General features: G+C 48.2%; 3 protein-coding genes across 3 annotated transcripts in view; 1 reads left to right on the top strand and 2 right to left on the bottom strand.

Moving 5' to 3' along the window:
- The window catches only part of GNB2 (G protein subunit beta 2), a 23,388-nt gene extending 11,770 nt beyond the window's left edge, over positions 1-11,618 (bottom strand). Inside the window, exons 1-5 of the mRNA XM_060281941.1 lie at positions 11,441-11,618; positions 4,735-4,846; positions 4,570-4,608; positions 4,278-4,384; positions 2,841-2,904 (exon numbers count right to left, since the gene is read on the bottom strand). Coding sequence (XP_060137924.1) covers positions 2,841-2,904; positions 4,278-4,384; positions 4,570-4,608; positions 4,735-4,791 — 267 coding nt within the window. The 5' untranslated portion in view covers positions 4,792-4,846; positions 11,441-11,618. The remainder of the gene's footprint in view (positions 1-2,840; positions 2,905-4,277; positions 4,385-4,569; positions 4,609-4,734; positions 4,847-11,440) is intronic.
- Positions 11,619-19,145: 7,527 nt separating this feature from the next.
- On the top strand, positions 19,146-46,963 carry ACTL6B (actin like 6B). Its single transcript, XM_060282316.1, has 14 exons — positions 19,146-19,216; positions 24,400-24,476; positions 25,891-26,056; positions 27,141-27,241; positions 27,431-27,528; positions 29,865-29,959; positions 30,936-31,042; positions 33,668-33,757; positions 34,072-34,133; positions 37,747-37,861; positions 38,951-39,031; positions 40,214-40,309; positions 44,806-44,892; positions 46,238-46,963. Exons 1-14 carry the CDS (start codon positions 19,192-19,194, stop codon positions 46,316-46,318), a joined length of 1,281 nt encoding a protein of 426 aa, XP_060138299.1. The 5' UTR covers positions 19,146-19,191; the 3' UTR covers positions 46,319-46,963.
- A 510-nt stretch (positions 46,964-47,473) lies between these two features.
- Positions 47,474-67,219, bottom strand: LOC118095307 (chloride channel protein 1-like). The gene is made up of 17 exons (XM_060281397.1): positions 67,157-67,219; positions 66,232-66,346; positions 64,852-64,977; positions 63,341-63,425; positions 60,455-60,556; positions 58,758-58,842; positions 58,061-58,243; positions 56,701-56,770; positions 56,442-56,552; positions 56,123-56,336; positions 54,918-55,051; positions 53,605-53,754; positions 52,061-52,152; positions 51,845-51,916; positions 50,399-50,503; positions 49,293-49,379; positions 47,474-47,999 (listed from the first exon to the last, which is right to left on the bottom strand). The coding sequence occupies exons 1-17, from the start codon at positions 67,217-67,219 to the stop codon at positions 47,859-47,861; spliced, it is 1,935 nt and encodes a 644-aa protein (XP_060137380.1). The 3' UTR covers positions 47,474-47,858.
- Between the last annotated feature and the right edge of the window lie 2,727 nt (positions 67,220-69,946).

Genomic DNA, 69,946 nt, shown 5'->3' with positions numbered 1-69,946 from the left:
GGATCTGGTGCTCTTCTGCAAAGTTTCTCGAGAAGAAGTTCGCTGACGCCCCACTGTCAATTAGGGTGAGGACCGTCAGGGGATAGCCATTTGGGAGCGTGAGCGTCACTTCTAGAACCACTCCTGCTCTGGGAGGGGTGGGCTGGCTCTGCTCCTCTCTGTGCGGGTGGGTGGGCTGGGGCTGTTGTCTGCTGACTGTGCCTGGCTGCTGCCCCTTGTCTCCTGCAGCCAGGCTTTCCCGTTTCCCTGCTGTGGTGCTGCGTCAGTGGGGGAGGGCACAACCGTTCCCGCCTTTCCTTGCCACTCCCTGCGATGTGGGCAGTCTCTGACGAGATGCTGGGGGGAGTTGCAGAGAAAGCAATTCCCACCCCTTCCCTCCTTGCGTCTTGGCGCCGCTGGGGTTTGAAAAGCGCGCGCGCGCGCGCTATCAATCTGCATGGGTTCCTGGTCCTGGCTGGCCCCAGGCGTGGCTTGAAAGGGTTGTTGGGGGAGTGGCTTCTCCTGCGACCGTGGGAACCAAGCCCGCTTTGCGTGCGTTGCTTGCTTGTCGCTCCACCGGGATTCCTGTCTCACCCCCACCGCCAGAGCCGCTTTGCTCAGCTGATCCATATTACTGGGCTTTGGACCTCTCGAGAGCTCATCCTTCACCTCCTCATGCAACCCCAAGTAGAACGCCGCTTGCATTGGGGGTGACTCTAGTTCCCACCCCAATCTGTGCACCAGCATGGTGAATTTCGCCCAATACGCGCGAACTGTCATATTTCCTTGGCGTAAATTATGAAGTTCCTCCTTAGTCTGGTCCATATGACTATCGGACGAATACATCGTTTTCAAACCTTCTAGAAAAAGTTTGACATTCTTCATGCAAGGATTCTTTGTTGCGATTAACGGTCTTAGCCACTCCCTGGCTGCCCCGGTAAGGTGCTCCACAATAAACGCTACCCTGTGCTCATCATCAGGGAACTCATCGTGGTGCAGCTCAAGAGCATACACAATCTCAGTCTCAAAGCCCTGATATTCCCTCGGGTCTCCATTGAACTTGCTTACTAGGGTCCCGGCTCTCCTTCCTGGCAGCACTTGGACTTGGGGTGCCCCTCCCGCCTTGTTTTTCTCTGCATCCAGCTTGTTTTGGAGGTCTACCGCCACCGCCCTTAATTCCTGCTCTCTTTCCTGTAGCGCTCTCACCTGTTCCGCAAGTTGTAGCCGGTCGTCCTGGACCTTCTTAGTCTCTTCTTTAGCTGCCTTCAATTCCCCCTGCGCCTGCAGCGACAGCTGCTGCAGTTCTTGCTGGGCTTGCTCCGCGATCTGCCGCCATCTCTCCGCCTCTGACACGCTCATCCCGGCAACTCCAAAGTAGCCCAAAAAAGGATTCGGAGGTTGCTGTCACAGTGGCCGGAGTGGGCTACTTCAGAGTAACGACGCTACGCAGCTCTGCATTTTATTCTTTTATTGGTGCTGCGTATTTACAGTGCTGAAGTCATTGCTATTTACACGGAGTGATGTGGTCAGTCGGTTTCAGAACCTCCGAATGGCTTTTGGCGCGTCTTTCTCCAACACAAAAGCTTTGGCAGACCCATCCTCTTTCCCCTCCTCTTTCTGCGTAATTCCGGAGTTGGGGGATGGGTCTCCCCCCCTTATTCGCCCCTTCCTGTCCCACCTGGGACCCTGGCTCCTCTACCTTGCCTGAGCCTCGGACCCGACTTCCTGCTTCCCCACTGGCATCGGAACTCTCTCTGCTTTCCCCTGTGCTCGGGGATGGGCTTGAACTCAGGAGGGGAGGGACTTCGCGATATCCCCTGTCCCTCACAATTATCATCAGCAATTATCGTTGTGAAATAATATATTTTGTTGCTTGGGAGGGGGGGCAGTGTTATTTATTCACTTCACGAAATTTAGGGCGCTTTTTTTAAAAACCGCGCTTCAAAGCTGTACGAAAAAGGATACAGCAAATAAAATCGCTAAGGAAAAACAGCAGCAACTTAAAAAAAGTCTGCAAAAAATTAAACCAGCCCTAGCGGCTAAAAGTCGCGCCGCAGGTTTTCTAAGTGTCCGGGCAAGCCTGCCTAAACTCGAAATGCTTTCGACAAAAGGAGGGTAAAATGAAGGGAACTGCCGGGTATCACCAAAGGGCAGAAAGGTAGATAGTAAACGGTGACATGATGGAAGAAAAGGATGCGCTGAGAAAGTGGAGGGAGAAAAGGTTTTGTCCCTCTTTTTCGTAACACTGGAATTTGTGGGCATCCAATGAAGTCAACTGTTGGAAGATTCGGGACAGATAAAAGGAAGTCCACCTGTTAAACTGTGGAACTCCCTGCCACAGGAATTGAAATTTCAGCCTTCACGACATAGGAAAATGGCCAAGTAAACAGCTATTTTCGTGGGCGGTCAAGACCGGGCGCCCCCAAACTGCGGCCCTCCAGATGTTTTGGCCTACAACTCCCATGATCCCTAGCTAACAGGACCAGTGGTCGGGGAAGATGGGAATTGTAGTCCAAAACATCTGGAGGGCCGAAGTTTGGGGGTGCTTGGTCAAGATATTAACTGATAGGCATGAAATTTCAGATATAGCTATATAATCCCTAGTGTGGTAAGATAAGACCTTTGGAGAAGGCATTTTCAAAAAAAGGTTTTTTATGAACTGCCCTAGCCTAGAGATATGCAAAACGAAGGTGACAGGAGAGCCTTCCCTGGGGAGAGCTTGCTGCAAGCGGGGAGCCACCACCAAAAAGGCCCTGCTCTCATACTGCCACCCTCCAGGCACTGAGAAGGGCCCTGGGTGACGCTCGCAGGGTTCCCTGGGGCCAGGTACCGGGGCCCACTGATCTCCGCACAGACCTTACCTTGTTTGTGGTGTAGCTGTCCCAAATGATCAGTTTCCCGTCTTGGGAGGCACTAACCAGCAGCCTGTAGGGGTGGGGAGAGAAAGAATGCCTGAGGTGTGTGTGTGGGGGGGGGGGGACTCAGAGCCAGATAGAGGGTTTCCGAGTTGCTCGGGGGCAAGAGGAGACTCAAAGGCCTTTCCTGTTCAGCATGTCCATCCCTATTGCTCCGAGCAACACAGGGAGATGGCGTCTACTGAGATCAGTATTGTCCACACGGACCGGCAGCTGCAGCTGCCCAGGCAAGTGGGGTCTCACCCAGCCCTGCCAGTAGATGCTACAGGAGATTGAACCTGGGACCTTTTGTATTGCAGGGGGTTAAATCAAATTGATTTAAATCCCAATAAAAATCACTACTCAGTAAGACTTGATTTAAATCATTTTTTAAAATTTTATTTTACAGAAAGACTCCTTCTTGCTGGTATAATCTTAATATTTACAACCAGACGAAGGTTTCATTTTTGGAATAATAAATTTTCAGAGTAGTTTTTACAGTTATATCAAAAATTGCTGACTTGCTTATACTATTAGAAATACATAGACAGATAATGATGAAATTATTGCGAGGTTTAATAAGTTAACTCTTTCTATCTGGGCACCTTTTCTGCTGTACTTTGTTGGAAGAAGAAAATAATAATCATTTCCTTAGTAACAATTTAAACGATATATTTAACTAAAACAACAACATTATAGCATATGTATCGATGTTCGTTAACTGTTGTGGTTAACAATTAAAAAAAAACCTTTGAGTTTTGGCACACGTGAAAAACTTAAAACAAATTCTTATTTCCTGATGAATGGCCTTTGTACTATATATAATATAAAGGTAAAGGTAAAGGGACCCCTGACCATTAGGTCCAGTCGTGACCGACTCTGGGGTTGTGGCGCTCATCTCGCATTATTGGCCGAGGGAGCCGGCGTACAGCTTCCAGGTCATGTGGCCAGCATGACAAAGCCGCTTCTGGCAAACCAGAGCAGCACATGGAAACACCGTTTACCTTCCCACTGTAGCGGTTCCTATTTATCTACTTGCATTTTGACGTGCTTTTGAACTGCTAGGTTGGCAGGAGCTGGGACCGAGCAACGGGAGCTCACCCCGTCACAGGGATTCGAACCGCCGACCTTCTGATCAGCAAGCCCTAGGCTCAGTGGTTTAACCACAGCGCCACCTGGTCCCCTTATATATAATATAATGCAACTTAAAACTACCTTTAAAAAGATTTTTCCTCCAAAAGCATTTTCTTTTAATAATCCAATTTTTTTTTTAAAATAAATGAATCCAATTTTAAATTTTAAAAAAATCATTGATTTTTATCCAGCCTGGTTGGACTAGATGACCCTCAAGGGTCCCGTCCAATCCCACAATTCCAAGGGGCAGCTGCCGCCCTTTGCTCTCACCTGGAGTCTGTCCCCCAGTGCATGGCGTAGATCTTCGCCAGGTGACCCCGTAATGTGCGCCTCGTCCGCATCTGGATCCGGCCCACCGGATCGAGGCCAGCTGTGATCTGGGGGGGGGAGAGAAAGAGAGGGGTGGCGGGGTCAAAAGACGAAAGGCCCCCCCCCAATGGGAGGAATGCCTCTCCGCAACGCAACTCTCGCCTGCTTCTTCCAACGACATCTAAAAGTGGGGGAGGAATTAAGGGACAACGGCCACCCCAAAATATATCCGGGGGGAGGGATTTCGCCTCACCTGGGTCAGTGTGGAGTCCCCACATGCTTTCCTGGCGTCCTGCGGGGAGGGAAAGGAAAAAGAGAGAGAGAGAGCAAGATGAGTGCAAAGTCTCAATCCTCAGAAAAGAGAGAAATATTGAGTCTGCACCTCAATGAGGGCTAGGAACTTGGCTGGCGTTCTCACCCTGATCTGGTTCCGCAGCTGTTCCGCCTCCTGCCTCAACTGCTCCAGTTCGCTCATGGTGGATTTGGGCGCGGGGGGCCTGGCCAGCAGCCCCTCTCAGCTGGCCGCAATCCTGTTTGGGGGGGGGCAGAAGAGGTGGGTTGTATTTATTTATTTGTTTGTTTGTTGCCAAGCAAGTGCAGGGGGTTGAGACAGGTGACCTTTGGGGGTTCCCCTCCCAACTCTGCTTCTTAAGTCCTGGGTCGCCTTCTCCTCCTAGGAGGCCGAAGCGAAGGGTCAGACCAAGCGTCTCGGCTCACTGGGGCAAAACTAAGAACACCCCCCCTCCCCGGGTAACTGCGCCTCCCCCCAAGGTTGCCAAAGCCCAAGAGAGAACACTTCTGCTTGCAAAACGGCTTCGTACGATCTTCCCTGCACAAGCAATAGATGTACCCATTTTACAGATGGAGGCAGGCAAAAGTAGAGGTTTGGAATCGTCAACACTTTTCCCGATGAGCTACACTGCCAGGGGGGCGTGGGGGGGGGCAGGCGCTGGTTTTCAAATGGGGCTGCATCAGCTTGGCGATGGGGCGTGCAAAGCCCTATACGGCTTTGGGGGTCAGCGAGGTCTCCGAAAATATCACTGTGATGCGCCCAACCGATCCTGCGCTTAGCAAGAGCTAAGCAGGTCCGTTTTGTACAATTTAGGAGCCTGCAAGGACCTAACCTTTGGAACTGCCTGCCACTGCATGTCACACAGTGCCACCTCAGGCCAATTCCAGTGGCTGGAAACTCAGAAATGTTAAGAAACAAGTCTTTTAAGATTAAACATCAGCTCAGCCGGTAGAGCAGGAGACTCCTAATCTCAGGGCCGTGGGTGTGAGCCCCGCGTTGGGCAAAAGGATCCCGGCATTGCAGGGGGTTGGACTAGATGACCTTGGAACCCCTACCAACTCTGCGTTAGAAGAAGCCATTGCAAGGGCACCTGCTAACGCCATGTGGCTTCTCCCCCCCCTACCCTTGCCCTCCGCCCGATATTTGCTTTGGAGGATAGAGAGCCCCCACCCAAACAGTGCAAAAAAGCAGAAAATCCCCCCCCCTGGAAAAAATAAACCCAAAATGGTGCACAGGGAGGGGAGCACAGGCAAGGCAGGGAAAGAAAAAGGCGTGTGGCCTGACTCTGCAGCATTGCTCAAACCCACCGGCCATTTTATGGAGGGGAGGTGGAAGCAGAGATGCCCCTGGCCCCCCCTCTCTCCCCCCACCCCTCGGGAAAGCCAAATAAAAGAGAGAGGGTCGTGTTGTCACAATGGCAACCAGACCCCCAACTGCCACCTCTGGCACAAAACACAGTGAGGCGGTTGCCTTGGCAATGGGATGTGGGGGGAAAAGCCCAGAGACCGAGATGTATTTGGGGCGGAGATGGAAGGAGCCGTCAGCCAAGCTCCCAAATAAATAAATCGGGGGCCGGGGAAAACGGGTGGGCTGCCTTAGAGATGCCCTCATGGTGTGGCACACACAAAGAGAGAGAGAGAGAGAGAGATGTGGGGTGCTGGTTTTCCACCACGGCATAGATCTGCGGCTTACCCTCGCCTTAATCTCCAATCTCATTTGCTTCGTTAGAGAAAGTGCATTAGGCAAAATAAATAAACAAGCAAGCCGAGCCAAATCTCCTCGCAAGTGTAAACGAGATTACAGAGGGATTACGGAGGATGAGTTCCCGCAGCCTGGAAAACTACGTTTCCCCCTACAGGGTTGTACGTTACTGGGCACCGACGCCGGGGGGTGGGTGGGGGGGAAGCAGGGCAGCAGAGGAAGCCGGACTCCTGGGTTCCCTCGCACCTCCGAGTGTGTGTCTCAGAGCAGGGGTTCTCCGAAAGATCAAGCAAAAGGGACTTGGGAACATCCCGGGCACCGGGCCAAATCGCGGTGCCCTCCCGGGCGCGATCAAAAGCCCTCTCTTGGTGCGTTGCAGCACAAAGCCACGCGCTCGGTCGGGGTCCGGCGAGGATGCCTGCTTTTTGGACCCCCTCCCGAGGGTGGATCAGGAGAGAGCGGGTGCGCAGGGCTCTGATCTCCCCAGCAGAAGGTTGTAAGTAAGGAGCGTTGCTCAGCACTAACAACACATCGCTTCCAACCTGTTTTGATTTTTCTTTTTTTAAAAAAGGGGGGGCTTCCTCAACCGGACGGCGCTCCAGACGTCTCCGACTACAACTCCCACCAGCTCTGACTGGATGAGGCCAACATCTCATCCAGATGTTGCAATGGATTCAAACTACATGAAAGAAGATTCCACCTAAACATTAGGAAGAACTTCCTGACAGTAAGAGCTGTTCAGCAGTGGAATTTGCTACCAAGGAGTGTGGCGGAGACGGAGTCTCCTTCTTTGGAGGTCTTTAAGCAGAGGCTTGACAGGCATATGTCAAGAATGCTTTGATGGTCTTTCCTGCTTGGCAGGGGGTTGGACTGGATGGCCCTTGTGGTCTCTTCCAACTCTATGATTCTATGATCTCACAGCGGCTGACCAGATACTCGCAACGGGAAATCCCTCTCTCACACACACACACCCAAGCAGGATCTGAGTGCAAGAGTATCACTCTCCGCTCTTGCTGGGGAGTCGGAGGTAGATTTCCCCTGGACGTGGAGGTTCTGCTATTGCAACAGACTCTCCAAAGGCCCACCTCGTCCGCCAGCAGCGGCCAGGCAAAGGGAGGCCCGTAAACAGGACCCGAACACAAGACCCCCCCCCCACTTGCAGTTTTTAGAAGCATCATTACTTCCTCCGATTGTTGAAGGCAGAGAAGAGCCATCCTGGCTAGCCCTCTCCTCCTCCGAGAATTTGTCCAATCCTCTTTTAAAGTCGCCCAGGCTGGCGGCCGTCCCTACCTCCTGCAGCAGAGAGTTCCACAGATTCGCCAGGTGACAACAACCACGACAACTCTGGATTCGCGAAGCACCCGTTTCTTGGCTTGCAAAACAAAACAACACAGCCCCTTCTCCCCCACTTATCCGTGAGTTAGGCGTTCCCAATTGTGGGGCGGCGTTGCCCTTCCTTATCGTCCATTATTGTTTATTTAATTCCCACCCTCTAAGGCAGGCACCCCCAAACTGCGGCCCTCCAGATGTTTTGGCCTACAACTCCCATGATCCCTAGCTAACAGGACCAGTGGTCAGGGGAAGATGGGAATTGTAGTCCCAAAACATCTGGAGGGCCGAAGTTTGGGGGTGCCTGCTCTAAGGTCACGGGTCGGGTCACAGCATTAAAGCACAACATTGGAAACAGTTTGCTGGAGGTTGTGTGGTGAAAGTGACAGGCCCTCTGGGGAGGGAGTATCACAGCTCAGGGGCCACCACTGAGAAGGCCCTCTCCTCCCTAATTTCTGAGGGGGGGAGGAACTACCAAGAGGGCCCCCTCCGCTGATCCCCAAGAGGGTCTGTAGGGAAGGAGGCGGCCTCTGATAAGGGCTTTGCTTGAACCCCCTGGATGAGGCCCAGAAACAAACTGGCAGCCAGCAAAGCTGTTTTAGAACAGGGGGGGTTATATGAGATCTTAAAAGGGAACCCCGGCCAGGAATCGCGCTGCCACATTTAGTACCAGCTGACATTTCCGAGTCGTCTTCAAGGGTGGCCCCAAGTTGAGCGCTTTGCAGTAGTCCAGCCTGGAAGTTACCAGCACATGTGGTACACGAGCCAGCTGTGAGCCAAAAGAGTATTGCCAAAGGGCATTGAATCCACATTCAGCAGGGGGTTGGACTAGATGGCCCTCAGGGGCCCCTTCCAACTTTACAGCTCTACGGTTCTACGAGTCTCAGCTTCGCTCACAAGCACGCAAGGGAAGAGGGCAAGCCAGCTAACTAAGTGGTCTCCACTAAGTGCCCTTCGTTATTTGAGATCCACGGCACTTAATTTGCGCGAATTCTAGATGCCAGAAAAAGCAACAAGGACGGAGGCGTCGGGGAATGCTGGGAGTATCCTGCTGAAATGTTTCAAGATCCGCAGAGGGGCGGAAATCTGCAAATCTGCCATCCAGGACCCCCTGCCGCCTTTAAAATGCTTTCTTCTGGGCCTTGAGGACTAGGAACTTGCTAAGTCTTGCAGTGGAAAATAAAAGGGGTTCTCTGCTTGGTATTCCTGGGCTGCCAAAAACTGGGGACTTTCAGGACAAGTTTACATGGACCCTGTAGCCTCCAGCCCCAAGCGCGTCTCTTGAGGACATCAATATCAATACTGGTTATATATAGTTCTTCCGACGCCCTTGGGTGTCCCACTCCGACAGACCCATGTGAAGGGCGTCCTACGGAAAAGGCGCCTGGGAAAGGCATTCCACTGTTTCCTCACCCCAAAAGGCACATCAAAATCATCCACTGGAGAGTGGGGGTGTATTGGAATTGGTGAGGGGGCTCAGAAGCAGGACGCCCGAGTTGCACGGAGGGACACTTAAAATGCAAAGCATAATAATATCTGGTGAAGAAGAGGAGAAGCAGCATAGAATTGTAGGGTTGGAGACCCCCAGGGCTCATCTAGCCCAACCCACTGCTGCAATCACAGCTGAGGATTCCCTAGCAGGCCTCTGTTTAATGAAGGACAGTCCACCACTTTACAAGATTCCAAATTAAGAGGGGGTATTAATTTTCTACACTGTGCAAAAGCCTCAAGTGGGTTTTTTTTTGGGGGGGGGTTCCCCCAGGACGTAACTGGGGTCCAGGCATCCTGCCGTCCGTCTCCCGACACTTATTCCCACCCCTCTCTCTGCAACGTCACCCCCACAGCATCCTGCCGTCACCAAAACACCAGTGCTAAATCGGACTCTACTTTCCCTCCTTCAGATCTGTAAAATGGGAACAGCGAGAAACCACACAATGGCTGCATGTATGCTTGCTTGGTTTTTAAAAGGAGGGTTGGGTTTTGTTTTTCTGCTAGTGGGTGGTATTAAAATGTAAACAAAGCAAAATATAAATACTAAGGGGGGAGCGGCGGGGGGGGGGGGGAATAACATGGGTGTTGCCTGTACCAGCAGGCACCCAAATGGCCCCCCACCCTTAATTTTTATTTATTGTGTTGATACCCCCACCTTTCCCTCCAAGGGTCTCAAGGTGGCATGTAGCCCCCTCCTCATTTAACCCCCACAACAACCCTGGAAGGTAGGTTAGGCTGAGAGAGACAGCAACTGGCCCCCAAGGTCAGACAGGGAGCTAAGAAGCCGAGTGGGGAGATTCGAACCCTGGTCTCCTCGGTCCTAAGTCCTGACCCTCTAACCACTATGCCACACTGTTTCTGTGGGGAAGAGGTGAGCCCGTTCCTCCTCCGCCCCACCAACCACAGGAGTCAAAACAGACCCACTGTCAAAGGAAGAGGGCGGGCCTTGCTGGGCCTATTTAGCGGTAATTAAAGGTCCCCAGACAAGTTCATTAAGCGGAGAGGGCCTTGGGGAAGCCAGCAGCTGTAACCTTCTGGGAGACAAGAGGAGCTCTCAGGCGAGGAACCCAGGAGTCCTGCCTCCACTTGGCAGCAAGCCTGCCCCATACCCAACAGGCACCCAGTTCCTCTTCCGAAGAACCCAGGCGTCCTGGGCCCCACCACCTATCTGGCTCAGATCTTTTCCCTGCCGCACACAAATGCACACACAAACACACCTGCTATCCAAAGAACCCAGGTGTCCTGGCCCCCATCTCCCCTCCAGATTTTCTCTCTCTAGGCCCCAAATCTTTCCAGAGAACCCAGGAGTCCTGCCCCATTTTCCCTCCGCTTTTCTCTCTCTCTCTCTCTCTCTCTCTCTCTCTCTCTCTCTCTCTCTCTCTCTCGGTAGGCCCCACATCCTTTGTAGAGAACCCAGGAGTCCAGCGGGGGACACCTCTCTGCTAGCTACCCTATAGATTTGGGGGGGGGGGAGAGAAGAGAAAGAACAGTGTGTGTCCCCCCTCCAAAAGGGTGGTCTACACTGCAGGGTTCAGCAAAGGATCCTGGCTCTTGCATTAATCCCAGACTTCCTTCATTTGCCTTTTAGGTTTCGGGAAGACCCTGTGCAAAATGGGGGGGGAGAGGAGAAAGAGGCCTATAAAATGGGGAGGGGGGCTGTTTGACTAGGAAGGCTCCTTGGACGATGGGGAAGGGGGGGGCTTGGAAGGCTTTTAAAGGGGGGCTTGGAAGGCTTTTAAAGGGCACGTTTTTGGCAGAGGGAGAGAAAGTTGCGGGGGGGGGAGGGAAAAAACCACCAAGTGGGGGAGGGGGGGCTGCTGCTGCTGCAGAGGGGGGGAGGAGGTTGCTAAGGGGCGTGGGAAAAAAGGGCAGGAGGTTGCCAGGATCGGATTCCTGGGGGAGGCGGTTGCTAAGGAAGGGGGGGTGGGAGAGAAAAAGGATCTTGGAGGGGGGAGAGACGTCCGTCCCGGGGGGGGGTGCAAGGAGCTCCAAAAGGGGTTGCAATCAACAAATAACCGAGGGCGCGAGTGAAGGGCTTGGGTGTTTGGGGCGGGGGGGGGGGCTGCGCTTGTGCAATGGAGTGGGCGTTGCTATGGGGCAGCCGGGGAGGGGGTGCATGTGCAATGGGGGGCCCCGTTGCTATGGGGCAAGGAGCCTTCAACAGTGAATTGGGGGGGGAGAGAAAACCACAGACAGGAATTGTTATGGGGGAAGGGAAGGAGGATGTGGGGCGGAAGAGGAGAAAAAGGAAACCCCACATTTCACCCACCCCCGCCCCGCTTTTCACCCTGCCCGGCCTGGCCCCACGTACCTGCTGCTGCAGCAGCCCCGCCGCCGCCTTGCTGGGGGGGCAAGGGGGGAGGAGGAGGAGGAGGGGTGGGGGTAGGGACTCGTTTCCGCTGCTGCTACTGCTGCTGGTGCTCCAGCGGCGGAAGGATCGCGCTCTGGCCGCGCTAGATCTCGCCTCTCGGAGGCAGGCGCGCGGCGGCAGCAGCAGCGGCAGCGGAGGAGGCGGCGGCCGGGACTCGACTCCAGAGCGCGCGGAGCGATCCCGCCCCACCCAGTCCCTGTGATGCGGCTCCTCCACCACCAGCGCGGCCGCCGCGCCCAGAGCCGGACGCGAGCGAAGCGAACTCTTCGGAGATGGGCGGGGGGAGGGAACAGAGCGGGAGATACCAAGTGGCGCCCACTCGCGGAGGGGTGGCGCTGGGAGGAGGAAAGGAAGAGTGGGAGCAGGGTTGATCCAACCGAGGTGGGGGTTCAGAAGGATAAGAGACTAAATGGGAAAAGGAGTGGATATGGACCCTTCCTTTCTATGAAAGTTTCTTTTTTTAAAAGAGAGGGACGTACCAACTGGATTAGCCTGGGAGAGACCAGTGTTGGGAGAGGGGGTATCCGGGAAAGACCAAGTGACCTTTTTCTGGGGGGAGAGGCAAAAACTCCACCCTAGTGTTTTGTTTCTTTAAAGTAAAGGGGGGGATTTCTCGTTTAAGGAAAAAAATTTCTGCTGGGGAGGGTATGTTCCCTCCCAGCCCAGGGGAGGATTATTGAGGGGATCAGTGGGGATTGGGTGATACCGGGACAGTACCAAGTTTCTGGAAGGTACTCACCCCCCCCCCTCTTCCATGCCTTTAACAAACAATATTATTAATTGCAGGGAGGAAATGCTAATTTCAATCTTAGCCATCAACTTCGGTCAAGAGGGGGAAGGAGGGAGTTTGGTGGCAGGGGTGAGTCATTTCTTTAGGGAAGGAGCTCCACCCAAAATGGGAGGCAGAGATGGTACAGTCCAGAACCACACACACATAATAACCTTTGCACAATTGTGTTGCACAAGCGCCCCAGCTCCCCCCCCCGCTTCTTCCTCCTGCTCTATATAACTATATAACTCTGGTCACTGCCAGCGCCTTGCACAAAAAAAGCAGAAAAGCAGATATTTTTTCTTAACCTCCCCGCTCCCAAAAAAGAACCCAGGAGTTCTGGAGGACCCTCACCCCCCCCCGCCTCCCGCGAACCCAGGAGTCCGGGAAGCCTTTAAGAGCAGAGCGCGGAAGGCAGGCAGGCAATCAACAGGTGCAGCTTTAATTCTGCCTCCATCTGTTGAATTTCTGCCTGCCAGGGCGGTGTTGAGAGGCGCAAGAGCCCTGCTTTAGCCACTAGACATTATTATTATTATTATTATTATTATCATTATTATTATCATCATCATCATCCTCTTAGACTCAGAGGAGCCAGGAATCCTGACAAGCTGATAAGAGGCAGAAACCTGAATTTCTCTGCCTGAGGAAGGGGGAAAAAATCATCGAGGGGGCAAAAAAATAGGAAATTCGTGTGGTTGGAAGAAAGAGGAAATCCCCTTCCGCCTCTTAAAGCTGTGGTTTGGAAAGGCTGAAAAGCATTGTGGGAGATGAAGAGAAACCAGGCCTTTTGAGGGGCTGGTTTGGATTCCAAAAGCTCCTAAAACCCACACGGCCAGGCAGAAAATCAACAGAAGGAGCTTCCAGTCCAGGATAAAACTGACACCTGTTGATTTCCTGCCTGTCCTCCAGCTCTTAAGAGAGTCTCTTGTGCCCTCAAATGTCAAAATCCACAGCTGCGTTGGAAAGGATTTCCAACCCGTTGTTCAGCTCCTGAAAACTACAGGACCCCTGTCAGGAAAACAAAATAATAGTAACTTTTTTAAAAAAGAAAAAAGATTGAAGCGCTGGGGGAGGGATGACTAAAAGGCAGAGTGGGACTTGTAGAAGAAGAAGACCCCTGAATTTTCAGGCAAATTTGGGGTTAAACATACCCTTCTTTTTTATTATGGGAGAGAGAGTGTTTCGAAAGCTGGGGTGCAGTGAAAGCAGGGTTATCTACCTCTTTTGATTTCCAATAAAAAGCATTCAAATCGTAGAGTTGGAAGGGGGTCATCTAGTCCCCCCCCCAACAATACAAGAATTTCAACACATGCCCCCCATCCAATTTGAAACCACACCAGACCCTGCTTAGATTTGCAAATGTGCTGCCCCACTGAGAGCTGTTCAGCAGTGGAACGCAGTGGCATACTGTCTTTTGCTGGCACCCAGGGCAGTGAACAGCCGCCATGCAGGGGGGAGCCCAGCCAGCCACCACGGCCCTTGGCGGGCACCCCCCCCCACCATGCTGCCCAGGTGGCCATTCACCCAGGGGCCCAGCGACAAGGTCAGGCCAGGCTCTGGGGCCCAGAGATCCCCAGCGGCAGGCACCCCTATGTGCCGGCGCCTAGCTTGCGCACTGAATGGGCGGTTCTCCAAATGGAGAGAAGTAGAAAGTTAGTCCCCCAAAGGATTGGTATTGGGGCTTATGCTTTTAAACTTATTCATAAGAGTTAGGAGTGATGATACTAAATTGTTCATTCAGTAAAATGAAGAGATTGTGAATAATAATAATAATAATAATAATAATAATAATAATTTATTTATACCCCGCCCATCTGGCTGGGTTTCCCCAGCCACTCTGGGCGGCTTCCAACAGAAAAATGAAATAAAATAATCTATTAAACATTAAAAGCCTCCCTAAACAGGGCTGCCTTCAGATGTCTTCTAAAAATCTGGTAGCTGTTTCTCTCTTTGACATCTGATGGGAGGGCGTTCCACAGGGCGGGCGCCACCACCGAGAAGGCCCTCTGCCTGGTTCCCTCCTAAAAGGACTTCTCCAAGTCCAAGAGCTCCTAAAAGGACTTCTCCAAACTGAGTGAATGGGGAGTAAAATAGCAAATGTAAACAAGTGTAAAGTGATGCATGTTGGAGCAAAAAAAACAAAAACTCTTAATATGCTCATGGGGTCAGAACTGGCGGTGACTGGTGGAGGGAACGTTCTTTCATATGTGGTGGTGGGCTTAGAATCATAGAATCATAGGATCATAGAGTTAGAAGAGACCACAAGGGCCATCCAGTCCAACCCCCTGCCAAGCAGGAAACACCATCAAAGCATTCTTGACATATGCCTGTCAAGCCCCTGCTTAAAGACCTCCAAAGAAGGAGACTCCACCACACTCCTTGGCAGCAAATTCCACTGCCGAACAGCTCTTACTGTCAGGAAGTTCTTCCTAATGTTTAGGTGGAATCTTCTTTCTTGTAGTTTGAATCCATTGCTCCGTGTCCGCTTCTCTGGAGCAGCAGAAAACAATCTTTCTCCCTCCTCCATATGACATCCTTTCATATATTTGAACATGGCTATCATATCACCCCTTAACCTTCTCTTCTCCAGGCTAAACATACCCAGCTCCCTAAGCCGTTCCTCATAAGGCATCGTTTCCAGGCCTTTGACCATTTTGGTTGCCCCTCTTCTGGACACGTTCCAGCTTGTCAGTATCCTTCTTGAACTGTGGTGCCCAGAACTGGACACAGTATTCCAGGTGAAGTCTGACCAGAGCAGAATACAGTGGTACTATTACTTCCCTTGATCTAGATGCTATACTCCTATTGATGCAGCCCAGAATTGCATTGGCTTTTTTAGCTGCTGCATCACACTGCTGACTCATGTCAAGTTTGCGGTCTACCAAGACTCCTAGATCCTTTTCACATGTACTGCTCTCAAGCCAGGTGTACCCTTGTAAAAGGGTAAAAGAGTACTGGGAAATGATCCATAATGAATTGAAAAAAATGTTTAAAAGTACTCCCCCCCCCCCAAAAAAAATCCAGAGTCCTTTCTGTTGGGGATAATTTAGACTGAAATCCCCAGGTGTCAAAAAAGGTTATTTATGTATGCCAATACTGCGCCCCTTGTTTTGTTAGCCCAAAAATGGAAAACGAGTGAGGTCCCAACCAAAGAATGGCAACTTAAACTTATGGAATATGTGCAACTTGCAAACTTAACATATAGAATAAGAGAACAAGAGGGAACATATGTTTAAAGAAGATTGGAAAATGTTTATTGAATATATATGGGAAATAATTGTGTACAGCTGAAAATGCTGGCAGCATTAAGATAAATTCTACAGTGTAAATAAGCTTAGATGGCTGTAATAATGGAATACTGAATGGTTTAGTTTTTGTAAGATATGCAGGGATTTATGATATGTAAAATGAACCATGGAAAGAGAAGAAGGGGAAATCGTTGATATTTTAAGGATGTGAAATGAGTGTTTTAAATTGTAAAACAGAAAATTTAATTAAAATTATATAGCTCTATGAAGATGTTGACTCAGTGTGCAGCTGCTGTGAAGAAGGCAAACTGCATGCCAGAGATGATTAGGAGAGGGATTGAAAATAAAGCTACCAGTATCATAATGCTATGATACAAATCTGTGATGTGGCTGCCTTTGGAATACTGCGTACGGTTCTGGTCGCCTCGCCTCAAAAAGGATATTGTAGAGTTGGGAAAGGTTCAGAAAAGGGCTGGAGTCTCCCAGAGGAAGGCAGATTACAACATTTGGGGCCTCTTAGAAAAGATGAGCAAGAGATGACAAGTTAGAAGTGTATAAAATTATGCCTTGCAGGGAGAAAGTTGGCAGAGAAATGTTAAAGTGCTGTCTAAAATGTATAAGATATTATTGGATTGGGAGACATAGGATGAACAAGTAAAATCTTCAGTGACACATTGGGCAATAGATATTGGTTATAATATAGATATGGAAGCGTGGGAACGATTGTGGAATAGGGATATAAAATTTACAGCATGCTATGGTTTAAGAGAAAACTATATGAAAATGTGATATAGATGAAACTATATGAAAATGTGATATAGATGGTATCTAGCACCAAATAAACTGGCAAGTGTATAAATCAAAATTGAGTAAGAGAAAGAAGGTACTTTCTATCATATGTTGTGGTCTTGCAGTAAAATTAAAGCTCCCTGGGAAATGATATATAATGAATTGAAAAAGCTGTTTAAAAGTAACATTTGTTTAAAAACACACACACCCAGAAGCCTTTTTCTTGGGAATTATAGGGACAGAACTACCTAAAGAATATAGAATTTATTCATGTATGTGAAGACAGGAATGCCTGGCGTGCTCTGGTCCATGGGGTCACGAAGAGTCGGACACGACTAAACGACTAAACAACAACAACAATGTGACTATAGTGGCAAGAATGTTATTTGTCCAAAACTGGAAAGAAGAAGAAGTCCCACGGAATGGATACAAAAACTTATGGACCATGCTGAAATGGCAAAACTTATCGAAAAAATAAGAAATCCAGTTAACAAACTTTTTATAAAAGAATGGAAATGGTTTATTGAATATGTACACATAAATTGTAAACAGATAAGGACACTGGCAGGATTATTGTAAAATGTATTTCATAAGAGTTTCATAACAGTAAATACTTAAAAGTAGATGAATAAAATATTAAGTTAATTTAGAATATGCAGGAAATGATAAAAACAAAATTAAGGAACCGCAGAAAGAGGAGGAGGAAGGAAGTCGAGATTTGAAATGTTAAAATGACTGGAAAACTATTGAAATGTATATAACTGAACAACATAAAAAAATAAAATAAAGAAAATAAAGAAAGTGAGCAGAGAAAAGTTTTTATCCTTCCTTTCTAAGACTGGATCTCATGGACATCCACTAAAGCTGAATGCTGAAAGATTCAAAACAGATAAAAAGAAGCCCTTCCTCATGCAGCGCTTAGTTAAACTGTGGAACTCCCTGCAACAGGAGGCAGTGGTGGTCCATAACAGGAATGGTTTTGGAAGAGATTGGGCAGAGAAGGCCTTTGATAACATTTCATGGAATTTTATGAAAAAGAATTTGGAGTTGATGGATATACCTTAGTAGGACAATCTTTTCTCAAGGGTATAGGTCGAGCTATATATTCAGAACAGAAAGCTAGATTAATAGTGAATAATGTAGTGGTTAAGAGCGGTAGACTTGTAATCTGGGGAACCGGGTTCGTGTCTCCACTCCTCCACATGCAGCTGCTGGGTGACCTTGCGCCAGTCACACTTCTCTGAAGTCTCTCAGCCCCGCTCACCTCACAGAGTGTTTGTTGTGGGGGAGGAAGGGAAAGGAGAATGTTAGCCGCTTTGAGACTCCTTCGGGTAGTGATAAAGCGGGATATCAAATCCAAACTCCTCCTCCTCCTCCTCCTCCTCTTCTTCTTCTTCTTCTTCTTCTTCTTCTTCTTCTTCTTCTTCTTCTTCTTCTTAACAGATATCTTTGAAATTACAAAAGGAACAAGACAGGGGTGTCCGTTGTCACCACTATTCTTTATAACAGTCCTTGAAGTCCTGACGAGAAATATAAGGGTGAATGAAAATGTAAAAGGAATTAGGTAAAGGTAAAGGGGCCCCTGATCATCAGGTCCAGTCGTGTCCGACTCTGGGGTTGCGGCGCTCATCTCGCTCTATAGGCCGAGGGAGCCGGCGTTTGTCCGCAGACAGCTTCCGGGTCATTTGGCCAGCATGACTAAGCTGCTTCTGGTGAACCAGAGCAGCGCACGGAAACACCCTTTACCTTCCCACCAGAGCGGTCCCTATTTATCTACTTGCACTTGACATGCTTTCAAACTGCTAGGTTGGCAGGAGCAGGGACCAAGCAACGGGAGCTCACCCCATCGCGGCGATTCAAACCACCGACCTTCTGATCGGCAAGCCCTAGGCTCTGTGGTTTAGACCGTCGAACCAGTCCCTGATGTGCTTTCGAACTGCTAGGTGGGCAGGAGCTGGGACCGAGCAATGGGAGCTCACCCCGTTGCAGGGATTCGAACCGCCGACCTTCTGATCAGCAAGCGCCACCTGGGTCCCATAAAAGGAATTAGAGTTGGATCCAAATAATATAAATTGAAAGCCTTTGCTGACAATTTAGTAATAACGGTAGAAGAACTGGACAGGATTGAGGAATTTGGACAAATAGCCGGTTTTAGACTTAATAAAACGAAAATGAAAATGTTAGTTAAAAAAAAAAAGATTGGGACAACTCCATGGAGAAGGAGAAGGCAATAAGAATCTGTTAGCCACGATGGCTCTGCTCTGCCTGCGACGTTTCTGAACACCAGTTCGAATCCTGCTGGGCGGGTGGGGACTCCCTATCGGGACAAACTGGCTGGCCAATGTGCGAAGAGGATGCTGGGCTCAAGGCGCCAGCCGCCTGATCCAACAGGACTCTTCTTCTTTTGCTGTGCCTTAAGGGTTTCACTCTGCCCTTTGCCCCCCTCCCAACACTGTAGGGTGGTGGCGGCACCCCCCTCCCAGTCTCCCTAGATTTCAGCTGCCCCCAGCCCCCCCCCCCGCCTTGGCTCCTTTAAGAATGCAGCTGCTCTCTCTCTTCTCATTGTCTCCCATGGCAGCCAATCAGGGACTCTGCTGGGCGGGGGGGGGGGTGCGGAGCCCTGATTGGCTATGACGCATCCCTGACTCCCACCCACCCCCTTCCACCTTGATCTCTCTCTCTCTCCCTCCCTCCCTCCCTCTCTCCCTCCCTCTGCAGCCCCCTCCCCTCCCCGGGTCGCTGCCCACTGGCCTGGGTGCTGAATTCTCCCGCCCGGCCCTGCCCCGTCCGTGGCGACCCCCCAGCCAGAGCCCGGGGCTCGCAGCCAACCCACCCAGCCAGCCCAGAGCATTGCAAAGGGGCGCTGGCGCTGCCTCGGAGCCGCGATGAGCGGAGGGGTCTACGGAGGAGGTAAAGGCTATGTGTCGGCATAGGCGTTGCAGCTGCTTGGCTTGGGGGGGGGGTCCCCGGCAGCCCCCAGCCCCCCACTTCTGGGCCCTGCATGCGTTTGGTCGCGGGATGCCGGGTACCCCGAGGAGACCCTACGCCGCCAGCATCCCAGACCGCCTCCACTCCACCCCAGCAACAGCTGCATTCCAGCACTTGGCTGGGCATCTGCCGAGGGTGCTACGCCCCCCACCCTGCTCGTCGCTCAGAGCTGTGGGCTCCCTCCCTCCCTGGCCAGCCACTCCGGAGGGCAGTGGAACTGCGGAACTCACTGCCTCAGGAAGCAGTGGGGACCACCAAGCCAGAGGAGGAGGAGACCAAATTCACGGAGGAAAAGAAAAGCCTGCAAGGGCTCTGCTCTGCCTCCACCGCAGGAGCGGAGAGTTGCTCCTGCTGCTGCGCTCCAATCCTGCTTGCTGGGTTTCCCACTGAGGCAACTGGTTGGCCACTGGGAGAAGAGGATGCTGGACTAAATGGGGCCACTGGCCTGGTGGTCCAGCAGCCTCTTATTATGAGAAGGGTCATTATGCATCGTCCAACTCGGGTGCCAGCCTGGTCCTGAGTCAGATCCATGTCGTTTTTAGTGTCCCTGCTGGATGCGACTTGGCTCGCTTCTTTGAGCTGCCTGATTCCTTGGGTGTTGGTTTAATGGGGGCACCAAAGGGTCGTTTCCCTGCTTCTGCTATGCTGATGGTTGTAATTACAAGGCACCCCTTGAGGTGCAGGTCTTTTCAAGCTTTTATCTCCCCCCTTCCTTCGCTGCCTCCCCTGAGTCAGATTATAAATTGCAAGCTCCTTGGGGCAGGGGGCTCGTCCTTCGGCAAAGTACCATTGTGGCAATATTTGGCACAATTGGTTAGAGTGTGGTGCCGATAATGCCATGGTTGTGGGTTCAATCCCTGTATGGGACAGTAGCATATTCCTGCATTGCAGGGGGTTGGACTAGATGTCCCTCAGGTTCCCTTCCAACTCTACAGTTCTATGATTAAATGATTCCATCCCTCCAGTTCTATGTTTCTCAAACAAAACAAAAAAAATCAGGCATAAACAGAACCAGAGGTTGGATGCAGAATAGGATAAGACTCTATTCAATACAAACCCACAGCTGCTTAGCAGACCTTAAATGTTGGCAGTATTTAAACCAGACTTTGTTTACCGGGTGCTTTCCAGCTGTTTCGTACTACAATTCCCAGCATAGTGCCCTGGGTGAGGCTGATGGGCGTTCAGGTTCAAAACCTCTGGTTGGAACCAGGTTGAAGAAGTCTCCATTATAGGTTTATAAGTTAATTAATTAGGAAAATTGTGCATTCTGGATCGAAGGCGTGGACAGAACTTTAAAGGCTGGTATAGACTAGTTTTTTTAAAAAGAAATCTGCATTCTCTTTTTTTATAATTTTTTAAAATTAATTTTCACATTTAAACATTGTCACCATATACACCATAACAAACAAATGCAATTAAAATAGAAAATAAAACATTTTCACACCTTATCAAATCAATATTTTGGGATTCCTCCGATCACCTGACTTCCCTCCTTTCTCTCCCCTTGTTCTTTTATATTCTCTTATATTGTACATGTCTATAATGTCCTTATCCTTAATTATTTCCATTTTTGAACATTGTCCTTAATATTACAAGTGCTTTTTAAAAACCTGCTATTGTATTACCTTCTTTACAATGCTCTTGTATATATGCAATAAACATTTTCCATTCTTTTTTATATTTGTTGTCTTCTTGATTTCTTAGTCTCCTGTTAATTTAGCCATTTCAGCATATTCCATTAATTTAAGTTGCCAATCTTGTTTAGTTGGGACTTGGTCTTCTTTCCAGTCTTGGGCTATCAATGTCCGTGCGGCTGTTGTTGTGTACATAAAAAGATTTTCATATTCTTTCGGTACATCCATTCCAGTTATACCTATTGAGAAAGCTTCCGGTTTTTAAATAAATGTTATTTTCAACATTCCCCCCCCCAATTAATTATAAATCATTTCCCAAAAACTTTTTGTAACCTTACATTGCCACCACATATGGTAAAACGTACCTTCTGCTTCTTTACCCTTCCAACACTTATTATCTTTTGTTTTGTACATTTTTGATAGTTTTCTATTTTTTAAAATAATATTTTGCGGTTAATCTATCTGGACCTGGTGCTCTTCCTGTTTTTCTTGTTTAATGGCATTTGAGATTTCTGATCTATTAATTTAAAGTATTCAACTTTTCACTTGGAATTTTTGTCTATTTTGTCTTATATATCATTCCATTTCTGTTTTTATCTTCTGGTCCAGCTCGATAGAGGTCTGAAAAGTATTTGGTAAATTGTTTTCTGATCTCTCTTGGGTTATCAATCGGCATTCTCCTCCCAAGCCTGGCAAATCTGGAGCTAGACTCGATAATCTGATAAAGCTGACAATCTTTACTTGGGCTTTGCTATTTTAGCTTTGTTTTTCACCTTCTAATTTTCATCTGTTGCTATAATAGTTCTGTCTGTTTTATATACATTATAAAATGTTTTTTTTAAAAAAAAATCTACTAAAATAAAATGTATGTATTCTCATCCAACTTTGCTTAGAATCATAAAATTGTAGGGAACCTCAGGGTCATCTAGCTCAACCCCCTGGAATGCAGGAATCTCAGCTTGCTCGATTATAAATCTTGAATTCTTTTTTTTAAAGAGCACATAATAATAATAATTCATTTTTTCTTGTTACAAAATTGTAAACACATAAATCATAAAACATGACATAACTATTAATATGTGTCCCTAGGGGGGCAAAATAGTAAATATATTACTTAGTAAATAGGAAATAGGAAATATATATAGTAAATATATTACTTTACATCATGTAATAATGAGATGATTACCATAAACCAGTTAAATGAGTTCTTCAGTAAATCAGCTTGGAAAACGCACAATAATAGGAGCAAGCTAAAGAGTATTGCATGCTTAACTATGCCATATTGCGATATATGTTGTAGGTATTTTTTTATCAGTGTGCTGTTTCATTTGTATATTTAATAAAGTCACACCATACAATGTAAAATGTCACATTCCCCCCCCCCTTGCCTTGCCACCCTAAATTATTGTGACAACATTTCCAGTATGACAATATTATACCAGCGATCAACATTCATCGATTGCTATTCATTTTCTAGCTGCTGTTAATCAATGTGTTACTAATTCCTTCTTAATCGGTCCATGTCTGAAGTATATAAATTAAATAAGGCTAATGTTAGGGTTATTCGGATTGTCCGAGCTGTAATCGGAGATATCTTTTTAAAAAACAGCCTTCCGAAAATTGTTCTATTTGCAGGCATTCCCACCACATATGTTCATATGTACCTATAATTTGGCATCCTCTCCCAACATAACAGGACATCACTGGGCTTTATACATGATAGGTGCCTCAGCGATAAACACCATCCATGCACAGCTTTTAGTGAATGTTCCCTAGAAGTTGCCTGCAGACATTTGTACGGTTCATGAATTGTTCCATTTATCCTATTCAGTTTTTATATCCCAATTGGGCACAGAAAAGATACAGTGGTACCTTGGTTCTCAAACTTAATCCATTCCAGAAGTCCGTTCCAAAACCAAAGCGTTCCAAAACCGAGGCGCGCTTTCCCATAGAACGTAACGCAAAACGGATTAATCCGTTCCAGACTTTTAAAAACAACCCCTAAAACAGTCATTTATATGCCTGTTGTCTTTGTCCATGGAGTTTTCTTGGCAGGGATACTGGAGTGGCTTGCCAGTTCCTTCTCCAGGTGGATCACGTTTAGTCAAAACTCTCCACTATGACCTGACCGTCTTGGGTGGCCCTGCATGGCGTAGCTCATAGCTTCTCTGAGTTATTCAAGCCCCTTCGCCACGACAAGGCATTGATCCATGAATTGATGCTTTTGAATTATGGTGCTGGAGGAGACTCTTGAGAGTCCCATGGACTGCAAGAAGATCAAACCTATCCATTCTGAAGGAAATCAGCCCTGAGTGCTCACTGGAAGGACAGATCCTGAAGCTGAGGCTCCAATACTTTGGCTACTTCATGAGAAGAGAGGAATCCTTGGGAAAGACCCTGATGTTGGGAAAGATGGAGGGCACAAGGAGAAGGGGACGACAGAGGATGAGATGGTTGGACAGTGTTCTCGAAGCTACGAACATGAGTTTGACCAAACTGCAGGAGGCAGTGGAAGACAGGAGGGCCTGGCGTGCTATGGTCCATGGGGTCACGAAGAATCAGACACGACTAAACGACTAAACAACAACAAAACAGCCATTTAACATGGATTTTACTATCTAACGAGATCATGGATCCATAAAATGAAAGCAATAAACAATGTGCTGCAGTCACATCAGTAGCTGAACTGGGTTCCACACAGTCAGAAAAACAAAACAAAAAGTCGCAAAAACCAAAATGCAAAATAAACAGACCTCAAGTGTAGCACTCAAAACAGAAGCAAAATAAAAAAATTCCTTCAGTAGCACCTTAAAGACCAACTAAGTTTTTATTTTGGTATGAGCTTCAGGAACAGACTGGAAAGAGAAGTTGCTGAATTGGAACTCATTACCAAGCTTAAAACCATGGAGCCACCTGGGATGAACAAAGACATTGGATTCTTATCTCATTATGCATGATCAAGCTTTCTTTAGCGCCTCAGCCCTTGCTTTTTCCCCGCAGGACCAATTGCAGTCATCAGCAGTCGTTAACAGCCATCTACAGGTTTACCACTCCCATCAGCCCATCACCCATTCCCACCCACCCCACCCACCCTCTGTATATACATAAGGGACTGACTTCTGTTTCAAGTGTATCTGAAGAAGTGTGCATGCACACGTAAGCTCATACCAAAATAAAAACTTAGTTGGTCTTTAAGGTGCTACTGAAAGAATTTTTTTATTTTGCTTCGACTCAGACCAACACAGCTACCTACCTGTAACTCAAAACAGAAGCGTAACACTCAAAACGGAGCACTTCCTTCCGGGTTTGCAGTGTTTGGGTTCCAAGTTGTTTGAGTACCAAGGCGTTTGAGAACCAAGGGACCACTGGGGCAAGCTGGGCACTTTACAAGTCTCCTTAGGGGGGGCGGCATGTCACAGATCCCTCCCCAAATTCCTGAATGTAACCTATATACCTTTGATTCTTCCGTAGATGAGGTTGGGGCTCTGGTCTTCGACATTGGCTCGTTCTCAGTCCGGGCTGGCTATGCTGGCGAAGACTGCCCTAAGGTACAAGGCCCAGGGGCACCTCCCAAATACCGAACCCCCAGCGCACCTCTGCAGCCTCCCCCTCCCTCCTTTACCCCTTTGAGAAAAATGAATGGATTTGGGGACTCAGTATTGGGAAAGTATTGCTTAGCACATGGTAGAATTGCTGGATGCCACCTTAGAGTGAATATTTCAAATAATTTCTTTGGTATGGGAAATTGGAAATCCTTTTTATCTCTTTTTCCTTTTCCTTTCTCCCCCCTCCCCTATCTATTCCTCTCTTCTTTATTATATCTTTCTTTTTTAAAAAAATCGCTTTTATTGAAAGGTTTTCATGCATTACAAAGATACAAATAGTGTCTCCGTTTTCAGTTTGCAGACCCTCCAAGTGTCCCTGTTTTCCAGGGATGCCCCTGATTTAGAGAAGCCATCCTGGTTTCTGATTTGACCCTGGAATGGCGCACTTTTCCTTAGGACATCCCTATTTTTCATTGGAGAAATGTTAGAGGGTATGGTTATCTGACTCCCGAGCTGTCCGGAGGCAAGCCTGTATAGCAGGCATGGCCAAACTTGGCCCTCCAGCAGAGTTTGGGGACTACAACTCCCATCATCCCTCGCTAACAGGTCCAGTGGTCAGGGACGATGGGAATTGTAGTCCCAAAACAGCTGGAGGGCCAAGTTTGGCCATGCCTGCTACATAGGGAAGGTTTTTTTTAAAAAAAAAAAGTGTAATGTTTTATTATGTTATTATATATGTTGGAAGCTGCTCAGAGTGGCTGGGGCAACCCAGTAAGATGTGTGAGGTATAAATAGTAAAATTATCCTGATGGAATGGGACGTCCCTCTTTTCACAGTCATGAAATGTGGGAGGGTGTGAAAAGGGCGGTCCCAGGTGAGACCCCTTTCTGTGGGTTAAGGTTAAGAGCAGGCATCCCCAAACTGCGGCCCTCCAGATGTTTTGGCCTACAACTCCCATGATCCCTAGCTAACAGGACCAGTGGTCAGGGATGATGGGAATTGTAGTCCAAAACATCTGGAGGGCCAAAGTTTGGGGATGCCTGGTTAAGAGCTACCTTTGAGAGAAGACTGCATTTTCTTTTCTCTTACCATTTTTGTTTAGATGATGATGATGATGATGATTGTTGATAATAATAATAATAATAATAATAATAATAATAATAATAATAATAATATATTTATACCCCGCCCATCTGGCTGGGTTTCCCCAGCCACTCTGGGCGGCTTCCAACAGAAAAATGAAATAAAATAATCTATTAAACATTAAAAAGCCTCCCTAAAGATTAGTTTATTATTGCTTTATGGAAAACCTCTAATCAAATTTTATGGGGAAAAGAAAGGAACAGAGGGAGGCTGGAGGGGCGACGCTCCTCCCGCACCCCCCAAAAAACCCCACCCCACCTCTCTCTCTTTGCAGGCAGATTTCCCCACCACCGTGGGGCTACTCTCTCATGATGAGTCGGCGATGGAGCTGGATGGGGACAAGGAGAAAAAATCCGGCAAGGTCTATTACATCGACACCAACTCCTTGCACGTCCCCCGGGAGAGCACAGAGGTCATCTCGCCCCTCAAGAACGGAATGAGTATGGCACATGGCAGCTATGGGGGGAGGGCGAAGAGTCTGCTTCTGAATACCAGTTGTTGGGAACCGCAGGGAGGGAGAGTGTTGCTCTCGGGTTCGAATCCTGCTTGCCTGTTTCCCAGAACGGGCATCTGGTTGGCTTCTGTGAGAACAGGATGCTGGACTGGACGGGCCGCTGGCCTGATTCAACCGCCTCTTCTTATGGTCTTATGTTTAGTTGGGATAATTTATAAGAGTGGGGGGAAGGATTTTAACTCAGCTCATGTTTAAAGGCAAATCTATCATCTCCCTCTAAAATAAATAAATTAGAACTAGCATTCGGAATTTGCAAGTCCCTGTATTTTGCAATCTGCTTCTCCAACCGGCCAGCGGTTACAGAAATGCATAGCTTAGGGGGAAGGACTATATCAGTGAAAAACCACCTGCAGATATTTGTTATGTTAGGGGAAGGATTGTTTCAGAAAATGTCTACGTTACTCAAAACCGCATACAGATACGGTAAATGCGTTTGTTAGGAGAAATTTGCCCTAAATTCCAGATGAATTTCCCTGAGCACATTTTCCTTTTAACAGTTGCAAAATGAAGTAGAAAATCTGTGGGACTGAATTTAAGGTTGGTAGAAATGAGAAAATAAGAGTGTGGAAATTGGCCGATCTTCCTACCCCGATTTGGGAGTCGTTGAAACAGGGGTGAAACTGGTTTAAGTGCACAACAGTTTGTCCCCACTTTTGTTCTCCTGCACTGCAGAATCTGTACCTCTTAGCCATGAAGATTCCCCCCCCCCAATAAAAGCCCACCTTCCCCAGAAACATCGAGACGTTTCCAGGCTGCCTCAGTTGAGCTGCACCCCCCAGTGCATTGGAGTTACTGGGAAACCGCTAATGTGCATTGAAGTACATTGCCTGGCTATTCCTTTAACAGCCACAGGTGTCACTATTCCCCCACTAAACTGCACTGTAAAGAAACGTCTGATTCAGTGGGCAGCGCCCTCTAGTGGGAAGCCCCTGAAATGACGGAGAATTGTTGAAAGGGTGTTGCTGGCGGGTCCTTTCCTGAAACTGTCCGAATTCTCCTTTCTACCCCAGTTGAAGACTGGGACTGCTTTCAAGCCATTTTGGACCACACCTACAACAAGCATATCAAATCGGAGCCGAACCTCCACCCTGTGCTCATGTCCGAGGCCCCGGTACGTATCCTGCCGTGCCCTGCTCCCCCCAAATCAAAGAATCGTAGAGTTGGAAGGGACCCCCAAGAGTCATCTAGACCAGCCCCCTGGAATGCAGGAATTCCAGCTCAATAAATCCCCTGCTCCCGTGCAACGTGAAACAGCCTGCCTCTGTTTCCCTCATGCTTTGCCTCCTCTCCTCTCTTGCAGTGGAACACGAGGGCCAAGCGCGAGAAGCTGACGGAGCTGATGTTCGAGCATTATAGCATCCCGGCGTTCTTCCTCTGCAAGACGGCCGTCCTCACCGCGTATCCTAACGGGAAAGAAAGGCTGTGTCGCTCTGCCTCCCCACCCGAGGCCAGCAACAAAACAGATTATTATTATTATTATTATTATTATTTATACCCCGCCCATCTGGCTGGGTCTCCCCCGCCACTCTGGGCAGCTTCCAACAAATACCAAAATACATTAAAATATCACAGATTAAAAACTTCCCTAAACAGGGCTGCCTTTAGGTGTTTTCTAAATGTCAGGTTTATCTCCTTCACCTCCAATGGGAGGGCGCTCCACAGGGCGGGCGCCACTACCGAGAAGGCCCTCTGCCTGGTTCCCTGTAGCTTTGCTTCTCGCAGCAAGGGAACCGCCAGAAGGCCCTCGGCGCTGGACCTCAGTGTCTGGGCTGAGCAATGGGGGTGGAGACGCTCCTTCAGGTATATAGGATATTACTCTTCTAGCCCCTCTCTGTCTGCTACTCCAAAATATCAGGTGGTGGGGAGTTCCAACAGTTAACTACTCTTCTTCTTCTTCTTCTTCTTCTTCTTCTTCTTCTTCTTCGGTACACGGGTGTTGTTGTTTAGTCGTTTAGTCGTGTCCGACTCTTCGTGACCCCATGGACCATAGCACACCAGGCACTCCTGTCTTGCACTGCCTCCCGCAGTTTGGTCAAACTCATGTTCGTAGCTTCGAGAACACTGTCCAACCATCTTGTCCTCTGTCGTCCCCTTCTCCTAGTGCCCTCAATCTTTCCCAACATCAGGGTCTTTTCCAAGGATTCTTCTCTTCTCATGAGGTGGCCAAAGTATTGGAGCCTCAGCTTCACGATCTGCCCTTCCAGTGAGCACTCAGGGCTGATTTCCTTAAGAATGGATAGGTTTGATCTTCTTGCAGTCCATGGGACTCTCAAGAGTCTCCTCCAGCACCATAATTCAAAAGCATCAATTCTTCGGCGATCAGCCTTCTTTATGGTCCAGCTCTCACTTCCATACATCACTACTGGGAAAACCATAGCTTTAACTATACGGACCTTTGTCGGCAAGGTGATGTCTCTGCTTTTTAAGATGCTGTCTAGGTTTGTCATTGCTTTTCTCCCAAGAAGCAGGCGTCTTTTAATTTCGTGACTGCTGTCACCATCTGCAGTGATCAAGGAGCCCAAGAAAGTAAAATCTCTCACTGCCTCGGTACACGGGTGCTGTGGTCTAAACCACTGAGCCTCTTGGGCTTGCCAATCCCCGTGACAGGGTGAGCTTCCGTTGCTCAGCCCCAGCTCCTGCCAACCTAGCAGTTCAAAAGCACACCAAAAAGTGCAAGTACAGTGGACACTCGGGTTGCAAATGTGGTCTGTACAGGAGGCATGTTTGCAACCCGTAGCGTTGCGTCTGCGCATGTGCGGGTCGCAAATCCAGCGCTTCTGCGCATAGTGCGGTTTAGTGCTTCTGCGCATGCACGGGCGCCGAAACCCAGAAGTAACCCGTTCTGGTACTTCCAGGTTCGGCGCGGTGCGCAAGACGAAAACACGCAACCTGAAGAAGCCGTAACCCGAGGTATGACTGTAGATAAATAGGTACCGCTCTGGCGGGAAGGTAAATGGCATTTCCGTGCGCTGCTCTGGTTTCGGTGCGCCAGAAGCGGTTTAGTCCTGCTGGCCACATGACCCGGAAAAACTGCGGACAAACGCCGGCTCCCTCGGCCTGTAAAGTGAAATGAGCACCTCAACCCCAGAGTCTGCAACTGCACTTAACCGTCAGGGGTCCTTTACCTTTACCTAATAATAATAATAATGGTTTTCCCAGCCACTCTGGGTGGCTTCCAACAGAAAAATGAAATAAAATGATCTATTAAACATTAAAAGCCTCCCTAAACAGGACTGCCTTCAGATGTCTTCTAAAAATTTGGTAGTTGTTTTCCTCTTTGACATCTGTTGGGAGGGCGTTCCACAGGGCAGGCACCACCACCGAGAAGGCCCTCTGCCTGGTTCCCTGCAACTTGGCTTCTCGTAGCGAGGGAACCGCCAGAAGGCCCTCGGCACTGGACCTCAGTGTCCGGGCAGAACGATGGGGGTGGAGACGCTCCTTCAGGTATACTGGACCGAGGCCGTTTAGGGCTTTAAAGGTCAGAACCAACACTTTGAACTGTGCTCGGAAACGTACTGGGAGCCAATGTAGATCTATTACCGTATTATTATCCTCCTTCCTGAAATCAAGGGCGCAAAAATGCTTGCAGCAGCAGCTGTCCGAGAATTCCAGACAGGGAATCTTGAAGATGCCATTGGGAACTGACCTGGGAGCTGACCAGCATGCAAAGTACCCCCCCCCAAACCCAACCCCCCACAGTTTTACTTGCTGAAACCTTGACTCCCGACCCCCAGTTTTGCAAATGGACGGAGCACTGGTCTCGTTCTGGACAGTGGAGCCACACACACCACGGCCATCCCAGTGCATGACGGTTACATCCTGCAACAAGGTTGGAGGAGGGATGCTTATTTTTTGTGATTGCCTTTTTATTTTTGTACTTGCACGTTTATTAAGAAAAGCATATGACACCTGTGCTCAGAGATGTGCACTGCTTGCCCATTTGTTACCAGGCAAGTTCAGGGTGTTGTTATTGTTATGTTATTGTTATGCAAAGCCCTTAACAGCTTGGAACCAGTTAACCTGTGTAAGGGGCCTTCGATGATGATTGCATCTGTACTGGGTATCCCCAGCCACGCTGGGCGGCTCCCAACAGAATATTAAAAACATGATAAAACGTCAAACATTAAAAACTTCCCTAAACAGGCCTGCCTTCAGATGTCTTCTAAAAGTCAGATAGTTGTTTATTTCCTTGACATCTGATGAGAGGGCATTCCACAGGGCGGGTGCCACCACCAAGAAGGCCCTCTGCCTGGTTCCCTGTAACCTCACTTCTCGCAGGGAGGGCACCACCAGTGGCCCTCGGCGTTGGAGCTCAGTGTCCAGGCAGAACGATGGGGGTGGAGACGCTCCTTCAGGTATACAGGACCGAGGCCGTTTAGGGCTTTCAAGGTCAACACCAACACTTTGAATTGTGCTCGGAAACATAGTGGGAGTCAGTTTAGGTCTTTTGGTGTTTTGTGGTCTCGGCAGCCGCTCCCAGTCACCAGTCCAGCTGCCGCATTCTGGATTAGTTGTAGTTTCCGGGTCACCTTCAAAGGTAGCGCCACGTAGAGTGCATGGCAGCAGCCCTGTTACTATTAATAAGAGTAACAATATTAATAAGTGTGGGTTGAGAAGGAGCGATGCATGGGTGCAAAGGATTCTGGGAGGTGGGAGGCGAGGTGGTTCTGTGGTCTGGGAAGAGGATGCAGAGAGGAGGGGATGGAAGAGAGGCAAAGGGATCGTGTTCAGCAGGAACAGGAAGCTCACAGCTCTCCCTGCTTCATTCCTTACTTCTTTTCCTCCCTCCCTCCCTCCCCTTTCAGGAATCGTGAAATCCCCTCTGGCTGGAGACTTCATCTCCATGCAGTGCCGGGAACTTTTCCAGGAGATGAACATCGAGATCATCCCTCCCTACATGATCGCTGCCAAGGTGGTATTGCCCCCTTCCTGTTCCGTCACTAACCAGAGTCGGGGACGGGGACCTATGGCTTAGATGCAGCATCTCCCTGGTGCAGAATTCCTGTCAGTGTCCCCAGGACGCAGGAGAGCTGGAAATGGAGGCCTTGGGGAGGTGACGGGGGAGAGAGCAAGTAGTCCAAAACAAGGCACTAGCTTGAGGAAGGCTGGCGTATAAATTTTAAGTATATACCGGTAGCTTACAAACCTTGTGCACCCTGGAGTGAAACTTTAGGCACTGATCTAGACCAGAGGAAAGAATCCTGCCTTAACAATCAATTTTGCTTGCTCTGTCGCTAAGAACTAACCAGCCTCTTTGACAAGGAGCTCTGTATATCTCTACAATCTGCACCTATCCAAATTTGTCTAGTTAAAGAGTTCTTCCTTCCACTTGGCCCGGGGTCAGCAAACTTTTTCAGCAGGGGGCCTTTCCACTGTCCCTCAGACCTTTGGAGGGGAAAAAAGGAAGGAATTTTGGAGGGGGGGGGAAATGAACGAATTCCTATGCCTCACAAATAACTCAGGGATGCATTTTAAATAAAAGGACACATTCTACTCATGTAAAAACACACAAATTCCCAGACCGTCCGCAGGCCGGATTGAGAAGGCGATTGGGCCGGATCCAGCCCCCGGATCTTAGTTTGCCTACCCATGCACTTGGCTTATGCAGGAAAAATCAGATCTAGGGCTATTGGAAGTGCTCGTCTAACACATACAGTCATTGAATTGTAGAGTTTGAAGGGACCCCCAAGGGTCACCTAGCACAACCCCCTGCAACACAGGAATCACAGCTAAAAAATCCCAGTCAAATGGTTCACCAACGTCTCCTTAATAAACCTCCAACGAGGTTTATTAACCTTCCGAGGAAGTCCTTTCCTCTGTCAAATGGTTCTTACTCTCAGAAAGTTCTTCCTAACGTTTAGTCAGAATCATAGCTGCCAAGTTCCGGACGTAAAGATCCGGGATCGGCAGCGCGCGCATGACCGGAAGCTGCGTGACGCAACTTCCGGTGGAGCTTCGCCCTTCTATGGGCACCAGATAATGGCGGCGCCAGCGCCGGAAGTCGCTTCCGCGCATGACCGAAAACACGTAAAAGCGAGTTCCGGCGCCAGCGTCGCCATTTTCTGGTGCCCATAGAAGGGCAAAGCGGCACCCGAAAAATGGCCGCCGGGCCGAAGCCGATTTAAGGGACAATACCGGGATTTTAACCTAAACGGGAGACCGCCGGGAAACGGTAAGAAAAAAGGGGTTTTCCCAGCTGATACGGGATACTTGGCAGCTATGGTCAGAATCTCTTTCCTTGTCATTTGAATCTGTTGGTTCCGGTCTTCCTTTCTGGGAGCAGCGGAAGACAGGCTTTCTCCGTCTTCCATGTTACAGCCCTTCAGATATCTGAAGATGGCTATCCTATGCCCCATGATATTCTTTTAAAGAAGCTGGTAAAATGCGGGCTAGACAATGCTACCATTCAGTGGATTTGTAACTGGCTGACTGACCGAACCCAAAGGGTGCTCATCAATGGCTCCTCCTCATCCTGGAGAGAAGTGACTAGTGGGGTGCCACAGGGTTCTGTCTTGGGCCCAGTCTTATTCAACATCTTTATCAATGACTTGGATGATGGGCTTGAGGGCATCCTGAGCAAGTTTGCAGATGACACCAAATTGGGAGGGGTGGCTAATACCCCAGAGGACAGGATCACACTTCAAAATGACCTTAACAGATTAGACAACTGGGCCAAAGCAAACAAGATGAATTTTAACAAGGAGAAATGTAAAGTACTACACTTGGGCAAAAAAAATGAAAGGCACAAATACAGGATGGGAGACACCTGGCTTGAGAGCAGTACATGTGAAAAGGATCTAGGAGTCTTGGTAGACCACAAACTTGACATGAGTCAACAGTGTGATGCAGCAGCTAAAAAGGCCAATGCAATTCTGGGCTGCATCAATAAGAGTATAGCATCTAGATCAAGGGAAGTAATAGGTTAAGGGGTGATATGATAGCCATGTTCAAATATATAAAAGGATGCCATATAGAGGAGGGAGAAAGGTTGTTTTCTGCTGCTCCAGAAAAGCAGACACTGAGCAATGGATTCAAACTACAAGAAAGAAGATTCCACCTAAACATTAGGAAGAACTTCCTGACAGTAAGAGCTGTTCGACAGTGGAATTTGCTACCAAGGAGTGTGGTGGAGTCTCCTTCTTTGGAGGTCTTTAAGCAGAGGCTTGACAGCCATATTTCAAGAATGCTTTGATGGTGTTTCCTGCTTGGCAGGGGGTTGGACTGGATGGCCCTTGTGGTCTCTTCCAACTCTATGATTCTATGATTCTATCACCTCTCCAACTCCTCCATGCTAAACATCCCCAGCTCCTTCAACCATTCCTCATCAGGCTTGGCTTCCAGACCCCAGGACATCCCTTGGTCTCCCTCCTCTGCCCCACCTTCCAACTTGTCAACATCCTTCTCAAATTGTGGTTCCCCAAAGAGGGAGGGTGGAGTGAAAGGTTGCTCCTGGGGAAATAACAGCCCATGAAGAAAAGTCTGCCAACTCCCCCCTCCTTTTTAAAATTCTCTCTCCCCTCCCTTTGGTCCCCTGCAGGAGCCGGTCCGTGAATGCGCACCCCCAAACTGGAAGAAGAAGGAGAAGTTGCCGCAAGTCAGCAAATCGTGGCACAATTACATGTGCAATGTGAGAGACCTCGCTGGACCTCGCCGGGGTTCCTTGGGAAGGGGCAGTGGGAGAGAGGAGCCTGGAGAAGACCGAGAGCTGGGGATTCAGGACTCCTGGGTCCCTAGAGAGAGGGGGAGGGGGCGCGATTCTGAGAGCCAGGACGTCTGAGGGTGGGGGGGGTTGGGGGGGGGAGGTGTTAAGAGATGACAGCCTGTTGCCAAAAAAGAGGACCTGCATGTCTGAAAGCTAGGACTAGGACCTGGGAGAACAGGGTTCAAATGAATAATAAGTCCTCTTTCTTTACTGCGTTGCTAACCCTTCACCCCCACCAGGAGGTCATTCAAGATTTCCAGGCTTCTGTGCTGCAAGTTTCAGATTCTCCTTACGACGAACAGTGAGTATCTGGGATGGGTTTGGTGACCGGGGTTTGTGTGTGTTGGTGGCGGCGGCAGGGGGGGGGGCTGTTGAAGCAGAGAGGGCTTAAATTTGGCTGTCCACCTCGGAGAATCTATTGCCTCTGTCCAACTTGGCTGTGGCGACTCCTTCCTTTCATCATAGAATCATAGAGTTGGAAGAGACCACAAGGGCCATCCAGTCCAACCCCCTGCCAAGCAGGAAACGCCATCAAAGCATTCTTGACATATGCCTGTCAAGCCTCTGTTTAAAGACCTGCAAAGACGGAGACTCCACCACACTCCTTGGCAGCAAATTCCACTGCCGAACAGCTCTTACTGTCAGGAAGTTCTTCCTAATGTTGAGGTGGAATCTTCTTTCTTGTAGCTTGAATCCATTGCTCCGTGTCCGCTTCTCTGGAGCAGCAGAAAACAACCTTTCTCCCTCCTCTATATGACATCCTTTTACATATTTGAACATGGCTATCATATCATCCCTTAACCTTCTCTTCTCCAAGCTAAACATACCCAGCTCCCTAAGCTGTTCCTCATAAGGCATCGTTTCCAGGCCTTTGACCATTTTGGTTGCCCTCTTCTGGACACGTTCCAGCTTGTCAATATCCTTCTTGAACTGTGGTGCCCAGAACTGGACACAGTACTCCAGGTGAGGTCTGACCAGAGCAGAATACAGTGGTACTATTACTTCCCTAGATCTAGACGCTATACTCCTATTGATGCAGCCCAGAATTGCATTGGCTTTTTTAGCTGCTGCATCACACTGCTTACTCATGTCGAGTTTGTGGTCTACCAAGACTCCTAGATCCTTTTCACATGTACTGCTCTCAAGCCAGGTGTCTCCCATCCTGTATTTGTGCCTTTCAATTTTTTTTGCCCAAGTGTAGTACTTTACAATTCTCCTTGTTCTCTCCACTCTGGGCAGCTCCCAACAGAATACTAATAATAATAATTTTGAAAAAGCGATAAAACATCAAACATCAGGGCAGTCTCGAGCAGGTCGGGCGCCCTGGCGCTGAGGGGCAGAGATCGCTCCGGTGCCCCTGCCCTCGCAGGGCGCAGCATGGTTTCCGCGCCGCGCCACCGGGGCTCTACCTAGAGCCGGCCCTGTCAAACATTTAAAACTTCCCTAAACAGGGCTGCCTTCAGATGTCTTCTCAAAGTCAGATACAGTAGCTGTTTATTTCCTTGACCTCTGATGGGAGAGTGTTCCACAGGGTGGGTGCCACCACCAAGAAGGCCCTCTGCCTGGTCCCCTGTAACCTCACTCCTCGCAACGAGGGAACCGCCAGAAGGCCCTCGGAGCTGGAGCTCAGTGTCCGGGCAGAACGATGTGGGTGGAGACGCTCCTTCAGGTATACAGGGCCAAAGACATTTAGGGCTTTCAAGGTCAGCACCAACACTTTGAATTGTGCTCGGAAACATCCTGGGAGCCAATGAAGGTCTTTCAGGACCAGTGTTATATGGTCTCGGCAGCCACTCCCAGTCACCAGTCTGGCTGCTGCATACTGGATTAGTTGTAATTTCCATAGAATCATTGTAGAGCTAGAAGGGACACCCAAGGGTCATCCAATCCAACCCGCTCCTGCAGTGCAAAATTCACACCCTTTCCTTGGTGGCCACGCTCCTTATAATCTGCTCCATCTGACCTTTCGGAAACCCTCCTTTGCTGCTTCTCAAACTCAGAGGCCTCTGAACACTTATTTATTTATTCCGTAAAATTTACACACCACTTTATCATGGAAAGAGAACGTCAGAGCGGTTTTTCAAAAAACAAAACAAAACAAAAACGAATCAAGAAGATTATGGATGGTGAAGAATAAATGACAACAATATAAAACTAGATTGAAACGTGCACGAGATTTCTAAACACATGGCTTGTTGTTGTTTAGTCGTTTAGTCGTGTCCGACTCTTCGTGACCCCATGGACCAGAGCACGCCAGGCACTCCTGTCTTCCACTGCCTCCCGTAGTTTGGTCCAACTCATGTTCGTAGCTTCGAGAACACTGTCCAACCATCTCGTCCTCTGTCGTCCCCTTCTCCTAGTGCCCTCAATCTTTCCCAACATCAGGGTCTTTTCCAGGGAGTCTTCTCTTCTCATGAGGTGGCCAAAGTATTGGAGCCTCAGCTTCACGATCTGTCCTTCCAGTGATCACTCAGGGCTGATTTCCTTCAGAATGGAGAGGTTTGATCTTCTTGCAGTCCATGGGACTCTCAAGAATCTCCTCCAGCACCATAATTCAAAAGCATCAAATTTTCAGCCATCAGCCTTCTTGATGGTCCAGCTCTCACTTCCATACATCGCTACTGGGAAAACCATAGCTTTAACTATACGGACCTTTGTCGGCAAGGTGATGTCTCTGCTTTTGAAGATGCTGTCTAGGTTTGTCATTGCTTTTCTCCCAAGAAGCAGGCGTCTTTTAATTTCGTGACTGCTGTCACCAAAATTCATGTTAAATGGCTGTTTTAGGGGTTGTTTTCAAAAGCCTGGAACGGATTAATCCGTTTTGCATTGCTTTTTATGCGAAAGCGCGCTTTGGTTTTGGAACGGACTTCCGGAACGGATTAAGTTTGAGAACCCAAGTACTGTACAACTGTATAGAAAGTCAGAATGTATAGCTTATTCACTCGTGTCAGAGGAAGGTTTAGATTTGAGGGAGGCAAAAGGACGGCAGTTTGGGGACAAAGTGGAGGTGACCCTTCAGTGCAGACACTACAAGACAGAAATAGATTTGCATCACGATGTGGGGAGTCGAGTTTCTCCTGTGGAAACTCAGCGAAAGAAAAGACAGGGCAGCCAGGTAGCAAGAACGACAGAGCGTCCCGTGCTACTTGGGAGACTGACACAGCAGCACCTTTCTTGGACACCTTAGATCAGTTTTCCAGATCTAAGGAATCACAGACTTGTAGATTTGGAAGGGGTACCCAATGGTCATCTAGTCCAACCCCCCGAACCCCAACTCATCAATTTGCACTTGAGTTCAGGAAGGATCATGGCAGCCGTCCTTAACAAGGTGACCTCCATGGCGGGGTCGTCTGAGGCTCATGGGTGTTGTAGTCCAATGCAGATGGAGGGTTAGGGGAGGCTGGAAACCCCCCACAAAATAAAATCAACAGTGAGGAAAATTAACAACACAATAGCGTAAGTTGATGCGAAGTTAAAAGACCAGTAGGCTCAAAAAAATCCCAACAGATTGAAACTTGTGCCAGCTCAGTTGGTAGAGCACGAGATTCACGAGAGAGACTCTTAACAATGGGGCGATGGGTTTGAGTCCCACGTTGGGCATAAACAATAACATTTCCAGAAGGCGCCAGAAAAGCGTACGGCAAAGGGGCCTGGCTAACTGTCAAGAGGCAGGGAGTTCCAAAGGCACGTCTGCTTACAAATCGCCCACCCGACACAAAAATATGTATGTTCCCTGGAGGGCAGACCTGGTCTGGGATGGCTCTCTCTGCATCCAATGCAGGCTTCTCTCGACCTAGTGATGCCCCCCCCCAGTTGTTTTGGGACTCCTGGGGAGGTCACCAGTTGGGGGGTTTGCAGGTGGCACAGACCCCCTTTTTCCTTCTCCCAACCCCTCGCCCTCTTGTCCCGAGCAGGGTGGCCGCACAGATGCCCACCGTCCACTACGAAATGCCCAACGGCTACAACACAGACTACGGGGCAGAGAGGCTTCGTATCCCCGAGGGGCTTTTCGACCCCTCCAACGTGAAGGTGAGCGGGCAGGGGGGCCAGAAGATGAAATAAGGAGCGAGGCAAGGACGGGGAGTTTGCGCCCGCTCCTACTTACTGATTTGCTTTCGGAAAATTTGCGCACCGCTTGATCGCAAGAAACAAAAACCCACCTCAATGCACACAGAGGCTTGGAGCATGCGCAGAGTTCCGACAGAGGAACGGTGCAATCCCAAACATAGCGACTCAGAAGCAATTACCATTGAAATCAAGGGGGGTTCTGCCAGGTCAGGGGGCGCAAGGAGGGGTGTAGCCTCAGAAAAACATTTATTGCTTATTCAGAATTAAATTTATTTGTGGGGGGGGGGAGCCGGAAATCAAAGCGGTTTGCAGAAAAGCAAACAGCAAACTGATAATACTGTGCACTAAGATTATCTCTAGGAAGAACTAACAATAATTTAAGATTCAGGTAGGTAGCCGTGTTGGTCTGACGCAGTTGAAACAAATTAAAAACTTGTCCAGTAGCACCAAGTGTGCATGCACACGAAAGCTTATCGAAAGCTTATACCCAGAACAAACTTAGTTGGTCTCTAAGGACAAGTTGGACAAGTTTTTAACAATAATTTAGCACTTCTGAAAAGTTTAAATAGAGTAAAAATGGGTTAAAAACTGTGTCAGCTTACTAAACATCTGGACGGCCTCAATGCTTTCAGCAAGCACCGATGCGAGTAGGGTTGCATGGGACCCCCAAGGGCCATCTAGTCCAACCCCCTGCAATGCAGGTATTGCAGCTGAAGAATCCCTGGCAGATGGCCACCCAAACTCTGCTTAAAAGCCTCCAAGGAAGGAGAGTCCACCACCTTCCGAAGAAATCTGTTTCCCTGTCAAACGGTTCTTATTGTCAGAAAGTTCTTCTTTATGTTTAGTCGGAATCTCCTTTCTTGTCACTTGAAGCCTTGGGTTCGAGTCCTAGCCTCTGGAGCAGGAGAAAACTAGCTTGCTCCGTCTTCCATGTGACAGCCCTTCAGATATTCAGAGGTGGCTATCCTATCCCTTCTCAGTCTCCTCTTCTCCAAGCTAAACACCCCAAACTCCCTCAATCTCTGCCTCTCTGTCTCTCTCTCTCTCTAGGGCCTGTCTGGGAACACAATGTTGGGGGTTGGCCACGTGGTCACGACCAGCATCGGGATGTGTGACATCGATATCCGGCCAGTGAGTTGTGTCCCCTCACCTTAACTCTGCCCCCCTCCTAGTAGGGGATGCGGGTGGCGCTGTGGTCTAAACCACATCGGAAGGTCGGTGGTTCGAATCCCCGCAACGGAGTGAGCTCCTGTTGCTCTGTCCCAGCTCCTGCCAACCTAGCATTTTGAAAGCATGCCAGTGCAAGTAGATAAATAGGTACCACTGCGGCAGGAAGGTAAACGGCGTTTCCGTGCGCTCTGGTTTCCGTCACGGTCCTCTGTGCGCCGGTAGCGGTTTAGTCCTGCTGGCCACGTGACCCAGACAACTGTCTGTGGACAAACGCCGGCTCCATTGGCCTGAAAGCGATATGAGCGCCGCAACCCCATAGTCGCCTTTGACTGGACTTAACGATCCAGGGGTCCTTTACCTTGCCCCCTGCTAGGGTTTCCGGTCTGGGGCCAAGTATTTGTGGGTTTCTGAGGCAAGAGGAGCTGGCCAGGGAATGCGCAAAACCAGTACACCACCTTTATTTTTGCTCCGCTTCATAACGCTTCTGGTATATTCTGCGGTTGCAAAAACAAAAACAAAACCAAAAACATAGAAAGGAGAATTCCTGGGTGCCAAGATCCAAGTTTGGGGCGCGTTCAGTACTCTTCAGTGAGGGAACCCTAGCAGATATTTGTAGTCACAAAACACGCAGCAAAATGAAGCATGGAAATATAGGCTGTTAGACTTTTCCGATATCCCCTCTTCCCTTAGTATGGAAAGAGACGTTCAGTAAGTTGTTGTTTTGTGTGTTTTTTTAAAAAAAGATGCTTTGCACGACCCACAAAGAAAAGTAATAATGCAATAAAATTCAAAATGGTGATTGTGCTTTTATTCAAAATCCAATTAAAACTATTCAAGTTAATTCAACAAAATGGCTGGACTGCCTCCAGTGACAGCCATTTACACTTGCAGCAACCCCCCCTTGCCTCTTGGTACCCCCCTAGGACACCCCACTGCCCCCCAGGGGGGCGTTTTGACCCACTTTGGGAACCCCTGCTCTAGGGGGTTAATGGGATGGAAATGGCAGGGGAGTTGTTGACCGGACCAAGGAGACCCACAACACGATGGTTGGGGAAAGGCAGATTCCTCCGAGTTAAAGGAACTCGAAGGTGCCCCCCCCAAAAAAAACCGGCTGCTAATATAACATCTATCCTTTCTCCGAAGGGTCTCTATGGAAGCGTCATCGTCACAGGGGGAAACACTTTGCTGCAAGGCTTCACGGATCGCCTCAACCGGGAACTCTCTCAGAAAACGCCACCGGTGAGTTTGTGTGCGTGAGTGAGAGAGTGAGAGAGAGAGAGAGAGAGAAAGAGAGAAAGAGAGAAAGAGAGAAAGAAAGAAAGAAAGAAAGAAAGAAAGAAAGAAAGAAAGAAAGAAAGTAAGAAAGAAAGAAAGAGGGGCTTCGGAGTCACACAGAGCTCTTCAGCAGGCAACATGGAGTCACAGAACGGCAGAGTCTGGTGGGATCAGGGAGAGGGGAATGTCCTGGCCCATTCGGTTGAGAGGGGGAGACTCCAGGGTGTCAATTGCTTTTTGTTAGGAGATCTAGATTACAGTCCCAAATTCACCCAAAGAAAAAGTTTAAAGGTACATTACCCAAAAAACCAGTCCTTTCTGTTGGGGATAATTCAGACTAAAATTCCCAGGTGTCAAAAAAGACTATTTGTGTATGCCACTACTGCGGCCCATGTTTTGTCAGCCCAAAAATGGAAAACAAGTGAGGTCCCAACTAAAGAAGAATGACCACTTAAGTTGACAGAATATGCACAACTCGCAGACTTAATATATAGAATGAGAGAACAAGAAGAACATACGTTGAAAGAAGATTGGAGAAGGTTTATTGCAGGGGTCAGCAAACTTTTTCAGCCGGGGGCCGGTCCACTGTCCCTCAGACCTTGTGGGGGGCCGGACTATATTTTGAAAAAATATATATGAACCTATGCCCCACAAATAACCCAGAGATGATTTTAAATAAAAGGGCACATTCTACTCATGTAAAAACACCAGGCAGGCCCCACAAATAACCCAGAGATTCATTTTAAATAAAAGGACACATTCTATTCATGTAAAAACATGCTGATTCACGGACCGTCCGCAGGCCGGATTTAGGAGGCGATTGGGCCGCATCCGGCCCCTGGGCTGTAGTTTGGCAACCCCTGGTTTATTGAATATATGGGGGGGGGAACTGTGTGCACTCGAAAATGCTGGCAACATTAAGATAAATTCAACAGTGTAAATAAGTTTTGATGGGTGTAAGAATGGAATACTGAATGGTTTAGTTTTTTGTAAAATATGCAGGGATTTATGATATGCAAAATGAACCATGGAAAAACATCGAGGGGAATTTTTTAAACGGAATTAGAACAATTTACAATGAACAGTCAGCGAAATTAATAATCAACGGGGAGATATTGGAAGATCTAAAAATTAGTAAAGGGACCCGACAAGGATGCCCACTATCGCCCCTACTTTTTGTATTGGCGATAGAGTGTCTTATCAAAGACATAAAAGAAGATAATAATATAAAATGGTTAACAGTTAAAAATAGCATATTTAAAATCAGAGCGTTCGCTGATGACATTGTGATCATACTGGAAGATCCGGCAAATTCAATCCCGCTTTTAGAGGAAAAATAGGAAAAATATGGAGAAATCGCAGGGCTAAAAATCAATAAAGAAAAGACAAAAATAATTACCAAAAATATAAAAGGAAAAGAATTAGAGGATATGAAAAAGATATTAAAATGGGGAATAGTTGAAAAAGTAAAGTATCTGGGTATAAATTTAACATCTAATAACGTAAACTTATATGAAGAAAATTATGGGAAGGTTTGGAAGCAAGTTAAAAAAGATTTAGAAAAATGGGGAAATCTAAATTTATCAATGTCAGGAAGAATAGCCTCCATAAAAATGGCAATCTTACCGAAATTTCTTTTCCTCTTCCAAATGCTGCCTATAATTGGGAAAATTGAAATTTTTGAACAATGGAGGAAGGAATTAAGTAAATTTATCTGGGGAAACAAAAAACCGAGGATCCAATACCAGCTCCTAACCGATGCCAAAGAAAGAGGAGGTTGGGGAGTGCCAGATCTCAAAACCTACTATGCAGCAACAAGCCTATGTTGGATAAAGGAATGGATCATACAGGAAGATAAAGATTTATTGGAGTTAGAAGGTTTTAGGAATGTGTTGAGCTGGCACACCTACCTGGTGAAGGAGAGAGAGAGAAGCTATAAAGAGTTTACAGATCACATTATAAAAAGGTCATTACTGAGAGTTTGGGAGGATAATAAAAAAATCTTAGAACCAAAAACACCCTGGTGGGCCTCCCCATTTGAGATGACAGCCATTAATAGAGGGAGAAAAGAAGGGAAGTGGAAAACATATCAAGAGATAGTTAGGAAAGAAGAGGGAAATTATGTATTGAAATCACACGAAGAGATTAAAAAGGAATGTACAAGCTGGCTCCATTACAACCAGGTCCAGAGTCTCTTCCAATGTCATAAGAAAGTGGGATTCCAAGAGGGGAAATCAAAATTACAGGAACTATTGATTGAAAATGGGGATAAACAAATTACTAAATTATACAAATTTTTGTTAGAATGGAATCTAAAGGACGAGGTAGTTAAGAACGTAATGGTGAAATGGGCGCAAGATATTGGTAAAACTATATATTGTACACAATGGGAGGGACTCTGGAATGAAAGTATGAGATTTACAGCCTGTACGGCAATAAAGGAAAATATGCTAAAAATGATTTACAGATGGCATTTAACCCCAGAAAAACTACATAAAATATACAAGACAGGATCCAACAAATGTTGGAAATGCCAAGAAAAGATAGGTACATTCATGCATTGCTGGTGGCATTGCAAAAAAATACAAGAATTTTGGAATGGGATCTATGAGAAATTAAAAAGTATTTTAAAAATAACATTTGAAAAGAAACCGGAACTATTTTTGTTGAGCATGTTACCAGAAAACATCCCTAAAGAGAAGAGAAATGTAATATTGTATGCAGGAGCTGCAGCAAGGATAACAATAGCACAAAAATGGAAAGGGGAAGAGGTACCTTCAATTCAGGATTGGTTAATTAAAGTGATAGAATACATGAATTTGGATAAAATGACAGCGGCCGTAAGGAATGTAGCAAAGCAGAGAATACAAAAGGAATGGAAACCAGTGGAAGATCACCTAAAGAAAGAGGGTTTGAATTGTGAATTGGTAGTTTGTCTAATTTAATTTAAGGATTGCTTAAAGAGAAAATAGGGGAAGTAATGGGAGAAGAGTTACCCACAAAGGGTGGGAAAATAAAGAAGAGGAAGACAGGGAAAATTGAAAACGGTGAGAAACGGTATATCAACAATCGGAAGTACTTTTATTTATTCTTTTATTCTTATATGTATATATACATATATCCATCTTTTTTCCCCTCTTTTTTCTTTCTTTCTTGTCTCCTTTTGCTTCTTTTCTTTCCTTCTTTTTTCTTTTTTTTCTCTCTTCTTTTTTGTCTTGGTTCTGTTCTTCAGAGTTTTGGTGTATAATTTGGTGTATATATTATTTGCAGCTATATTTGTGTTTACTTTTTTTGCGTTGATTTGGTGGATTATATGGTTTGTATATGGTTTGTATGTATGTAACTTTTAAAAAAATAAGAAATAAAGCTTTTTAAAATCTTAAAAAAAAAATGAACCATGGAAAAAGAAGGGAAGTCGTTGATCTTTTAAGGATGTTTGAATGAGCATTCTAAGCTGTAAAACAGAAATAATAATAACCCTAATTAATAATAATAATAATGAGAGAGAGAGAGAGAGAGAGAGAGGGAGAGAGAAGTATTTGGGGTCCTTAAGAGAGCCAAGGAGAGCGCAAAATATGGTCTGAAGCTCAACATCAAAAAAACCAAGATCATGGCCACTGGTCCCATCACCTCCTGGCAAATAGAAGGGGAAGAAATGGAGGCAGTGAGAGATTTTACTTTCTTGGGCCCTTGATCACTGCAGATGGTGACAGCAGTCACGAAATTAAAAGACGCCTGCTTCTTGGGAGAAAAGCAATGACAAACCTAGACAGCATCTTAAAAAGCAGAGACATCACCTTGCCGACAAAGGTCCGTATAGTTATGGTTTTCCCAGTAGTGATGTATGGAAATGAGAGCTGGACCATAAAGAAGGCTGATCGCCGAAGAATTGATGCTTTTGAATTATGGTGCTGGAGGAGACTCTTGAGAGTCCCATGGACTGCAAGAAGAGCAAACCTATCCATTCTTAAGGAAATCAGCCCTGAGTGCTCCCTGGAAGGACGGATCGTGAAGCTGAGGCTCCAATACTTTGGCCACTTCATGAGAAGAGAAGACTCCCTGGAAAAGACCCTGATGTTGGGAAAGATTGAGGGCACTAGGAGAAGGGGACGACAGAGGACGAGATGGTTGGAGCTACGAACATGAGTTTGATCAAACTGCGGGAGGCAGTGGAAGACAGGAGTGCCTGGCGTGCTCTGGCCCATGGGGTCACGAAGAGTCGGACATGACTAAATGACTAAACAACAACAACAACAACAACAACAACAACAAGAGAGCCAAGATGGCTTCAGGATTGTTCCGCATACTAAAACAAAGTGCCTGGTTTTTTTCACTGAATTTTTCCTAATTTTGCCTGTGTGCGCACATTATTGTCATAACACCGGTTAGTTTGCAGAGGGCAGGACAAGACTGTTTTAACATCTGCAAACCCCTCTTTTCTCTCTCTCCGCATCCTGCAGAGTATGCGCTTGAAGCTGATCGCCAGCAACAGCACCATGGAGAGGAGGTTCAGCCCTTGGATTGGGGGCTCCATCCTGGCCTCTCTAGTGAGTCTGGGGCCCTGGAAGCTGTTTTGGGTCAAAGGAAGAGGAGGGGTGGGGTGGGGAAAGCGGGTGGGAGGCTGGGAGCCTGGACTCCTGGGTTCTCTGGAGAACCTTTAGAGCAGGCATCCCCAAACTGCGGCCATCCAGATGTTTTGGCCTACAACTCCCATGATCCCTAGCTAACAGGACCAGTGGTCAGGGATGATGGGAATTGTAGTCCAAAACATCTGGAGGGCCGAAGTTTGGGGATGCCTGCTTTAGAGGCCCTAAGCACTTAAAAGATGTTGGTGCCCCCATGTATATCTACCCTGTTTCCCCTATTTTAAGACATGGTCATAAAATAAACCACAGCAGGATTTTTAAGCATTCAAGGAATATGAGCCATACCCCGAAAATAAGACATAGTGATAGGCACAGCACCAATGCCGGCCGCGGCAGGAGGAGAAGGAGGAGGAGGAGGAGGAGGAAAAAAATAAGACATCCCCTGAAAATAAGCCATAGTGTTGTTGTTTTTGAGAAAAATAAATATAAGACGGTGTCTTATTTTCGGAGACACATAGGTAATTCAGAATATAAACAGCAATGACTTGTAGAATAAAATTTCGTTTTTCGAAATGAAACAAAATTGACAGATTTGTAGATCATTAATCACTATTATTCTCCCTCCCTCTCATTTCATCTTTTGTGGGGACTTGGGAGGGGGGGGAGAACCGGGTTCAGTTGCACCATATGGTCCATGGGTTAGTGTTAGGGTGAAGATTAGGGGCAGCTGCCCCCCCCCCAAGCTATGCCCATGATCTGGTCCATGGACATTTATGAAAGTCTGGGCCACGCCCACTCCCAACGTGATTGGCTGTCTAAACTTCCAAGCTGCGAATCACGACTCAGAGTTCAAGGGCCAATGGCAGAGGCCCAAATCCTGAAATGTTCTGTGATTGGACGACGTGTATCGAATCAGAACACAGGAGCTCAGAATCCTTCGTCCAGACTCAAGCTGAGGCAGAGACCCACTGAATACATAACACCAGGCATCCCCAAACTTCAGCCCTCCAGATGTTTTGGACTACAATTCCCATCATCCCTGACCACTGGTCCTGTTAGCTAGGGATCATGGGAGTTGTAGGCCAAAACATCTGGAGGGCCGCAGTTTGGGGATGCCTGCATAACACCCCCTCCCCTTGGCTTGTTTTGCTCAGGGTCTAATCCAGCCTAGGGAACCGGGATACGTGGACTAGGTGCTGGTGTGTGTAGCTCAGGGGTCTCTGAGTTTCGAGTTGGGGGCCTGGGAGGGAAGACCCGGACGCCTGGGTTCGTTTCCTCTTCTCCTTCCTCTCCTTCTCATTCCCAGGGCACCTTCCAGCAGATGTGGATTTCCAAACAGGAATACGAGGAAGGGGGCAAACAGTGCGTGGAGAGGAAATGCCCCTGAAATGGGTGGGCAGCCCACCTCCCCCTTTGCCCTCCCTCTCTCCCCACACCCCACCTTGTGGATGCTGCAGCCCCTCCCAGCGACTCCCTCCCTTCGAAACGCACCCCGGATCTGCTCCGCGGCAACCGAGGCTCTTCGCCCTCTCGGCACCTTCTCCCCTCTCCAAAGAACCTGGGTGTCCTTCCGAGCCCCCCGTTTGCCCCCCGCTCCAGAGAAGAACCCAGGAGTCCTGCACCCACCGACGCCTGTGCCAACATCTAAGAACGCAGAGACGAAGAAGCGTGAGAGGGTAGATTTTGAGCTCCTGTATCGCTGAAGAGACGGGAGGTTTTTCTGATCCCAAAGTCCTGAAGGACAGCCTCTCCTTCTCCTGCCCGTGTGATGATTCCTGCACCGCAGGGGGTTGGGCTGGATGACCCTTGGGGGTCCCTCCCTGCTCTACAGTTCCCTAGGTCAAGGCAGAGGGGTTTGGAGGAGGTCCTCAGCGGGCGCTCTGCCTCTCCCCCTTCACCTCCCCTTGTGCTGTTTTATATGTAAACCTGGGTGGATCTATTTATTCAATGGACTGCTTCTTCATGGATTGACATTCTTATTCTCCTTTATTTTGTTTTATTTTTTATTTGGGTGTCGGAAAAATAATAAATGTGTGAGGTTGTGTTTTTGTAAAAAAAAACAAAAAAACCACCCTATTATTCTCTTGCCTGTAAACAGTAGCATTTATGATATTTGGGGATGGCCTCCAGGCATCCTATTTCACTTTGGTTCAGGATATTGGGAGGGTTAGACATGATTCTGCATTCAGCTTGTCCCTGGGAAAGTTTTGGGGTGGGTGTGCCCCCCCCCCAACCTGACGGCAAGACCCATTGAACACAAAAGAAGCAGGTATTGTGTTGCGTTTCCAGCCACGGAGCCCAGAGCGGCCCGGCTGTGAACGATTCCTCTCACCCCAGAGAATTCGGTGGGGTCACATCTTAGCTGTGAATGAGCTTAAATATATTCAAATATATGAAAGGATGTCATATGGAGGAGGGAGAAAGGTTGTTTTCTGCTGCTCCAGAGAAGCGGACACGGAGCAATGGATTCAAACTACAAGAAAGAAGATTCCACCTAAACATTAGGAAGAACTTCCTGACAGTAAGAGCTGTTCGGCAGTGGAACTTGCTGCCAAGGAGTGTGGTGGAGTCCCCTTCTTTGGAGGTCTTTAAGCAGAGGCTTGACAGGCATATGTCAGGAATGCTTTGATGGTGTTTCCTGCTTGGCAGGGGGTTGGACTGGATGGCCCTTGGGGTCTCTTCCAACTCTATGATTCCTAAGGGGCTTAAGGGATCTCCCACGTAAAAATAAAAACCTTTCTGAACTACAGCTCCCAGGCAGGCAGGATCCTTCCGCCGGGGCAGTTGAAAACCCTACAAAACCAAGGCGTACACAGGCGTACTCTTCTTACAACCAAGCGAATATATAGCTTTTACAAAATTCTATGATATAAATGCATAGGAGGGCAGCAGAAACGGGTCCTTATTGGCACCAACCAGAAATGGCCCTAGGCCCGGGGGCTCTTGAGTTCATCCTCTCCAGGTGGTTTTCGCTCCTGGTCATCAGGCCTCTGCGGACCCTGGCGTTGGCGGCAGGTGGGCTGGCTGGCAAAGGTGCCCCTGACACACCCTTCGACTGCGGCCTTGAGCTGAGGTGGGGACAGAGCGAGAGAGGAAGTCAAGAAGATCGCCAAACTCGGCACCAGACGCTCCGAGGGCTTCGGAAAAGAGAGGCACCGCCCAGCCCTCCCTAACGATAGATCGCCCTCTCCTCCGTGAACGTGCCCAATTCTCTCTTAGTGGCCATCCTTGCCTCCTGTGGGAGGGAGTTCCACAGTTCCACTCTGCGCTGCTTTCATCCGCCCTGAATCTCTGGCATTCGGCTCTGTCGGGCTAATTTCTGCACGTCCCTCTCGACACGACACTCCCCCAAGCGCCCCTATTTTCCAGGACAGGCCCAGATTTACAGAAGCCGTCCCGCTTTCTGATTTGATCCTAAGCTTTTCCTTAGGGCAGGCATAGGCAAACTGGGCCCTCCAGGCGTTTGGAGATTATAATTCCCATCATCCCTGACCATTGGGTCCTGTTTGCTAGGGATGATGGGAGTTGTAGTCCCAAAACATCTGGAGGGCCCAGTTTGCCTATGCCTGTCTTAGCAGGTCCCTGTTTAAATCAGAGAAATGTTGGAGGGTATGTATGGAGTAATCCGGCCGCCGAGACAGCTGAAGGTGTTTTTTTTATAACAAAAGTTTGATGTTTCGTTGTGTTTTTATATATGTTGGAAGCCAACCCGGAGTGGCTGGGGAAACCCAGTCGGGCGGGCAGGGTCATAATAGTAAAAAAAAATATTATTGTAGAATACGACGTCCCTATTTCCCTGCCAAGTTGCAGGGAACCAGGCAGAGGGCCTTCCCGGTGGTGGCGCCCGCCCTGTGGAAGGCCCTCCCATCAGATGTCAAAGAGAAAAACAGCTACCCGATTTTTAGAAGACATCTGAAGGCAGCCCTGTTTAGGGAGGCTTTTAATGTTTAATTGTTTTATTTCATTTTTCTGTTGTAAGCCGCCCAGAGTGGCTGGGGAAACCCAGCCAGATGGGCGGGGTATAAATAAATTATTATTATTATTATTATTATTATTATTATTATTATTATTATTATTATTTTCACCAGAGAGATGCTGACGGTTCTTTCTGCTCCGAGGAGAACCTTGGTCTGTCCTCTCCCTGCCTCCATCCGTGACCCTCTAGCACAGGCACCCCCAAACTTTGGCCCTCCAGATGTTTTGGACTACAATTCCCATCATCCCTGACCACTGGTCCTGTTAGCTAGGGATCATGGGAGTTGTAGGCCAAAACATCTGGAGGGCCGCAGTTGCCTGCTCTAGCACACCGGGATCCTCTCTCCTGCATCGCTGCCAACCCTCCACCCTAGACAGACACTTACCTCCCGGAGACTCACCACTCCAACCAAGCGCCCCATGTTGGTCACATAAGCTGTGTGGAGACCCAGGAGGTTGAAGAGGTCGTAGCACTGGAGGGTGGGGACAGAAAAAGAAGGGGTGCTGATATGCGAGGGGGCATGCGCGGCCATGGTATATGTGCAGGTCTTGTTCCTGCACAGATTTATTCCCGCATAGCAGGAGGTTGGACTGGATGGCCTTTGGGAGTCCCCTCTTGCAACGCCACGATTCCATGGCGATTGTCGGGGCTGCAATTCCCACCAAGCCACATGCTGGCAGGGGCCGATGGGAGTTGTAGTCCAAAGCTTGGGGAAGGCTGGGAGCAAGGACAGCAGGGAGAGGCGATTCAATGCAATTTAATCCGGGTCGGCCCCTCTGAGAGCAGGATTCTGGGCTTGTTGTGTTCTTAAGGTGCTGAGGGTGCCAGCCGTCACCAGCCTGGCACCCCCCCCAGACCGTAAGAACGTTAAGAAGAGCCCTTCTGGGTGAGGACAATGCCCCACCTTGTCATAGAATCATAGAACTGAAGAGTTGGAAGGGGCACCCAAGGGTCATCCAGTCCAACCCCCTGCAATGCAGGAATCGCAACTAAAGCATCCACGACAGATGGCCGTCTAACATGTTTAGAAACCAAGCCCAGCATCCTGTTCTCACAGAGGCCAACCAGATGCCCATTATGGAATACCCAGCCATCAGGATTCGAACACAAGACCCCTCTTCCCTCCTGCTTCCCACGGAGGCAGAGTGTAGTCCTATTGGCTAATAGCCCTCTCATCCATGGATTTGCCCAAGCCTCTTTCGAAACCATCTTTGCTGGTAGCCACCCTTCATTCTGTGGGAGGGAGTTCCACAGTTTAACTGTGCAACAGAAGGACTTTCTTTGACCTGTCCTCATGTTTGGGGCCACAGCTCCCTTTGGAGCGGCGAAGACCGAATTTAGGGGCTCACCGGCAATCCAAGCGATTAAACAAGCAGCCCCATTTCCCAGAGGAAGAAGAATATGGCATGGGGAGATTGGTGAGTTTGTGGGCCGGAAGGTCCTGTTTCTTCACTTCCTGAAGAAATGAGGAAGGAAGGGGCCTAGACTGACCTGGTAGAGGGTTTCCTTCTCCAAGAGGCGATAAGGAGCTGGGTTGATCGGCACATCAACCAGACAGACTGTTTCCTGGAGCTGCCGGCATTCCCACTCCTCAACCTGCAAATGCCACGGGGATAAAAAGAGGCAGGGACTGGACTGAGCACGGATTCCTGTTTTCCCCAACTGGCTCATTCTCTGAAGCCCCCGCTCCCAGGAAATGGTATGCAACCCCTGAATCTGGGGGTCCCACTTCCAAAAGCCCTCTGAGACAGCGGCCACCATGTGGCGGGGAGTTCCGCAAGCCAAACCTTCGTGTTGTGCAACAACAAGCATTTTTCTGGCCTAGCCCCGTGGAACTCTCCGCCACTGGAGATTCGGCCGGAGGCGACTTCGTGCCAGCTTCTCGACGCCCGCTGAACCAGAGTGGATTGCTGGCGTTTTCAATCGTTTCGTTAATTATTATGATTAATAACCCTCTCGTTTTGTTCCTTTTGCAAACGGCTTTGAGGGTTTCTACGGTCAAGCGGTAAATGAATTCTACCAAGCAAGGCAAGTGAATGCTTCTGCAATGGTTGATTGATAAAAGGTAAAGGTAAAGGGACCCCTGACCATTAGGTCCAGTCGTGACCGACTCTGGGGTTGCGCGCTCATCTCGCATTATTGGCCGAGGGAGCCGGCGTATAGCTTCCAGGTCATGTGGCCAGCATGACAAAGCCACTTCTGGCAAACCAGAGCAGCACATGGAAATGCCGTTTACCTTCCCGCTGTAGCGGTTCCTATTTATCTACTTGCATTTCGACGTGCTTTCAAACTGCTAGGTTGGCAGGAGCTGGGACCAAGCAACGGGAGCTCACCCCGTCACAGGGATTCGAACCGCTGACCTTCTGATCAGCAAGCCCTAGGCTCAGTGGTTTAACCACAGCGCCACCTGGGTCCCAGGTTGATTGATACCTGTTTGCAACTCTCTTAACGGCTTGGTTATGGTTTTATTGCTGTAAACCGCTTCGATATTTTCTCTGTATAGAGGTATACAAATATTTTAATTAACAAGTAAATAAATAAACCCAGGGTCTAGGCATGCAGACCACCCCCCCTCTTCCTCCTCCTCCTCCTCTTCTTCTTCTTCTACATTGAATTTATTTGCTGCCCTATATCCGGGGGTCTCAGGGCAATTCTCAGAATAAAATCAAGATATAAAACCACAAAATACCTACGGTAATACTGTAAGAAGAAAAACAACCCAATAGCCCCCCCTCCTGAAAAAACAACAACACATTTTAAAAGGGCATAGAATGTAAATCTTGCTCCACAGATGGACCCCAGCCCTCATCAGCCCCAAGGAACCAACCCCTCTGCTCAAGGGACCCAGGAGTCCTGGACCCCCAGCCTCCTCCCACGCCCTCCTTGTGGCACCTTCTCCCCGCCGCAAGCACCCTGGCATCTCGGCGCCTAACGTACCAGGTGGCGATGTCGCCCGTGCTCTTCTTGCGGGGCGAGAGAATTGGTGCTCCTCGGAACGGCCTTGGAGGGCTGAAATCAGAAAAGGCATTGGGGTGGGGTGGGCTGGATGACCCCTGGGGTCCCTTCCATAGAGTTCTGGAACTATGATTCTAAGCCGAGGCTAAACAGGGGAAGGGGCATCTCTCTGCTCCAACAGGCCCAGCTGCCTCCTACCTTTTTCTCCTCCTCTTCCTCTCCCTCCATAATCTCTTCCACCCAACTATCCTGGGCATCGCAAGGTCCATTCTCTGTTTCCTTGGGCGAGTCTGCGTAAGAAGCAAGGAAGGGGTTTGCTTTGGAGGAGTTTATTTTTTTATTCTAAATTTATATATATATATATATATATATATTAAATTAAATTTTCTGTTCTACAACTTAAAATACTCATTTTACATCCTTTAGATATCAGTGACTTCCATTCTTCTCTTTCCATGGTTCATTTTACCTATCGCAAATCCCTGCATATTTGACAAAAAAATAGCCTTTTCTGACACCTGGGGATTTCAGTCTGAATTATCCCCAATAGAAAGGACTCTGGTTTTTTTGGGGTAATGTACTTTTAAACCTCTTCTTCAATTCGTTGTGGAGAAGTTTACATCACCTGATGCTCTCCAGCTGTTTGGGGTGGGAGCCGTGGTCCAAAACAGCTGGAGAAAGCGGCCACGTTCAAATCACAGAATTGTACAGTTGAGAGGGACTCCAGGGGTCATCTAGTCCAACCCCCTGCATTGCGGGGGGCGGGAATGGTTTGGTTTAGTTCTTCCTGAAGGGATAAGCCCGCACCACTTCTGCCAGCAAGTGGGGAGCCCTGAATCATCCCTGCCATACAGAAAGATCTCCCCGTTCAAAGACATCTAGCTTCTTAAGGTAGTGCTATGCTGAAACACTCTCTGGCATGCTAAACCTCTACATGCGGGAATTTTAAATTTAAAAGAAGGCAGGCTCACTACCTCCCTGAGAACTAGCAGCTTAGATGCAACACTCTCTGAAGCTTGCAGGAGCACACACATATACCAGGAGGGAGGGTGCACCAGCACAAGATAACTAGCCTCTCAGGGAAGAATTCTCCCTGAGATGCTAAGCTTCTGCATGCAGGGATTAGCTGTTGTTCTTTTTTCTCTCCCTTAGAATCACAGAATGGGTAAATGGATGATTTGAAATGTGACCTAGCGATTCCCCCTGCATGCGAAGACAGGCTCCGGCGGACTGAGTGGCCCCGACAAGTCAAGAGGGTGGTTTCTGCATGTGCTGCAGAGGGAAATTAGGGGCAGATCGGGCTAATCTGTTATGTATTCAGTGGGTCTGTGTTTGCCTGAGCTTGAGTCTGGACTAAGGATCCTGGCGTCCAATCACAGAACACTTCAGGATTTGGGCCTCTGCCATTGGCCCTTGAACTCTAAGCCGTGATTCGCAGCTTGGAAGTTTAGACAGCCAATCACGTTGGAAGTGGGAGTGGCCCAGGCTTTCAGGAACGTATATAAGCAGTTGCCTCGCCCCTGTTTCCCAGTTCAATAAAGGTTCTTGCTGTTATTGCTTGTGTCTTGCCCCATGGGAACCCACCTACACTTCACATCGACCTGGGAGAAGGAAAACTCTGGTCCTCAACCTCCACTACTTTGAGGGACATCTTTGGGAGAAGGAAAGGCTCAGGGGTAAAAACCCTCCACAAATCCGGACTGGAGTCCCTAAGGCGGTCGGATGGCGACAGAAGCTCTTACCTGGTTCCTCTGTTTCCAGGAGCTTTTGGTTTGGGGCCGCCTCTTCCCACTGGCTGAGAATGTAGTGGAATCTCTTCTCTGGGCCAAGGTGGGCCGACAGAAGCTTGGAGAGATGCTTCCTCCGGATGGACCCCAACAAGACGCGAGACTCTTTGAGGTGGAGGGGAGAGAAAGAGAAGCGGAGTTTGGGGCCTCTTTCTCCCAGTTAGGGGATCTGGCCCCACACAATGAAGGACTCGCCTTCTCCAGCCTGGCGTCCTCTAGCTGTTCTGTGCTACAACTCCCATGGGAGTTATAGTTCGAAAGAGCTGAACGTCACATTTTTCTTGTTTGTTGGGGGGATTTAAACAAAAACAAAAAACGCAATCCAGTGGTGTGTAAGTTTTATAGAATCATAGAGTTGGAAGAGACCACAAGGGCCATCCAGTCCAACCCCCTGCCAAGCAGGAAACGCCATCAAAGCATTCCTGACATATGGCTGTCAAGCCTCTGCTTAAAGACCTCCAAAGAAGGAGACTCCACCACACTCCTTGGCAGCAAATTACCCACTGCCGAACAGCTCTTACTGTCAGGAAGTTCTTCCTAATGCTTAGGTGGAATCTTCTTTCTTGTAGTTTGAATCCATTGCTCCCTGTCCGCTTCTCTGGAGCAGCAGAAAACAACCTTTCTCCCTCCTCTATATGGCATCCTTTGATATATTTGAACATAGCTATCATAAGTTTTATGAAGTAAAATTAAAAAATACTCATATTTGTTCTGTAAAATGTCCTGTAAGAAAGCGGGTAGGGAAAGCCTCAAAGCCATTTTTAATATTGTTATTGTTGTTGTTTGTTTGTTGTTGTTGTTGTTGTTGTTGTTATTTCTACCCTGCCCATTTGGTTGGGTTTCCCTAGCCCTAGCCACTCAGGGCAGCTTCCAACAGCAAGTTAAAAATACAATAAAACATCAGTCATTAAAAACTTCCCTAAACAGGGCTGCCTTCATGTGGCTTCTAAAAATCAGATACAGTAGTTGTTGTTTTTCTTTGACATCTGATGGGAGGGCATTCCACAGGGCTGGTGCCACTACCGAGAAGGCCCTCTGCCCTTTATTCTCTTACAAAGAGAACAAAACAGTAAAAAAGCACAAATGTGAAATACTCGAGAGGTTAAAACATCAGAAAAGAAACTAAAACAGATCAACACACACGTCCACAGGATTGTCTGAATAAAAAATGTTTTTAGCTGGTGCCGCAAAGCGTACGTGCAAAGAGTCAAGAGGCGGGAAGTTCCACAGATTGTTGTTAAAATACTGAAGAACAAGAGACAGTTTACCTTGAGAGTCCACTAAGGGGAACTGCTTGAGGGTGGAGACCCTAAGCAGCCTGCGGAGGTCTTTGTACTTGCTCTCCCGGGATAGGTATTTGAGATCGGTCACCATAAAGTCTTCGGCATAGATGTCGTGGCCTCTGGGGGAGAAAATGAGTGAGTGGGAGGGTGGACTGGGGGGGGGGTTGGGGGTGAAGGGAAACCCCCCTCCATCCAGTTTCGGAGTCCCATTCTGCTTCTCCAAGGCTCCTCAGAGCTGGACTACTGCAAGGCACTCTATGTGGGGCTGCTTTTGGGGGTCTGGTTCTGAAGCTCCGAGCCTGTAGTGCCCTGTGGAACTCCCCGCCACTAGAAAGTCAGCAGGCACCGTCTGTGCCAGCTTTTAAATGCCTACTTTCTATTCTGAAAAAAATGGGTGTTCTGTTTGCGATGTTTCGGAATGACAGGCTCAGTGGTAATGTTCGGTCTTACGGTGATTTCAACCTGCTGTAACGGTATTTATTTATGCTCTTTATCTTTGGTTTCTTTCATTTGTTAATAAATAAAAAAGTTTAAAAAGCGGCTCACGGTTTAAACTGGGGAGCTCCCTGCCGCAGGAGGCAGTGATGGCCATCAACCTGAATGGCTTTTAAAAGAGGATGGGGCAAATTCAAGGAGGACAGCTGGAATGGCTCAGGGTTTGGGTGGAAGATTCCAGGACAAGGTTTTATTATAAAGCAGTTGTGTTCTACTACGTTATAAATCAAGCACTTCTTGGAGTTGAGTCTTTCTGTTTTCCAATGCACTTCTTATCCAAAAATATATATGTATATTGTGCAGCGCAAGCAATTTTTTTCTTCTGAAAGTGCGGCTCAGAACAAAAAAAGTTTGAGAACCACTGCAGTTGAGCACGAGAATCTCAGGGTCGCGGGTTCGAGCCCCACGTTGGGCAAAATATTCCCATATTGCAGAGGGTTGGACTAGATGACCCCTGAGGGTCCCTTCCAACTCTAGGGTTCTGTGGTAATCTAGCAATGGCTACTGCCTGTAAGAAAGGCAGCCATGCTTCCAAATGCCTGTTGCTGAAAACCACAGGAGGGGGGAAAAGGCTGCTCGTTCGAATCCTGCTCGCGGGCTTCCCATAACGGGCATCTGGTTGGCCACTGGGAGAGAAGGATGCTGGACTAGATGGGCCATTGGCCTGATCCAGAATGCTCTATTTATGCCCTTACCCAGTCTTGCCCACAGCCAGCTTGGGCAGGAAAGGCAACTTCTTGACGCTGATGATGCCATCGAAGAAGGAAGGCTGCGATTGCTGGCTGATGGCGTTGGCACTCAGCACGGCCACCAAGACCGGCAGGATGTGGGACATCTGGCCGGTCAGCTCAAAGGTCAACAGGGCGGTCGAGAGGGTCTGGGTCACGGCCCCGGAGTATGCTGCTGCGCCTGCGAGTGGGGAGACATTTCCTAGCGCGCAGCCGGTGGAACTGCCCGCCACTAGCTCGGCAGAGGACAGAACGGGCCGGGTGGGAGAGTGTGCCAGGGCCTCACCTGCCAGGGCGTAGCCAGCGGGCACGATCCGCATGTGGATCCCTTCAGAGACGATGCCGTCCGGGAAAATCTTGGCCATGACTTCGCCGTACAATCGGCCGAGGGCGGCTCCTGTTGGCAAAAGACGCAGCCAGGATCACTGCTGTAAGAACGTCAGCGGAGGCCTGCTGGATTAGGCCAAAGGGTTCGCCGCTCTCCAGCCCGGACACCTGGGTTCCCTGGCAAGGGAGCGGGGAGGGGCGGTGGCTGAGGTTCTTACCATAAACGAAGACAGGGAGGAAAAATCCCGCCGGGATGACCATGGTCGTAGCCAAGAGCAGCATGAAGAACTGTTGAGGAAGAGGCGGGCACGATGAGAAGAAAAGACTCACCTATTTTGTCCCCATGGCTACAGAGCCGTCTCTTTAGACATGTAAATGGCAGTACGAAACAGGACAACTAAGGCTGTTTGCTATCTTGGCCAGAGCGGTTCAGCGGCCTCTTCCACTAGGTCAGGGCGGTTTAGCGTTTTGTACCGAGCGGGCCGCGGGAATACTTGAACACAGAACCCGCGGGCTGCACCCTGAGTTAAATTTCCGTATCGTAAATTAAAGCGTTTGCTGTGATTTTCATACAGTGGTACCTCGGTTTATGAACACAATTGGTTCCGGAAGTCTGTTCATAAACTGAAGCGTTCATAAACTGAAGCGAACTTTCCCATTGAAAGTAATGGAAAGTGGATTAATCCGTTCCAGACAGGTCCGCGAAGTACTCAACCTGAAGCGTACTTAACCCGAAGCATGGGTGTAATTGGTTCCGGAAGTCTGTTCATAAACTGAAGCGTTCATAAACTGAAGCGAACTTTCCTATTGAAAGTAATGGAAAGTGAATTAATCCGTTCCAGGTGGGTCTGCGGCGTTCGTAAACTGAGGTGTTCATAAACCGAGGTTCCACTGTACTTGTAATACATACAATTAATAGATTTTATTTAATAGATTTATTAAATAAATAGATTTAATGAAATCTATACGACTGAACACACAATAGATTTAATTATTAAACCAACTTAACGCACAAACAAATGTGCGCACTTGCGTGACACAAAAACTAATTTGTTAAGGCTGTAAGTTTTTTTCTTGAACGTTGCCGAGGGCCACCAAAAAGGAATGGACCGCCCTGTACTACATATTAAGCATCCTTGCAGGGGTGGCACCCTGAGTTAGCACAAAAATTGGCTCCCCCCCCCCATTTATTTATTTTTACATTCACAATAATTCCTTTTGATACAGTTGCTTTTCTATGGATCTTCTCATATAAATATAGGTATTATTATTATTATTATTATTATGTACCCCAGCTTGGTGCCCTTTGCGTAGGAACTGCCCACACGGCTCAAAACCTGACACTGGTCCTTAATGCAGAATGGTGGAGCTATAAGGGACACCTGGATATCATCCAAACTGACCCCTCACAATGCTATAACAAATAATTTAACACAGGCACACACAAATTCCCCATGGCTTAAGTGTTCGTGGGCGAAAACCCCCTTCCAGAATGGCATGTGCAAAGGGGATTCTGGCAGGGGGGGGCGGGCCCCCAACTGATCACTTCCTCCTGCCACCCCCAGGCAAGCCTCCCACCTTAGCAATGAGAAAGAAGGAGACCATCTCCAGGGAGGAGAGCGCTGGGTGGGTCCACTGGAGCCATCTGAAATCGTGGGTCTGGTTGGGGGGCTGGCGGGTGCCGTTGCTGCCCAGGGGGGCCTCCTCCAGGCCCCAGGTCAGGTTGTTGAAGAAGGTCTCCAGAAGTTGCTTCATGGAGAGCTTGAGAGAGGAAAAAGAAATAAGGCAGAAGAGCAGAAAACCCGGTGCGGTGGGACCCCCGAGGGTCATCCAGTCTGACCCCCGCTGCAATGCAAGGAGTTGCAGCTGAAGAATCCCCACTAGGTGGCCAACCAACGCCTGCTTAAAAAACCTCCAGTGATTTAAAAACCCTTCCAAGGTGTTGCTAGCACGCAGCGAAAATAGTACAGCTGAGGCTCTTCCTTTGTATCAATAGGCAGGGAGTTCCAGAGATGGCTGGAAGGGTCTCTAACCCAAAAGGTGCTGGGAATTGGACCCAAGAACACTAATCTAGTTCCCCACCACCCTCAATCGGTTATAACTTTTTATTTGTGCTTTTCGCCTTGCATTTCGATCTTCCGAACTGCCTTGAGTGCTTTTTATTATTATTAGATAAATCTAATAAATAAAATAAAATACGTAATGAAATAAAACCAGGTGGCTGAGCAAAGAGCGGAGGGTACAACCCCTCTGCCCTAAGAGTTTGCACACTTACCTTTGCGCCAATGTACTGCCCCGAACCATGGGGGAATGTGATGCTCGATAGCAGCAGGGAGACGAACCCAGCGTACAAGATTTTGCTGCAGAGAGAAGGGACACTTTGCGGGTTGGTTTTGTTTAGATGTTGTCTTCCGGGGGGGGGCAAGGGGGTCCACAGAGGAATAATAATAATAATAATAATTTCTTTATACCCCACCCCATCTGGTTGAGTTTCCCCAACCACTCTGGGCAGCTTCCAACAAAATATTAAAAATACAATAAAACACCAGACATTAAAAGGGTGAGGGTTTGGGAAACCCAGCAATCAGGATTCGAACACAAGAGCCACTCTCCCCTCCTGTGGTTTCCGACAACTGGCATTCCTGCTTCCGACTGTGGAGGCAGAGCCCAGACACCCTGGCTAGGAGCCCTCCATCACCGCCGCCTCCTCCATGAGTTTGTCCCATCCTCTTCTAAAGCCACTCAGTTTGGCGGCCATCACTTTCCCCTGTGGCAGGGAGTTCCGCAGTTTAACCATGTGCTCCATGAAGGACTTCCTTTCATCAGCCCTGAATTTCCCAGCATCCAAATTCTGCCTGCTCCCCCTTTCAGTGTTTTATACCGCCCACCCATCCCCCAGGAAAATATACATATATATATATATATATGCAGATGGCTGTGATCCCTAGTGGGCATTCCCCCCCCATCTCTGAGTGGTGAGAGACTGCAAGGGTCCCAATGCGCACACACACAGAATCCCCTTGGCCTGTTGCTCTCCATCCTAGGACTATGTGGCCAGGCAAAGGCGGGGAAAGGCCCATTTGATTGTCTCTTTTATCTGAAGAAGTGTGCATGCACAGGAAAGCTCATACCAAAATAAAACCTTAGTTGGTCTTTAAGGTGCTGCTGGAAGGAATTTTTTTCTTTTGCAGCAGACACTGGTGGCGCTGTGGGTTAAACCACAGAGTCTAGGTCTTGCCGATCAGAAGGTCGGCGGTTTGAATCCCCGCAACGGGGTGTGCTCCCGTTGCTCGGTCCCTGCTCCTTCCAACCTAGCAGTTCGAAAGCACGTCAAAGTGCAAACAGATAAATAGGTAACGCTCCGGCGGAAAGGTAAATGGTGTTTCCGTGTGCTGCTCTGGTTCGCCAGAAGCGGCTTAGTCATGCTGGCCACATGACCCAGAAGCTGTACGCCGGCTCCCTCGGCCAATAATGTGAGATGAGCGCCGCAACCCCAGTCGGTCACGACTGGACCTAATGGTCAGGGGTCCCTTTACCTTTAAGGCCATTACCTTGCAAAAAGAAAACTTGGTTGGATCAGCTTAGCAGCTTCTTCTACTAAATGCTGAACCTCACTGGATACAGAACCACAGGCCTGGAAGGGAGCCACAGATATCATCTAGACTGACCCCTTCCCAGAATATTGAACTGTATATTACCCCAGTTTGCCTGACCCCACTTCCTCTGCAGTGCTCTCCTCTGACCCCACAAAAGTCCAACCCCTGGTTACCAAAAAATGTCATCCTTCAGTGGGGGGAGTCCTTTTCCTATGTCTTATATCTCTGTGTTGGGGAGAAATGACGTTTTCTCTCCACTCCTTGAGTTCCTAACTGATCTGGGCGGCGCAAGGCTTTCCTCTTCTCTGACTTCACCCACCCACCCCTCCCCGCCCCAAACAAGGATTCAGGGGTGAGGGTGCGGGGAGAGCCTTACTTGTTCGCCATAAAACGTTTGATTCTCAGCCGGTTCTGGAGAAAGTCAAGAATGTTCCGGTGGCAGGAGAGGAAGAGGCAGGCGATGCCTCCACAGAGGGCGCTGGGCGGAGGGAAACAGAAACACAGGGTGCAGTGGTGAGTCAGGGGACCCAAGTGTCCGGGAGGGAAGCAGAGGCAAAACCTAGCGACATCCACTCAATTTTCTCCCCCCCCCTTTTAAAAATATAACCTTTATTATACAACAATTTACCTTGGACAATACACACAGTACACACCATAGACACCATGCGCAACATAAACACCATTTAATATCATAAAAAATTCCTTCAGTAGCACTAGCACCTTAAAGACCAACTAAGTTTTTATTTTGGTCTGAGCTTTCGTGTGCATGCACACTTCATCAGATACATTGAAACAGAAGCCATCAGACCCTTATGTATATTCAGAGGGTGGGGGTGATGGGAATGGGTGATGGGCTGATAGGAGTGGTAAACCTGTTGATGACTGTTAATGACTGCAATTGGTTTTGCGGGGGGGGAGCAAGGGCTGAGGTGCTAAGGAAAGCTTGATCATGTATAATGAGATAAGAATCCTATGTCTTTGTTCATTCCAGACATAGGATTCTTATCTCATTATACATGATCAAGCTTTCCTTAGCACCTCAGCCCTTGCTTTCCCCCTGCAAGACCAATTGCAGTCATTAACAGTCGTTAACAGTCACCAACAGGTTTACCACTCCTATCAGCCCATCGCCCATTCCCATCACCCCCACCCCCCACCCTCTGATTATACATAAGGGTCTGGTGGCTTCTGTTTCAGTGTATCTGATGAAGTGTGCATGCACACGAAAGCTCAGACCAAAAAAAAACTTAGTTGGTCTTTAAGGTGCTACTGAAGGAATTTTTTTATTTTGTTTCGACTCAGACCAACACGGCTACCTACCTGTAACTAGAACCATTTAATATCATTATACTTTTACTATGTACCCTCTCGATATTCCAAGATTCATTCTAGGTCTGTCAGGAGATTAACGTTGTCACTGTAATTTTTAAGATATTCTTTAAATAGTATCCAATCTTTATTAACTTTTTGTGTTGATTTCCCTCTTATTCTCCCGGTTGTTTTGGCAAGTTGTAAGTAGTATTCTATCATTTTCGCTTGCCAGTCCGTTTTATGTTATTACCTTTCCAGTTCCTTGCTATTAAAATCCTGGCCGCGGTGGTTGCATACATAAAGAAGGCTCTGTGATTCTTCTTAATTTCCATGGACATAATACCTAACAGGAAGACTTCAGGGTTTTGGTTTATTTTGGAAATGGAGAGTTTGAAGATCTTTTTGAGTTCATTATAAATAGTAATTTATAACGTCCACTCAGTTTTTTCACCTTGGGCTGGTGTGGGTGTGGATTTTGTCTCCCTGTCTTGGGCTGAAAATATGGGCAAGCGCTATAAAATATGGGCAAGGCCTTGTGAAGGAGGCGAGCCTCTTTCGCGGGAAAGTGCTCCGAAACTGGTTGTGGTGCCCTAAAATCGCCTCGGCAATTTGAAGTTCACAGCATGTTATTCCTTGAAAGAGAACTACAGTGGTACCTCGCCAGACAAATTTAATTCATTCCGTGAGTCAATTCGTTTTGCGAAAAATTCGTCTTGCGAATCGCGGTTTCCCATAGGAATGCATTGAAATTTCTTTTTTTTTTGCCCATAGGAACGCATTAATTAAATTTCAATGCCTTCCTATGGGAAACCGCGATTCGCAAGACGAATTTTTCGCAAAACGAATTCGTCTTGCGAGTCGCCCATAGAATCGCAAGACGCATTCGTCTTGCGAGTTTTTCGTAGCGTGTACCTGAAAATGATTTACGGATGGTCTAAACCACAGAGCCTAGGGCTTGCCGAACAGAAGGTCGGCGGTTCGAATCCCCGCGATGGGGTGAGCTCCCGTTGCTCGATCCCTGCTCTTGCCCACCTAGCAGTTCGAAAGCACGTCAAGGTGAAAGTAGATAAATAGGTACCGCTCTGGCAGGTAGGTAAATGGCGTTTCCGTGCGCTGTTCTGGCCCGCCAGAAGCGGCTTAGTCATGCTGGCCACATGACCTGGAAGCTGTACGCCGGCTCCCTCGGCCAATAATGCGAGATGAGCGCCGCAACGCCAGAGTCGGTCACAACTGTACCTAATGGTCGGGGTACCTTTACCTTTACCTTTTAGGCTTGCTAAAATGTATAAGACTGAATCAGTTAAGTGCTGTAGGGCGTGTGGACCTGTAATATGTGGTGGACCTGTAAAAGGGTAGAAGAGTATTGGGAAATAATTTATAATTAATTTAAAATATGTTTAAAGCACTTTTCAAAAACAAAAAAAAACAAAAAAAACCAACCCAGAGTCCTTTCTGTTGGGGATAATTCAGATGGAAATTCCCAGGTGTGAAAAAGGCTATTTATGTATGCCACTAATGCGGCCCGTGTTTTCTTAGCCCCCAAACGGAAAACGAGCGAGGTCCCGACTAAAGAAGAATGGCAACTTAAACTGATGGAATATGCCCAGCTTGCGGACCTAACATAAAGAATAAGAGAAGAGGAAGAATATGTGTTTAAAGAAGACTGGAATATATGAGTGGAAATTGTGGACGTTTGAAAACATTGGCAGCATTAAGATAAATTCAACAGTGTAAAATAAGTTTTGATGGATGTAAAAACGGAATACCGAATGGTTTAGTAAGTTTATGTAAAGTATTCAGGGATCTACAGCATGCAGACTGAACCATGGAAGGAGAAGAGAAGTCATTGATATTTAAGGTTGTTCAAATGGACATTCTAAAATGTAAAATAGAAAAACTTCATAAAAATTACACAAAAACCAAACAAACCCTTCCCTCGGCCGGTACTCACCCCAATACGGCATAGGAGAAAAGTTCCGGGAGGTCATAGGGGAACTCGACACGCCAACTGGTCTGGAACAGAATGGCCACGGTTTCTGGAGGGTATCAGGTTGGGGGGAGAAGAGGGAGGACAGCCGGTGGTTAAAATGGGCATGGACTCCCCACCCAACAGCCCCTGCCTCAGCACTAGGAACCCAGTTATGGGCAGGTGAGGAAATTCGAGAGGCAAGGGCCAAACAGCTCCCACCAAAAGCGGGGCCTTGCTGGTGGTGGCTCCAGAGTGGTGGCTCCACCAACTGCCTGTGCTCTCATGGCAGAGACTAATGAAAACACTCTTCCCTTGGCAGACTTTTGGGATTAAGCCGGGAATGGCGCATTCACCAGCATCCTACGTGGGGAGGTAGCAAGCTCTGTGAATCTTTGCAGGGAGCCCCACTGGCTATTATTATTATTATTCTGCATTTTCCCCATACTGAATCTCAAGGTACCCCCTTTGCCATATCCTAGCTTCTGGATTGCTTCATCCTTGGTCTTTGCACCAACGTTTCTTTATGTATCTTCTTTTTGGCGATCCCTCGTAGCTGAGTAAGATTGTCTTCCATGAACATGGTCTTAACAGTGAGTCCGTAAGTGACTGTGGAGGCCAATTCTGGATCCACACGTCCTTCCACAGTAGGGACATTGGTTTCTGGGTGGGGAGTTGATCGCGGTGTGGATTTGCCAAGTGTGCCTTCCTCTTAGCACATTTCTCCCATGCGTCCTGAGTTCGAGTGTCTTCAAAGCCCATGACACCTTTGGTAAAGGCTGTTCTCCAACTGGAGCGCTTGGAAGCAAGCGTTTCCTAATTGTTGGTGTTTATACTATCTTTTTTTAAGATTTGCCTTGAGACAGTCTTTAAACCTCTTTTGTTGACCACCAGCATTACGCTTTCCATTTTAAAGTTCGGAATAGAGTAGTTGCTTTGGAAGGCGATCATCGGCCATCCGCACAACATGACTAGTCCAACAAAGTGGATGTTGAAGAATCATTGCTTCAACACTGGTGATCTTTGCTTCTTCCAGGACACTGGCATTAGTTTGCCTGTCTTCCCAAGCGATGTGTAACATTTTCCAGAGACACCTTTGATGCCTTGATAGTTTCCGCAACCCGTTCTATCACCTTTTTAAAAAGAGATTGATAATTTTGGCACCCCGAAAGTCTGCTGGGATCTCCTCTCTCTCCCAGATTTTTCCGATGAGCTTGTGAAGTTCAATTCTGCCCACTTTGAAGTCTTCGCGAGGTATCCCATCCGGTCTGCTGGCTTTGTTGTTTTTCATTTGGTTAATAGCTGTACACACCTCTTCCAAATATTATATGTTATGTTATTCCTTGGTGCTGTTAACGCAGTGATTTGATCTCACTCCATTGGCAGCAACATGCAGCCGTTACAGGAACATTACCCCATCAGGAAACCTCCCCCCCCCCTCAAAAGAAAAATCTCTCTCCCTCCTCTTCCCCTCCCGCCATGGCTTCAGCATTTACCTCTTGTGTTGTTGAGCACAGCTAGCAAGCGGAAAGTGAGGGCTGCGCAGGTCGCAGCGAAGAACCCTCGCCAGTAATCGCGGACGGCAAAGTGGGTCCCCGTTGCCTCCACCCCAAACAGAACTCCTGCGGGGAGAGAGCTACTGTGAAAAGAGGGTCGCTTGGGAGCATGGGCGTACCCAGTGAGGGGCAGGGGGGGCAACTGCCCCCCGAAGCAAAATGTTTTTACCATATTTTACACACCATAACCCACACTTTTTCCCTCCGAAAACTGAAGGGGAAAAGTTGCTGCGGGTTATGGAAATCGGGCTGTTTCCGCCCCCTCCACGACTGCAGCCAGTGACAGGGACGTGGGAGGGGGAGGAGCAGCCTGAGCTGGGGGGGGGGGCGGACGGGAGCTCCATCCTTCCTTCCATCCTTCCTTCCCCTTCTTCCTTTCTCTCTCTCTCTCCCTCCCTTCTCTCTCTCTCACCCCTTCCTTCCTTCCTTCCTTCTCTCTCTTCCCTCCCTCCCTCCTCCCTTCCCTCTCTCTTCCCCTTTCTTGCCCTCCCCTAATTTTGATCCTGGGTACGCCCCTGCTTGGGAGTGGGGTGGGTTCTGGGTCAGTGCTGGATTTAGGAATAAGCTAAACAAGCTCTAGCTTTGGGCCTCCCTCGCTTGCCCCCCCCCGGCCCAAAAAAAGTTAAAGGGGAAAAAACTGGATGTACATTTCCAAAATATAAAAAATAAAATCTACATACAGCATATAAAAATATAATATATAAAAATATATATAATATATATAAAAATATAAAAAATAAAATCTACATACAGCAACAGTGTTTTGTGTTGTGTAGGCTCCTATGATGTAAGTCATGGGTCCCGCCTGCTAGCCTGCTCCCTAAAACAGTGTTTCTCAACCTTTTTTGGGCAACGGCACACTTGTTTCATGAAAAAAATCACGAGGCACACCACCATTAGAAAATGTTTTAAAAAATTACTTTTTTTTTTTTGGCTTTGTGTTGGCGTTCAGAGTCTCCTAATTAGCGTTGCTTTTGCTCCTTTTTGCGCTCTTAGCTGCTCAATTCTCCTTTTAACAAAGTATCTGTCTTTAATGTAAAACACACCGCAGTCTCTCTTGTTCTTTTTCTCCCTTTTTAACTAACGTTAACCTCGTAAGAAATCCCGTGTTAACAGTTTTGTAATATTAGAATTGCTTCCTTCGTATTTTCCCTTCTTTTCCTTTTTTCCTTAATAAGCTGGTTGCTTCCGCGCTCAGCGTCAGTCTTTTTTCCCGGTTCCCCTCTCTTTCGATGGTTCTAATGACTTTTTCTATGTTTTATTTTGGGGTTATGTTAATGGATATTCCCCCGCCTTGCCCCCTCGGACTCTAAGGCTTGCTCGCCTTGGGTTGCTCTCCGCCTCGCGCCACGAGTTCCCGCCGTCGTCTCACCTCGTCGGAGATGTAGGCTTCGGTGGTCTCCCTTTTACTGGCGCTGTAGGCTTCAGTTTCGTCCTGGTCACCCCAGGATTCACGGGGTCGCCTAGCCTCTGCGTTGCCCCCCAAACCCCTTTAGGCGGCCGCTTTTTTCACGGAGCGTGTCCGTAGCAGGCGCGAGGAAACCGGAAGCCCCGGAAGGCTGACTCTGCCTTCTTTCCCCGCAGAAGCGCTTCCCCCTGCTGGCGCCTGCCAGGCTCCTCTTGGAAGGAACCACACGCGCTCAGCCAGCCAGCCAGCCAGGCGCCCCACTGCCGTCTTTTCCCCACGGCACACCAGGCAACATCTCGCGGCACACTAGTGTGCTGCAGAACAGTGGTTGAGAAACACTGCCCTAAAATATCACTGGTTTGCTCCTTTCTATATATAGGGTGCAGATGGTGACAGCAGTCACGAAATTAAAAGACGCCTGCTTCTTGGGAGAAAAGCAATGACAAACCTAGACAGCATCTTAAAAAGCAGAGACATCACCTTGCCGACAAAGGTCCGTATAGTTAAAGCTATGGTTTTCCCAGTAGTGATGTATGGAAGTGAGAGCTGGACCATAAAGAAGGCTGATCGCCGAAGAATTGATGCTTTTCAATTATGGTGCTGGAGGAGACTCTTGAGCAGGCATCCCCAAACTGCGGCCCTCCAGATGTTTTGGCCTACAACTCCCATGATCCCTAGCTAACAGGACCAGTGATCGGGGAAGATGGGACGTATAAAGGGCCCTGTTACCTTCAGTAGCTCAGGGCCTCATCAAAGCTAAATCCAGCCCTGATCCAGGTACAGCCTTATCCAAGCCGGATAACGGTGCCAATGTTCCCACCCCCTGCCCTTGGTTACCTCCGACAGGAGCCACGAAACAGCACGCCACACCTGCAGCCGTGCCGGCCACCAGCAACTCATATTTGCGCCCCGGGTTCTGTGGAGGAGCAACAGAGGATTTGAGGCGCCTTGCAAACCACGGTTTAAATCACGATTTAAATCACTAGTCAGTAAGACCTGATTTACCGGTAATTTTTTTCACGATGGGGGTGGAGACGATGGGTGTGATTCCATGTGTGGATGTCAGCGCAGGACCCCCCTTTTTTTGTCTGGTGGGGTTGGGGTGTCTCAGAGGCACTTACCTCAGCAGAACCTGAAAATTTGACCATGACTTTGCCCAGCAGAGAAGCTAGGATGGAGGCCATGTGCACAAATGGGCCCTGCGAGGAGAGGAAGGTCAAGGTTATGGGCACAATCGGGGGGGCAGAAAGACTCAGCCAGAGACCTTTTCAATGCTCAAATCCTCTCTCGCGACCTCAGGCCCCAGAAAAGCAAGATGCAGTACCGACACATCTTAAAATTGATAAAATAATTATTGGATGCATACAGGCAGCAGAATCCACAGCAATGGCCCGCTGTGATAAGATAAGATAATTCTTATCTTATAGATGAGAGTGCAATTTTAAACTACGAACAATTGGGAACGTAGCTCCCTGGATTGTAATCACTCCCCAAGTACCGGTACACTGGTCCCTTGGTTCTCAAATGCCTTGGTACTCCAACAACTTGGAAGCCAAACACTGCAAACCTGGAAGTACGGCATGTTTTCTGGTTTGCAAACCTTTTTCGGAAGCCGAACATGCTCTGCTTTGAGCGCCACACTTCCGTTTTGAGTCTGTCTGTTTTTGCAATTTATTTTGCATTTTTGCGACTGTATGGAACCCAGTTCAGCTCCTGGTGGATTGATTGTGTGACTGCAGAACATGGTTTATTGCTTTAATTTCATGGATCCGTGGTCTTGTTAGATAGCAAAATTCATGATAAATGGCTGCTTTAGGGGTTGTTTGTAAAAGTCTGGAACGGATTAATTCATTTTGCATTACTTTCTATGGGAAAGTGCGCCTTGGTTTTGGAACGCTTTGGTTTTGGAACGGACCTCTGGAACGGATTAAGTTTGAGAACCAATATACCACTGTATACAGGTGTCAATCCATTTGTGGCATTAAAAAAATATATACCAAATGTTGTTGTTTTTTTAAAAGGGTTAGGCTCTAGTCCTCATGAGGCCTGATTTTTAAAGGCTCTTGTATATGTGCAGCACCGGATGGAAGACGGAACACAGCACAAGGCATATCCGGTACCTGCCCCAAGACTTCCTCCTCTGACATGCACACAATTCCCCCCCCCCCAAACCAGAGACGGGCCTACGTGCACCCGCACCATTCGAACTCACCACTTTCCCAAGGAAGATGGTGCTCCCAGCCGCTAAGGTGCAAAGCACCCCCACCAACTTGGCCACCAGCGTCCGAAAGGTGAAGAATTCACTCAGCACGACCCCACGGAGAGCCACCTTCAGCTCGGGGATCCCAGAGCCTGTGGGAAAAGAGTCCAGAAAACAGCAATCAGAACCACAAAATCATATAATTGGGAGGGACCCGAGGGTCATCTAGTCCAACCCCCTGCAACACAGGAATATGATCAAGGGAATGGAGCGACTCCCCTCGGGGGAAAGCGATGCAGAGTTCAGGGATTTTGAGTCTAGACTAGAGGAAAGGTGAGGAAGAGGGCGAGAGGCGACACGACGGAAGCTTATAAAATGAGCCCCGGCGTTGAGCAGCGCATAGTTAAACGGCGGAACTCCCTGCCACAGGAGGCAGGGGAGGCCACCAGCTTGGATGACTTTTAAAAAGAATGAAACAAACTCATGGAGGACGTAGATACTAACTAGGTTATATCTTCACTGTCCGAGGCATTAAATGCCTCTGAATACCGACGGTTGGGAATTTCATGTGGGCAGAGAGATGCTGCGTTCGAATCCAGCTTGCGGGCTTCCCATAGAGGGCAACTGGTTGGCCCCCGCGAGAACAGGATGCTGGACTAGGTGGGCTGCTGGCCTGATCCAGCAGAGTCACACCCTGCCCACCCACCTTCCAATGGAATGGCATAGGAATAACCATTTCCCTCCCAGTCTGTTTTCCTGCTTAATATTTGAGCTACCCTAGTGTTAGTATTTTAGCTGAAAGCACCTCAAATGCTGTTTACTTCTACTGCTCTGATATACAACCGTGTGAGTGGTCCATTGTTCTAAAATAAATAAATCACAGTGGCTCATAGGTGCCCCCCCACGAGGGGCGGGGGATAAATTCACTCCACTTCGCACTTTAATGCAAATCTACCTGGTTTGCACTTCCTAAAATGATATGGCAGCTGAAAGAACAGGCATCCTATTAAATTTGCACCTCCCTGAATTTTGCAATCCCCTTCATGGATCAATGCCTTGTTGTGGCGAAGGGGCTTGAATAACTCAGAGACGCTATGAGCTACGCCGTGCAGGGCCACCCAAGATGGACAGGTCATAGTGGAGAGTTTTGACTAAACGTGATCCACCTGGAGAAGGAACTGGCAAGCCACTCCAGTATCCCTGCCAAGAAAACTCCATGGACAAAGACAACAGGCATATAAAAGTTATGACGCTGGAAGATGAGCCCCTCAGGTCGGAAGGCGTCCAACATGCTACTGAGGAAGAGCGGAGGACAAGTACAAATAGATTCAGAGCTATTGAAGCGGCTGGGCCACTTCAAGCCGAAAGGTTGCTCAGTTGCGGATATGCCTGGAAGCGAAAGGAAAGTCCGATGCTGTAAAGAAAAA

This window comes from Zootoca vivipara, chromosome 13 (genome assembly GCF_963506605.1).
Source record: "Zootoca vivipara chromosome 13, rZooViv1.1, whole genome shotgun sequence".
Taxonomy (NCBI): domain Eukaryota; kingdom Metazoa; phylum Chordata; class Lepidosauria; order Squamata; family Lacertidae; genus Zootoca; species Zootoca vivipara.
This window is presented reverse-complemented; position numbering and strand designations above follow the sequence as displayed.

Bases quoted from the DNA above. Each gene is read 5' to 3' on its own strand.
- ACTL6B (XM_060282316.1), top strand. From the start codon at position 19,192: ATGAGCGGAGGGGTCTACGGAGGAG. The intron at 19,217-24,399 runs GTAAAGGCTATG...ATTCTTCCGTAG, and splicing joins CGGAGGGGTCTACGGAGGAG to ATGAGGTTGGGGCTCTGGTC. The intron at 31,043-33,667 runs GTGGTATTGCCC...GGTCCCCTGCAG, and splicing joins CCTACATGATCGCTGCCAAG to GAGCCGGTCCGTGAATGCGC.
- LOC118095307 (XM_060281397.1), bottom strand. From the start codon at position 67,219: ATGAGTTGCTGGTGGCCGGCACGGCTGCAGGTGTGGCGTGCTGTTTCG. The intron at 51,917-52,060 runs GTAGGAGGCAGC...TTCTGATTTCAG, and splicing joins AGGAAGAGGAGGAGAAAAAG to CCCTCCAAGGCCGTTCCGAG. The intron at 48,000-49,292 runs GTAAGTGTCTGT...TCCCCACCTCAG, and splicing joins GAGTGGTGAGTCTCCGGGAG to CTCAAGGCCGCAGTCGAAGG.